At 46.3% G+C, this 72089-nt stretch overlaps 1 protein-coding gene and 1 pseudogene across 1 annotated transcript; one reads left to right on the plus strand and one right to left on the minus strand.

Moving 5' to 3' along the window:
- Positions 1-19019: 19019 nt before the first annotated feature.
- On the plus strand, positions 19020-26413 carry ptger4c (prostaglandin E receptor 4 (subtype EP4) c). The gene is made up of 2 exons (XM_078219209.1): positions 19020-19886; positions 25790-26413. The coding sequence occupies exons 1-2, from the start codon at positions 19020-19022 to the stop codon at positions 26411-26413; spliced, it is 1491 nt and encodes a 496-aa protein (XP_078075335.1).
- A 706-nt stretch (positions 26414-27119) lies between these two features.
- On the minus strand, positions 27120-27352 carry LOC144498050 (U2 spliceosomal RNA; annotated as a pseudogene).
- Between the last annotated feature and the right edge of the window lie 44737 nt (positions 27353-72089).

The raw sequence follows: 72089 nt of genomic DNA on the forward strand, positions 1-72089 counted from the left end.
TAAAGTAGATCAAATCCGAAACGTGGCTGTAAAAAAGCCCTAAATGAGTAAATATGGTACAGTGGAGCCCCGTTTTAACGCGATGGTTGGGGTCCATAAAATGTGATCGCGAATGTTATCGGGGTCGTGCTAAATCACTAAACCGGAAATAGTAAAAAAAGGGTCCATCGCGCGATCACGTAATATCCGATTTCGCGCTAAATCGGGGCACGTAAAATCGGGGCTCCACTGTATTTCTATATTTATATTTAACTACTTTGTAGCAATCAAACGTTAATAAAGTTTATAACAGGTCCCCACTAACAGGGAGCTGATGGCCCAACCTCGCTGGAGTGAAGCGAGGCCATGGAGGTGCCCCAGGGGGTCTGGGGTAAGGGGAGGTGCCCCCTGGGCATTGCCAGCCTGGCCATGCCAGTCTGGCCCGCTGGCACTGCCCAAGGGGCAAAGTGGCAATTGCAAAGAGGCGGGGCCAGAGGGGTGGGTCTATTGGGGGTGGGGTCTGTGGGGGAGATCGGTGGGGGTGGGGGGTCCACTGCCAATCTGCACTTGGGACCAGTGGCAGAGGAAGGGAGGACAGTGATTATGGCTGGCCATCGGGATTGGGGGGGGGGGGGGGGGGGGGTGCTTGGCCTGCCGGGGGGTTTGGGGCTGCATGTGGGCGGGGGGGCGGTCGGGACTGTGGGGGAGTCAGGACTGCAGGGGTGGGGGGGTGCGGGACTGGCGGTGGGCAGTGAGTGTCGGGGCTGGCCAGCAATCAGGACATAGGGAGTCGGAAGGGCAGCGTTGCAGTGTTGCGGGGTTGCTGGCGAGTGATCGAGCTAGCACTGACAGATCGACACATGCGCAGTAACCCGCTCAGCGGTATGCTGCCAGCCTCTCCAGCGGGAATAGGCCCCATCCCCGGATTATCAGAGTGAATCTCGCTAGGGCTCTCTGTGATGCACGCAGTGTGGGAGATTCATTTTGAAAATCCCGCTTAAAAAAAACCAGCGGGCGTTACTCCAGTTTTTACACAAATTCAGCACTTAGAATTTCTTTGGGAGAATCCTGGCCGTGGTGTTCTACTGAACGTTTTTTTGAACAGCCAAGGACATAAACATTTGCAGGGCTATCATCATCCACCAGCTTTACAAGCCTTTCAAAAAATTCAACTAAATTGGTGAGAGCGACATTCCACTTCTGAAAGCCATTCTAGTAATAGTCTATAGTCTTTCCAAATGAATAGAGTGCAAAGAGGAAAACAAACTGAATTGCAAATTAAGAAGAGAAAAACTTCAGAACTGACGTCATTCTGTGGATAGAATAGAATAAACATGGTTCAACAAGACTGTCCTCTCCGCTCTGGATAAAATCCAGACCCATTGGAGTTTAGAGGGGATCTCATAGGAACTTACAAAATTCTAACAGGATTAGACAGGATAGATTCAGACAGAATGTACCCAATGGAGGGGGAGTCCAGAACTAAGGGTTGGGGGATAAGGGTTAAGCTTTTTAGGACTGCGGTGAGGAGAAAGTTCTTCACCCAGAGAGTGGTGAATGTGTGGAAGTAACTACCACAGAAAGTAGTTGAGGCCAAAACAGCAATTTCAAGAAGGAACTAGATATAGCTCTTGGGGCTAAAGGAATCAAGAGATATGGGTTAGTGCGAGATCAATATATTGAATTTGATGATCAGCCATGATCAAAATGAATGGTGGAACAGGCTCAAAGGGCCAAATGGCCTACTCCTGCTTCTATTTTCTGTGTTTCTATAAACCTAAATACTAGTTTGTAACAGTCAGATACCTAATAAGAAGCTTAAACAAATCAATGGTAATGCCAAGTTGTCATAGCGATAGGAGGAATTATAGCCAGAATCTCCACAACGATGAACCCAAGGAAAATCCAGAAAGGCTCAACACCGAGACAGAGGGCCCTATTTTACCATTTTGATTCTAAGTGCTGGGCGGACTTGAAACTGGGAGTGTTTCAGATCCAACTTTTAGACCCGTTCTCAGGTGCCCCCATACACACTCTGCCTGAAAAAAATTCAGCAATTCTGAACCACGCTGTAGAAACCTGTGGGCGAGGTTTAATGCGCCCAAAATCCTGCAGCTCCGATCAGCGCCTCCAACTGCGCATGCGCAGAAAAAAAAATGATAGAATGCGGCTCCCCTGCCACATCCCTCCCGGGCCGGATAATGCCTCCCCCTGGTCCCCACAGACATTGTCCACCCCCACAACATTACTGACCCCCTTACCCCCCCCCCCTGGCCCACCCCCTCCACCACCCAGACCGATGGCGGGTCTCTCCCCTCTTCCTCCCAACCGATCACAGGCAGAGTGGCAGCGAACCCCCCCTTCCCCCTCACTGATCTCAGGCAGATTGGCTGCAGACACCAGATTCCACCCCCTCCGATCTCAAGCAGAGAGCCGTCGGATGCTCAGCACTTACCTCCTCACTAACTGGAGCACCCAAATCAAACTATTGTCTGGATGGGCGAATGCATGCAAATGCATTTAAATGGCCGTCGTGCCCGTTTCGGGCGCGGTCCCGATCGCAGCCATTTTTGAGCCTTGATAAAGGGGGAACCAGCACGGATGCTGGCGCGGATTGCGCTACTCGCCTCATGCCTGAGTTTACCAAGTTTTCCCGCCCGAAAACAGGCGCAACTTGATGGTAAAATCAAGCCCAGCATCTCACAAGCTCATGAGAATAACAAAAGTATGGGAATATCATGGGAACACCAATTCCTGCAAGCTCCACTCCAAGTCGCAACTTGACCTCACTTGGACATTAGACATGTTCACTGCCATTGAATCCATATCCGAGAATTTTCCAAACACCAACGTGCAAACACGATCATCACAGGGGCTGTCACAGCTCATAAAGAAGACGCACCACCAGCAATTAAGGAAATGGTATGTTGGCCTTCATAGCGAGAGGATTCAGGTACGGGAGCAGGGTCTTGCTGTAGTTATATAGGACCTTGCTGAGGCTACACCTGGAATATTGTGTGCAGTTTTGGTCTCCTTATCTGAGGAAGGATGTCCTTGCTCTAGAGGAAGAAGGTTTACTAGACTGATTTCCTGGGATGGCAGGACTGACATATGAGTAGAGATTGAGTTGGTTAGGATTATATTCGCTGGAGTTCACAAGAATGAGGGGGGGAATCTCATAGAAACTTGTAAAATTCTAACAGGACTAGACAGAGTAGATGCAAGAAGGATGTTCCCGATGGTGAGGGTGCCCAGAACTAGAGGTCACAATCTGAGGATACAGGGTAGACCGTTTAGGACAGAGATGAGGAGAAATTTCTTCACCCAGAGAGTGGTCAGCCTGTGGAATTCACTACCATAGGAAGTTGTTGAGGCCAAAGTATTGAATGTTTTCAAGAAGCAGTTGGATGTAGCACTTGAGACAAAGGGGATCAAAGGATATGGGGGGGATGCTGGATCAGGCTATTAAACTGGGTGATCAGCCATGATTATAATGAATGTTGGAGCAGGCCAGAAGGGCCGAATGACCTCATCCTGCTCCGATTTTCTACGTTTCTAACAAGCTGAGAGATGAGGGGCTGAAGTGTCGTTTCAGACGAGAAAAGCTAGTGTGACTACGGCACGAATCAGATTGCAAATTTCCCACACGTAACTGCCCAGGAAGCAGTGAAAAACAGGTAAATAAGATCAATAGCTTATTGTTCTTTTCAAGAAAAAAATGTTTGCGTTGATAAAAGTGGAAATTTAAGGGAGCAGCACTGAAATTTTTTAGAAATCTACTTGTGTTTAAATGTTTAGTTAGCAAATAGCATTGCGGTACAAGATACTGAGATCTCAGTCACTTTGATTGTTGTAATCCTTTAATTTGTTGTCTTATTGTCAAGATTACAATAGAAAACAGTAGACACAGCAACACATTGGGTGAGCTTAAGCCGTGTTTGGATACTACAGTTTCTCTAAACTTGCCAGCAGAGGAACGATTAAGAGCTGTCTCAAAGACTGAATGTACATTAGAAGCTAATCAGTACTGTAAACATTGCAGTTATCTCACATATTGGATGGCCTCAGTGCTGAGAAAAATCCTCCCTGCATTTCAACATGTAAGCCTCCTTTGCTACTTTTCTCTAGTAAGAAGTCTCACAACACCAGGTTGAAGTCCAACAGGTTTATTTGGTAGCAAATACCATAAGCTTTCGGAGCGCTGTCCCTTCGTCAGATGGAGTGATGAGAGTCACTCATGAGAGATGGAGTATGAGAGTCACCTCACATTTATCAGGGTTAAACTCCATCTGCCATTTTTCAGCCTAGCTTTGCATCCTATCTATGTCTCTTTGCAGTCTACAACAGCCCTCCACCTCATCCACTACTCCACCAATCTTGGTGTCATCACTCCATCTGACGAAGGGGCAGCGCTCCGAACGCTTATGGTATTTGCTACCAAATAAACCTGTTGGACTTTAACCTGGTGTTGTGAGACTTCTTACTGTGCTTACCCCAGTCCAACGCCGGCATCTCCACATCATGACTATTCTCTAGAACATAGAACAGTACAGCACAGAACAGGCCCTTCGGCCCACGATGTTGTGCCGAGCTTCATCTGAAACCAAGATCAACCTATCCCACTCCCTATCATCCTGGTGTGCTCCATGTGCCTATCCAATAACCGCTTAAATGTTCCTAAAGTGTCTGACTCCACCATCACTGCTGGTAGGCCATTCCACACCCCAACCACTCTCTGCGTAAAGAACCTACCTCTGATATCCTTCCTATATCTCCCACCATGAACCCTATAGTTATGCCCCCTTGTAATAGCTCCATCCACCCGAGGAAATAGTCTTTGAACGTTCACTCTATCTATCCCCTTCATCATTTTATAGACCTCTATTAAGTCTCCCCTCAACCTCCTCCACTCCAGAGAGAATAGCCCTAGCTCCCTCAACCTTTCCTCATAAGACCTACGCTCCAAACCAGGCAGCATCCTGCTAAATCTCCTTTGCACTCTTTCCAGCGCTTCCACATCCTTCTTATAGTGAGGTGACCAGAACTGCACACAATATTCCAAATGTGGTCTCACCAAGGTCCTGTACAGTTGCAGCATAACCCCATGGCTCTTAAACTCCAACCCCCTGTTAATAAAAGTTAACACACTATAGGCCTTCTTCACAGCCCTATCCACTTGAGTGGCAACCTTCAGAGATCTGTGGATATGTACCCCAAGATCTCTCTGTTCCTCCACAGTCTTCAGAACCCTACCTTTGACCCTGTAATCCACATTTAAATTTGTCCTCCCAAAATGAATCACCTCACATTTATCAGGGTTAAACTCCATCTGCCATTTTTCAGCCCAGCTTTGCATCCTATCTATGTCTCTTTGCAGTCTACAACAGCCCTCCACCTCATCCACTACTCCACCAATCTTGGTGTCATCAGCAAATTTACTGATCCACCCTTCAGTCATGAATAAAAATCACAAAGAGCAGAGGACCAAGCACTGATCCCTGTGGTACTCCGCTAGCAACCTTCGGTCCAACTTGTCCATGCCGCCCAGTTGTACCATTAAGCTAGGCCCAATTGCCCGCATTTAGCCCATATCCCTCTAAACCCATCTTACCCATGTCACTTTATAAAAGACAAAATTGTACCCACCTCTACTACTACCTCTGGCAGCTTGTTCCTAACACTCACCACCTTCTGTGTGAAACAAATGCCCCTCTGGACCCTTTTGTATCTCTGCCCTCTCACCTTAAACCTATGCCCTCTAGTTTTAGACTCCCCTACCTTTGGGAAAATATGTTGACTATCAAGCTGATCTATGCCCCTCATTATTTTATAGACCTCTATAAGATCACCCCTAAGCCTCCTACGCTCCAGGGAAAAAAGTCCCAATCTAGCCAGCCTCTCCTTATAACTCAAACCATCAAGTCCCGGTAGCATCCTAGTAAATCTTTTCTGCACTTTTTCTAATTTAATAATATCCTTTCTAAAATAGGGTGACCAGAACTGTACACAGTATTCCAAGTGTGACCTTACCAATGTCCTGTACAACTTCAACAAGATGTCCCAACTCTGACCAATGAAATCAAGCATGCCGAATGCCTTTTTCACTACTCTGTCCACCTGCGACTGCACTTTCAAGGAGCTATGAACCTGTACCCCTAGATCTCGTTATTCTGTAACTCTCCTCAATGCCCTACCATTGACTGAGCTCCTTAGGGAAGTCTCCTAGGCCCAACTATTTTCAACTGCTTCATCAAAAGCCTTCGTTCCATCATAAGGTCAGAAGTGGGGATGTTCGCCGATGATTGCACAATGTTCAGCACCATTTGTGACTCCTCAGATACTGAAGCAGTTCATGCCCAAATGAGAATTGAGGGAGACTTCTCCAATCCCACCTCTGAAGAGGTGTCAAAGCTGTCACTCGCACCAGGCGCCAGTGTAGATTCTCACACCTTGGTGGTTCCAATAAATAGGCAGGCTTCTGAGTCACGTACTGATGAGCACCTCACAGCAAAAGATCCACAGCAGGATGAGGCAAGGACATCCCAGAGAACCGGCCCTCAGAGAGACACTGCTGAGCCCCTTGCCAATGATGTGCCCCTGGGCTCAGTAGTCCCACAGCTGCTGGAGCTGCAAAGGTAGAGTTGCGAGTATCAGGGAGGGATGACAGCATCGCTCCTTGGAGTGCAAGGCCGATTGGAGGAATCCCATTGCCTTCTATCTGAGGAAATGGTGCCGTCTCTGCAGTGCACTGAGGCCAACAATGCAAGGGTGGCACCCGCAGTGGAGACCTTGCTGCAGGATGTGCACTCCATGGCAGGCGTTGTCCACACCATGGTGCAGGGCTTCGATTGCATGGTGTAGGCACTGGTAGGAATCCACGAGTGTCAGTGCCAGAGATGTCAGGGCTTCTGGACCTCACTCCAGCTGCCCCTCCATCCCATGGAAGAGCCCAGGGGCCCACCGGAAACCCGAAAGGGGGAAGGACAGAGATGCCAGCAATGACTGTTGTGGGGATAGGGGAGTGGGGGATAGAGGGAGATGCTGGCAATGACTTTTGGAGGGCGGGGGGAGAGATAGATGCCAGCGAAGGCTGTTGTGGGGGGGGGGGGGTGTAGACAGAGAGGTGCTGGTGATGACTTTTGGTGGGGCAGTGAAAGAGGCAGATGCCAGCAATGACTGTTGGCTGGGGTGGGGGAGAGTGGGGGAGAGGGAGATGCTGGTGTTGATTGCGGAGGTGAGCCCCTGAGACTACCATGGTTGGATGGGGGGGAGGTTATTTCTTAGTCTGATCAAACTGCCCTTTAAACACAGCACCCCAATCCCAGTGCAGGCGGCTTTATCGGCATGTTTTAACCCCACTCTGGTGAGGAACATGCTATTTTTTAGTCAGATCCTAACTTTTCGGTAAGATCCCATCCAAATTATTAAACATGAACTTTCCTTCAACGATACAAGTGGACAGGAAATAACCAAGGACTCAGAATGTTCCCCAAACAGCAAGACAATGATGCAGCAGTCAGGAGTCAGACATTCAAGTGACCAAAGTATTGACAGTGCAGTCAGTATGTTGACTATACGGGTTTCTAACTAACTGCCAAGACATTGCAAGTCACAATCCTGTGATGTCCCACTTTACAGGATTGAGATGACACCCTTCGGTGCGGTTGACATCTAAAATGTTCCTTGTCGTGGTCCCCAGGTGACAGCTACTAGTCTGACAGCTACTAGTCTGGATTTGCTAAATCTAAATATCAAGTCAGGATGTGATCATTTTGGTTTTCTAATTTTCATCACTGTGGCTGATGTGTCACTTTGTCTGAGAATTATCCTGTGGAAGTTTCTAACACACATTCAGCTTCTGATGATTATTCATGGCTGGACAGTTGGTTTCACAGGTCATTTTGCACCGCACTCTTACTTTTATACATATATATTTCTTTCTACTTTTTCATTTAGCCTTAAAAATGCAATGTAAAGCATTATTTATAATTATGCAGCCAGCATAATTATAAAGAATTATGGCGGCACGGTGGCACAGTAGTTAGCACTGCTGCCTCACAGCGCTAGGGACCCGGGTTCGATTCCCGGCTTGGGTCACTGTCTGTGTGGAGTTTGCACATTCTCCCCGTCTCTGCGTGGGTTTCCTCTGGGTGCGCCGGTTTCCTCCCACATTCTGAAAGACATGCTGGTTAGGTGCATTGACCCGAACAGGCACCGGACTATGGTGACTAGGGGAATTTCACAGTAACTTCACTGCAGTGTTAATGTAAGGCTTACTTGTGACTAATGAATAAACTTTACTTTAATTAAGGGCCCCGCGCACCCCAGACATACTCTTTTCCACCTTCTTCCGCTGAGAAAAAGATACAAAAGTCTGAGGTCACATACCAACTGACTCAAGAATAGCTTCTTCCCTGCTGCCATCAGACCTTTGAATGGACTACCTCGCATTAAATTGATCTTTTCCTGCACTCTAGCTATGACTGTAACACTACATTCTGCACTCTCCCCTTTCCTTCTCTATGTATCGTATGTTTTGTCTGTATAGTGCGCAAGAAACAATACTTTTCACTGCACACTAATACATGTAACAATAATAAATCAAATCAAATCAAATCTTCCTCTGGATAAACAACCCCACTTTTCAGAAAGGGTAATAGGGCAATCACACCATCTATAATGGTATTAATAGTGTGAGAACTATAGGGGGCGATCTTACCAGAGTTTGGCAGAGTGTCAGTAAGAAAAATGGGAGTGAATCGCGTCGACAGCTCCGGGGTCATTTCTGACCAGATCTTGAGCCTCATTGACAAAAATGTTTTTATGGCCACGAGAATCACACTGCGTCCACGGTGATCTCCCTCTGATTCACCCACCACGGCTCCACTTAATCGCACCAATCACTGGGGAGCTGCATATAAACGGCTCCCCAGCACGTTTCCCACAGCGACACGGTGGCACAGTAGTTAGCACTGCTGCCTCACAGCGCCAGGGACCCGGGTTCGATTCCCGGCTGAGTGGGTAGCAGCCAGGAAGCCCACATCACGGTTCTCAAACAGAGCCCTGACCAGACTTCTTGATGGAGTGTAGCTGAAATGGGATGGACTGTACCCCCACTCCAAAAGAAGGCCTTCCACCAAGGTCACTACCCCAGCCTGGGATGCAGTGGCAGCACTGGTGGGCAGCATGGTGGCATAGTGGGTGGCACGGTGGCACAGTGGTTAGCACTGCTGTCTCACAGCACCAAGGACCCAAATTCAATTCCCGACTTGGATCACTGTCTGTGCGGAGTTTACACTTTCTCCCCGTGTCTGCATCGGTTTCCTCTGGGTGCTCCGTTTCCCTCCCACAGTCCAAAGATGTGTGGGTTAGGTGGATTGGCCATGCTAAATTGCCCTGTAGTGTCAGGGGGACTAGCTAGGGTAAGTGGGGATAAGACCTGGGTGGGATTGTGGAGGGCGCAGACTCGATGAGCTGAATGGCCTCCTTCTGCACTGTATGATTCTATGGTGAGTGCAAACTCACTGCAGAAGAGGTCGGGGCAGCAGTGCCGCAAGAAGATGAAGGATCTTCTGCGCTCAGCCAGAGTAAGTGAGCCTCATGCAGTCTTTTGCTGGACCCCCTCATACACCCTTCCCACCTCCACCTACGCTGTCCCTATCTATGTCATTGCAGTACAAAGTGTGAGTAAGCATGCACAGCCAGAAAACTGGCAGAGCTCAGAGCCCTCACACTATTTGAGGAGAAAATCCTCAAACAGGCCGGGGAGGAGGAAGAGCGTGGCTGTGCTGATGGGAAGTGGGGGCAGCAGACAAAAGTGAGAATCCTCAAGGAATTATTCTCAAAATCTCTAGTGAGTAATCAATGTTCTCTCCTCTATCTCCTGTAACACATTAATGCCATCTCTCTTCTCTTGCAGGCAAAGCAGCAGAGCAGGCTAGACCATCCTTGCAACCCTAGAGGGAGGCTTCTTGGTCCCCACTGCTGAAGAGATGTCACAGCTGTCACCCACATCTGGCTCCAATGCAGATACTCACACCTGGGTGAGCACCGCACAGCTGAAGACCCGCATCAGGAGGAGGCAAGGATGTCCTAAGGAATTGGCACTCAGAGGGATGCTGGGACTCTGCTGGGCCCCTGTCTGATGGGCCCTGGGCCCAGTCATCGCTCTGAGCCGATGGAACTGCAAAGGCAGAGTTGTGAGCATCATCAGGGAATGACAGCATCCCTCCTCGGACTGCAAGGTTGATTGGAGGAGTCCCATCATCTCAGGGACGTTTTTTACACAGAGGGTGGTGGGGGCCTGGAATGCGCTGCCAAGTAGGGTGGTGGAGGCAGGCACGCTGACATCGTTTAAGACTTACCTGGATAGTCACATGAGCAGCCTGGGAATGGAGGGATACAAACGATTGGTCTAGTTGGACCAAGGAGCGGCACAGGCTTGGAGGGCCGAAGGGCCTGTTTCCTGTGCTGTACTGTTCTTTGTTCTTTGTTCTTTATGTCCGAGGAGATGGTGCCATTATTTCAGCTCACCAAGCCCAGCACTGGGAGGCTGGCTTCCACAAGGAGAACTTGGCGCAGGGCGAGCACTCAGTGACAGGAGATATCTATACCACGGGTCCACGCATGACCACCATGTCTGAGGGCTTTAACTGCATGGTGCAGTCACTGATGGGAATCCACAAGTCTGAGCGCCAAAGGACAGTGAGGCTTCTGGACCTCACCCCAGCTGCCCCTCTATTCCATGGAGGACCACCAGGCTCATTGGGCACCCAAAGAGATGAAGATCATCTGATGCACAGCCTCAGGTCTTCCACCCAGGAGACCCTGGAGGTGTCCAGGACATCTGAGTCCCCCCTACCTTTCAGCGACACACCTCCAGCCCCCCACAACGCAATACCCACGCTGCCCAAAAGCAAGCCAGAGCCCCCCAAGGGATACCCACCTCAGGCAAGAGGAATTAATGGAATCGGAATGATCGGAAATGTGAAGTCATTTGCTGGGGAGTGATATTGGAGTGGGAAAGTTATGAGTATAGTGTCCAGGGACTTGCATTGGGACGATTATTATTTCTAATTTGTATGAGCAATTTGACCCAACAACCCAGTGACATTAAATTTGTAAGTGGATGGAACAGAGACAGATGGAGTTTAATTAGATCAATATAAGATATTGCACACTGATATATGGTCAACATGTGTATTCTATGAATGATGCCAAAATAACAGGGAGAACTGTTTAATGTGTTCAGTTGCTGCAACAGTAATCTATAAACCTATAGCAGTGTTCAGCTAGATTTTCTAATCTATCTGGACAGTATGCGCCTGAAGATGTCACACCAAAACTGTATAATGTGATAGTCAGAACCCACCTTGACTGTGTGACATTTTGATTGTGAAAGCAGGAAAAGTTTGAGCTGGAAAGCAGTGCAGGAAAGGTTCATGTAAGACCACGTTGCGAGCATTATGCGTTGTGGCAAAACAAATAAATTTGGTCTTGTGATACCTGAGTGACACTCAGATGGGACCTCAGAGAGGTATGTTAGACAAACATAAAATCCTAAACATTACTTCCATTTAAACTCAGACATTAAAATGAGAGTGTGCTAGCTCAAACAAGCCAAAGGCAAATTCAAATTTGATGCCAGTAAGATCTCCGCACAAGGAATGAACAATTATTTCCCCCGATTTTAAGGTATTTCTCCCATCTTCTGGACTCCCTGGGCGGAATTCTCTGGACGCGCTGGTCTAAAAGCCAGAAATTCCCGCCCCACCGTCAATGGCGTTGCACATTCTCCGCAAGCCGCCCGTTAAAATTCCAGTGGCGGGCAGGATGGGAGAATTCCGGCTACTTTTCCATCATCCCGCAACCAATTTACTCCCAGGATTATTTCTAGGCATCTGCTAAACTATTTAGCAAAGGATGAACAACAGCAACCTGGGAGAAGAGGATTGACATTCACCTGGCAATGTAAAAACAAAAGAAATAAATGATACTTATTACCTGCTGTCCATGACATCAGGAAATTTATTGTATGAGGTGCTTTGGAAGGGTGGTCACTGTGTGAAACAATGAAACATATGACGTAAAGGAAATGCAGTTAATTTATGCACTGCAAGGTCCTACAAAGGGAAGTGTGAAAATGAACAGCATTTTTATTTTCAGTGATTTTGGTTGAAACATAAATAATGGCCAGAACAGAGGGGAGAACTCCACTGCATTTCCTCGAAATAATGCAAAAGTATCTTTTACATCCACCTAAGTGGTTTACTGTCTCATCCAGGAAGACAGTGGCTAGGATTTATTGCTTCCATTGGCAATGAGCGTGAAAGGCGAAGGGAGCGCAAGCTATCGTGAGAGGCCCAAAACGCAATGTATACTGGCGGGATTTCCCATTGGGATTGTCTCTGTTCCCTCAACAATTACATAACATCTCTCCAGGGATCCAGCGCCAACTCCTGCTGAAGGCCCAGTGTGTCACAGGCAGTGGCCATTGTTCCCGACAGCACTGTGGTCATGGAGGATTCCTGGGGCAGGCTTTTCCGGCCACAGTCGCCCCAAAACTGGAACATCTCACCCGAGTCAACGGACCTTTGCATCCTTTGCATAAGACCATAAGACATAGGAGCAGAATTAGGCCACTCGGCCCATCGAGTCTGCTCTGCCATTCAATCATGGCTTGATATTTTTCTCATCCCCTTTCTCCTGCCTTTTCCCCATAACCCCTGATCCCCTTATTAATCAAGAACCTTTCTATCTCTGTCTTAAAGACATTCAATGACCTGGCCTCCACAGCCTTCTGCGGCAAAGAGTTCCACGGATTCACTACTCTCTGGCTGAAGAAATTCCTCCTCATCTCTGTTTTAAAGGATCATCCCTTTAGCCTGAGGTTGTGCTCTCTGGTTCTAGTTTTTCCTACGAGTGGAAACATTCTCTCCAGTCTATCCTGGCCTGGCAGTATCTTGTATGTTTCAATAAGATCCCCCCTTCCAAACTCCAACGAGTACAGACCCAGAGTCCTCAACCGTTCCTCATACGACATGGTCCGCCCCTCCCCCGCCCGCTATGATGCTTATGGTGGGCAGGGCGGGAAAATTCCTCCCCCTGGTCTCTGATTGGTTGGCAGCTCTCAAGGGTGGGATTTCGGCTCCACTAGATTCATCCAGCGGTAGGAGCGACACTGCCAGGTAGGCATCTGCTTACCCTGTAATTGAGCTGGCCTTTCTGTCACCAACACTAAATTCTGCCCCAAAACACAGAGATGATGGAGGTCATGGTTCAGACTTTCTTTGACATTCTCTGTTCCTCCTTGAATTCCAGTTTTGAGTGTTAGATTTATTGCCGATATGAAATATTGCTTGCGCAATCAATTTTTCCCTATTTGCCTGCTTCCACACACAATTAAAATGCAAACAAACCTTAATGAAATTTGTACGACTGGGATGCAATCAATACTATCTCGTGTACGTTTAGCTGTTTAGGGAGTCATTTACTGTTCAATAAACATTATAAATAATCAAATAAATCTTGTGACTGCAGCACTTAGAACAAATTGATGGAAATATATGCCGACTAAAACAAACTCAAATCCCTACAAAGTCTTTACCCAGAACAGTTAGAATGTTGACAGGAAACGTAAAAGGGAATCCAAAATTCTTCTATCAGCATATAAACAGGAGAAGAGAATTAGGGCCAATTAGCAACTTAAAAAGGGATTTACTTAAAGAAGAACGGAGCATGGCTGAGGCACTAAATTATTATTTTGCATTAGTGCTTACCAAGGAAAAAATGCTGCCAAAAATGAAAGAGGAGGTAGTTGAGACAATGCATGGGCAAAAGATTGATAAAGAGGAGGTATTAGAGATTCTGTTGCTTTCTAGTGTCACAAGTAGACTTACATTCACACTGCAATGACGTTATTTGAAAATCCCCTAGTCGCCACACTCCAGCACCTGGTCGGGTACACTGAGGGAGAATTTAGCATGGTCAGTGCACCTAACCAGCATGTCTTTCAGACTGTGGGAAGAAACCCACGCAGACACAGGGGGAAGGTTCAGACTCCGCACAGACAGTGACCCAAGTCAGGAATTGAACCCGGGTCTTTGGCACTATGAAGCAGCGGTGCTAGCCACTGTGCCACCGTGCCGCCCCGCATTCATTCATGTGATGTGGATGTTGCTGGCAAGGCCAGTATTTATTACCCATCCCTAATTGTCCTTGAGAAGGTGATGGTGAGCAGCCTTCTGGAACCGCTGTAGACTATGTGGTTTAGGTACACCCACAGTGCTGTTCGGGAGTGAGTTGCAGGATTTTGACCCAGCAACAGTGAAGGTACAGCGATATATTTCCAAGTCAGGAAATTTCAGGTGGTGGTGTTCCCATGTGGCTGCTGCCCTTGTCCTTCTAGATGGTAGTGGTTGTGCGTTTGGAAGCTGCTGTCTAAGGAACCTTGGTGAATTGCTGCAGTGCATCTTGTAGATGGTACACACTGCTGCCCCTGTGCATCAGTGGTGAAGGGAGTGAATGCTTGTGCAAGGGGTAGCGATCACGTGGGCTGTTTTGTCCTAGATGGTGTCAAGTTTCTTGAGTGTTGTTGGAGCTGCACTCATAGAATCATAGAATCCCTACAGTGCAGAAGGAAACCATTCAACCCATCGAGTCTGCACCGACCACAATCCCACCCAGGCCCTAAACCCGTAACCCCACGTATTTACCCTTTTAATCCCCTGATGCTAAGGGGCAATTTAGCATGGACAATCCGCCCAACCTGCACATCTTTGGACGCATGGAACCATTCTGGTAAATCTCCTCTGCACCCTCTCAAGGACCCTCACATCTTTCCTAAAGCATGCTGACCAGGGCTAGATATAATATTTGAGCTGTGACCAACTAGATCTTAATAAAGATTCAGCATCACTTCCCTGCTTTTGTACTCCAAACCTCTATTAATGAAGCTCATGATCCAGGATGCTTTGCTAACCATTCTCTCAGTATATCCTACTACCTTCGAAGATCTATGCACATGAATCCCCAAATCACTCTACCCCTGCACACTCTAGAACTGTCCATTAAGTCTATAGTGCCTCTCCCTATCCATCGTCAAAATACATTGCTCATACATCTCTGCATTAAATCCCTTCTGCCACTCATCTGCCCTCTCTGGTAGCCAATATCCTGTTGCAGTCGTTCGGTATCATCCTCACTGTTTGCCACAAACACCAAGAAATTTGAATCTGTATCCCAATATCCAGGTCATTTATACATATCAAAAGAAGCAATGGTCCCAGCACTGATGCTTGGGGAAACAACCATTGTCCACTATTCTCCAGTCTAAGAAACAACCATTTAAGATCAAAGAGCAAAGGACAATAAAGCACAGGAACAGGCCCTTCAGCCCACCAAGCCTGCGTCGATCACGTTGTCCTATTTAGACTAACCGCCCCTGTATCCCTCTATTCCCCTCATCCAGGCAAGTGGAGAGTATTCCATTGCATTCCTAACTTGTGCCTTGTAGATGTTGGACAGGCTCTGGGGAGTCAGGAATGAGTTAATCGTCTCAGAATTCCCACATTCAATCTGTTCTGCAATGTTTGCCATTAAGAGAAATATAAATGAAAGGGGATCACTGAAATCCCAGCCTCTTGCTTTGCCACTGCCAGCTCAGTTAGGATTCACTGATCACCCTGACCTCAAGTAAACCACAACAAAGCTGCTGATTGGAACAAGTGCTTTCCATTAAGTTTGCTTATCTGTATCAGCATCGTTCTTTTCATTTCAGGAAACACAAGGAATCACGTTAATAAGAAGGTGGCATTTTTGCTGTCCTTTATCTTCTGGCGAAGGCATTGTGGAATATTGGGCTATAATTAGTTGCAGCAGGTCGCCTAATCGCACCCCTACCTTGGGTTCAATTTGCCCTTGAATGATCAGGTTTTCATTTTTTTTGTGTAACAGCTTGCTGAAAGCGTGAACTAATAGTGTCGCAGTGAGGGAAGCAGGGCGTCTGCGACTGGAGTGAACAACTGTGTACCTTCTTAAACAATTGGACTGAAGGTTTGTTAAATTAATAGTGTGAGGACTTGAGAAGGACGTATAAGTTTGAGTACAGTAGATGAATTCAACAGTGAATGAAGTACAGAAAGAAAAGTAAAAAGAAGGAAGGATTGAATTCAGAGAGAGAAGAAAGAACAGGAAAGTAAAGAAAAATTACATTTTAAATATCTCCAGCAATTCAAAAGCTGAAGGAAGAGGATTCCATGCTTGTAATAGAAATTTTTCAGTGGCTGAAGGGTTGTCAGCGGTAATTGATACTTCAATGCATATCATGTCATTAAAAGGGTACTTGGACTTGAGTGAATAAAGCTTAACTTTCTGTGGCAAGTTTAGTCCATGCAAATACAGCAACTTCATGCTATTCAATACATTTCAACAGTCATCCAGAAGAAAGATGCCCCTTTTGGGAAGCTAACAGTGAAGCAGCACAACCTGGGCTGCAACTTTCAGTCATTCGAAGGGCATGGCCCATGGGGAGGTGATGACCTGGTGGTGTTATCACTAGATTATTAATCCAGAAACTCAGCTAATTGTCTGGGGACCCAGGTTCAAATCCCACCATGGTAGATGGTGGCCTACATTGTGACTATGTAGTTAACTCTCAACTGCCCTTAGGCAACTAGGGACTGACAATAAATGCTGGCCAGCCAGTGATACCCATGGCCCCACAGGGGTTGGGGTGTATTATTGACCCTTTCAATCACACTTTTATTTTATGTTTTACATTTCCTTTACATTTTGGATTATTTTGTTTGGGGTGGTTCCCCCTCTTTTAAAGGGACCGCCCTTTTTACTTTGTCCCTCAGTTTATTTGATTTAGTTTATTTGGTTTGCCAAAAAGATGCCTTGATAGGTGTTACCCCAGGAAGGACCACAAGCCTCCTCAGCTAGCAAGAAGTTTGTGTGCAGTGATGTAATCCTTAATTAATGCTAGAATAAAATGCTTCTGTTGAGAAGTATAGTAGATATAAATGATCACAAAGTAACATACATCCAGCATTTTGATTTGTAGCAGTGCACACATATTCCTTTGTGTTTTACAGTGATATCACAGATCATAAGGGTAACTTATTTATGAAAAACAGATTTAAAAATAAGGACAGACAGAAAGCGGCACGGTGGCGCAGTGGTTAGCACTGCTGCCTCACAGAGCCAGGGGCTGGGTTCAATATCGGATTTGGGTAACTGTCTGTGTGGAGTTTGCACATTCTCCCCATGTCTGCGTGGGTTTCCTCCGGGTGGTCAGGTTTCCTCCCACAGTCCAAAGATGTGCTGGTTAGGTGGATTGGCAGGGTAAATAGGGCCTTAGTAAAATGCTCTGTTGGAGAGTCGGTGCAGATTTGATGGGCCAAATGGCCTCCTTCTGCACTATAGGGATTCTATTCTATTCTATGAACATTAAAACAGAATTTACAGCCTGAATCCAAAAAAAGAGAAACTATATAAAAGGCAAAAAATGAAGAATGAGAGAGCAACAATGTATGTTTACTGTACTGTCGATTGCAAATAGGAGCAGGTACAGTAACTTGTTATAATTTTCAGTTCTGGTCACCTCACTATAAGAAGGATGTGGAAGCGCTGGAAAGAGTGCAGAGGGGATTTACCAGGATGCTGCCTGGTTTGGAGGGTAGGTCTTATGAGGAAAGGTTGAGGGAGCTAGGGCTGTTCTCTCTGGAGCAGAGGAGGCTGAGGGGAGACTTAATAGAGGTCTATAAAATGATGAAGGGGATAGATAGAGTGAACGTTCAAAGACTATTTCCTCGGGTGGATGGAGCTATTACAAGGGGGCATAACTATAGGGTTCGTGGTGGGAGATATAGGAAGGATATCAGAGGTAGGTTCTTTACGCAGAGAGTGGTTGGGGTGTGGAATGGACTGCCTGCAGTGATAGTGGAGTCAGACACTTTAGGAACATTTAAGCGGTTATTGGATAGGCACATGGAGCACACCAGGATGATAGGGAGTGGGATAGCTTGATCTTGGTTTCAGATAAAGCTGGGCACAACATCGTGGGCCGAAGGGCCTGTTCTGTGCTGTACTGTTCTATGTTCTATGTTCTATAATTCTGATTTCTCCAAAACTGAACTTGGCATATTAACTTCAGCCAGTCTCCTCTCCCAGTACTGCCCCTTTGGACACAAACGGAATAAATGTACACTGGGAATCGGATATATTCATCCAGCTCTGAGTCAGCGAGAGCTCCATTCAGTAGCTCAGAGGGTGAAAGGAATCCGTTCTGCAGCCAAAGAACGTTAAAAGGAAAGAAAGATGAGTTTCAAAGCAATACTTTACAAATACATTGAGAGAGCAATCAACATTGAGCATTTAAAGTCATTTGCTTTAAGCAAGAAGTATTATAAAAATTAATCACATTAACTGACATAAAATAATGTTATTTATAAATATGAAGTAATGAAATTGTATAGATTTATTTGAGTTCAAGACAGGTCATTCGGCCAGTCTGGTCCATGCTGGTCATTAGTGCTGCTTCCTCCCATCTTTCATTTAACCCCCAACAGCAAAACCTTTGTTTGTTTCCTTCCTCCTGTACTTATCAAACCTCCTTTCAAATGCGTCTATGCTCTTTGCCTTGTGTTGCGGGTTCCACATCCTAACTGCTGCCTGGATAAGGGAATTCCTCCTGAATGCCTCGCAGGGGCATGAGAGTTGGAGCGAGGTCCCAGTGGAGTGCAGCCGGCAGCTCTGTCATTCTGCTGCTGTAACATTCAGCGCTGCCGTGGAGTGAGGGTGACGTCTGTGAGCTCTGCTTGTGTCAACTGGAGGAGGCAGGCTCGGATTTTAAAAAGAGAGCGCGTTTGTGTGTGTGTGCGAGAGGGAGTCAGAGCACCAGACTCAGAGCAACACAGCCATGTAGCAGAGAGAGGGAAGGACAGCTGCAAGAGAAGTGTACACACACACAGACACATAGCTCAGATTCCCTTCTGCTTTCACTGGCTGCTCTGGAAGTAACTTTTCCTCCCGTGCTGATGAAGATCCTGCTTCAGTCTGGCTGGCAGGCAATTATGATGACTGGCCCCCTGAACCACTCCAGCTGGGAGCAAGTTAACGACAGCCTGGCTAAGGGCTCGGCCGTGCCCCTGAGCATCAAGTCGAGCCATGTGGTCACCTCGGCCAGCATGTTCACCGTGGGGGTGGTGGGCAACCTCATCGCCATCGTGGTGCTCTGCGTCTCCAAGAAGGAGCAGAAGGAGACCACTTTCTACACGCTGGTGTGCGGGCTGGCGGTGACCGACTTGCTGGGGACCTGCTGCACCAGCCCGGTGGTGATCGCCACCTACCTGAGCCGCCAGTGGCCGGGGGGGCAGCCCCTCTGCCACTTCTTCTCCTTCTCCATGCTCTTCTTCGGCTCGGCCGGCATGAGCATCCTGTGCACCATGTCCATCGAGCGCTACCTGGCCATCAGCCACGCTTTCTTCTACAGCCAGTACGTGGACAAGGCGCTGGCCAGGCTGGCCCTGATGGGCTCCTACCTGCTCAACCTGCTGCTCTGCATCCTGCCCTTCTTCGGCTTGGGCAACAACGTCCGCCACTTCCCCGGGACCTGGTGCTTCCTGGACTGGAGGGCCAGCAGCACCCTGTCCGCCTCCTTCACCTACCTGTACGGAGGCTTCAGCGCCCTGCTCATCCTGGTCACCGTCCTGTGTAACCTGGCCGTCTGTGCCACCCTGGTCAGCATGAGGAAGAAGGCAATGGGCAGAGGGGAGGGTGCCGCCACCAGCAGCTCCCGGGGCCGCCGCTTCCCCAACCTGGCAACCTCCGCCGCCGAGATGCAGATGTTCTGGCTGCTGGTTCTCATGACCATGGTCTTTCTGGTCTGCTCCATCCCATTGGTGGTAAGTGAGGAGAGAGACAACTTTATTATATAAACACTTTATTATATAAGAAGCAAACTTTTGAGAAATTCTGTCTGGTCACCAATCTGATTTTTGATTTGATTTATTATTGTCACATGTATTGGGATACAGTGAAAAGCGTTGTTTCTTGCGCGTTATACAGACAATTTCATTTGATTTGATGTGTCACATACAGTGAAAAGTATTGTTTCTCGTGTACTATAAAGACAATTTTATTTTATTTATTGTCACATGTATTGGGACATAGTGAAAAGTATTGTTTCTTGTGCATTATGCAGACAATTTGATTGTGATTAGCACTGCTGCCTCACAGCGCCAGGGACCCAGGTTCGATTCGCGGCTTGGGTCACTGTCTGTGTGGAATTTGCACATTCTCCCCATGTGGGTTCCTCTGGGTGCTCTGGTTTCCTCCCACAATCCGAAAAACATGCTGGTCAAGTGGATTGGCTATGCTAAATTCTCCCTCAGTGTAACTGAACAGGCGCTGCAGTGTGGTGACTAGGGGATTTTCACAGTAACTTCATTGCAGTGTTAATGTAAGCCTACTTGTGACTAATAAATAAACTTTACTGATCTATTATTGTCACATGTATTGGGATACAGTGAAAAGTATGGCTTTATGCTGGTGCAGTACGGTGGCACAGTGGTTAGTTAGCACTGCTGCCTCACAGCTCCAGGGACCTGGGTTCGATTCCCAGTCTGGGTCACTGTCTGTGTGGAGTCTAAATGTTCTCCCCGTGTCTGTGTGGGTTTCCTCCGGGTGCTCTGGTTTCCTCCCACAGTCCAAAGATGTGCAGGTTAGGTTGACTGGCTGTGCTAAATTGCCCCAGAATGTGTATGTTAGAGGGATTAGTGGGGTAAATATGTGGGGTTTTGGGGATTGGGCCTGGGTGGGATTGTTTTCGGGGCAGACTTGATGAGCCGAATGGCCTCCTTCTGCACTTAAGGGATTCTATGAAATTGGCTGTACAGATGATTTGATTTGATTTATTGTCACATGTATTGGGATACAATGAAAAGTATTGCTTCTTGTGTGTTATACAGACAATTTGATTTGATTTATTACCATCACATGTATTGGGATACAGTAAAAAGTATTGTTTTTTGCGTGCTATACGGACCAAACACACAGTTCATAGAGTAATTAGGGAAGAAGGAAAGAAGAGGGTACAGAATGTAGGGGGCGGTTTTCCCCCAAAAATCCTAAATTTCAAATTCACGTGAAAATTGGAATAAATCACGTTGTTTTTTTCAGTGAGAGTTGAGAGAAGAATCTCCCCCACTCTGTGCATTGCTGAGTGCACCAGCATAAATCACGTATAAAAGCAGGGGGCGGGGCCTAATCCCACTGGTGAGCCTGGCAGCATTGCGCTGAGTGAGCCACTGCGCATGCACCGGTCTGTCAGCACCGAGATCGGCGCATGAGCAGTGGGCCCTGTCTGCTGGCTTCCCGATTGCTGGCCAGCTCGATCGCTCCCCAGCCCCGCAATCCCGCAACACTGGCCCTCCGGCCTCTCGTGGGCCGATCGCTGGCCCCGCGAACATGCCGGGGCCAGCTTCAATCGTCCCCCTCCCCGCCGCAGCCCCGATCTCCCAATTCCCCCCCCCCCACCGACATGTAGCACTGAGAAAATGGGAACTTTTCAGTTGTCTATTGGCCACGTTCTGATTGTAATTACATAGAAGTTACAGTTAGTTCTGATTGTAGTTGTGTAAAAAGTCACAGTCAGTTCTACTTGTGGTTGAGTGATTGAGTATAATTGCACAGCCAATTCTGACTGTGCTTATGGCGATGTCCAGCATCCCTGACATCATTCTTCTAATTCACCTCCATATCCTCTCCCAGAACTAGGCATCTTTCCTAAAGTGTGATGTCCAGAATTGACACAATCCTCCAACCACGACCAAACTGATAATCCATAATGGTATAATTTCCTCGCTTCTATACCCTATTTACAAAACCAAGGATTTATATTTTTATTTGTAGCAATTCGTCCAGCCACCTTTAAGACCATAAGAAATTGAAATGGGGCAGGCCTTTTAGCCCTTTGAGCCATGATCAATAGGATCATGGCTGATCCGACATTCTTCATGTCCAATTTCCTGCCCTTTCCCTGTAACCCTCGATTCCTTTACTGATCAGGAATCTCTGGACATAAACTCTCAGTACCTGTACCCTTTTTACAATTATATCATTTAGTTTATTCGTCTCTCCTCATTCTTCATTGCAAATGCATCACTTCACAGTTGGCTGAATTGAATATTTTTCCAAGTGACACTTAAGTTTGTCCCAAATTATTATCTTTAAAGTGTCTCTACCACTGACATTAGGCTGACTGGCCTGTGGTTACCTTATTGATCTCTCTCCCCTTTTCTGATCAGGAATCTAACATTTATAATCCTTCAACCTTCTAGCACTATCAACATCCTGGGTGTTACCATTTACCAGAAACTGAACTGGACTAGTCATATAAATACTGTGACTACAAGAGCAGGTCAGAAGCTGAGAATTCTGCAGTGTGTAATCCACCTCCTGTCTCCCCAAAGCCTGTCCACCATCTACAAGGCACAAGTCAAGACTGTGATGGAATACACTCCACTTGCTTGGATGAGTGCAGTTCCAACAATACTCAAAAGCTGGACACTATCCAGGACAAAGTGGCCCACTTGATTGACACCCCATCCACAAGTATTCACTTCCAACACAGTGGCAGCATTATGTATCACTTACAAGATGCACAATAGGAACTCACCAAGGCTCCTTAGACAGCACCTTCCAAGCTCATGACTACTACTATCTAGAAGGACAAGGGCAACAGCCACACGGGAACATCACCACCTGGAAGTTCCCCTCCAAGTCACTCACCATCCTGACTTGGAAATATATTCAGTGTTGCTAGATCAAAATCCTGGAACTCTCTCCCTCACACCACGTTAGAACCATAGAACCATAGAAAATTACAGCTCAGAAACAGGCCTTTTGGCCCTTCTTGTCTGTGCCGAACCATTTTATGCCTAGTCCCACTGACCTGCACTTGGACCATATCCTTCCACACCCCTCTCATCCATGAACCCGTCCAAGTTTTTCTTAAATGTTAAACGTGACCCCGCATTTACCACCTTATCCGGCAGCTCATTCCACACTCCCACCACTCTCTGCGTGAAGAAGCCCCCCCTAATATTCCCTTTAAACTTTTCTCCTTTCACCCTTAACCCATGCCCTCTGGTTTTTTTCTCCCCTAGCCTCAGCGGAAAAAGCCTGCTTGCATTCACTCTATCTATACCCATCAAAATCTTATACACCTCTATCAAATCTCCCCTCAATCTTCTACGCTCCAGGGAATAAAGTCCCAACCTATTCAATCTCTCTCTGTAACTCAGCTTCTCAAGTCCCGGCAACATCCTTGTGAACCTTCTCTGCACTCTTTCAATCTTATTTACATCCTTCCTGTAACTAGGTGACCAAAACTGTACACAATACTCGAAATTCGTCCTCACCAATGCCTTATATAACCTTACCATAACACTCCAACTTTTATACTCGATACTCCGATTTATAAAGGCCAATGTACCAAAGGCACTCTTTACGACCCTATCCACCTGTGACGTCACTTTTAGGGAATTCTGTACGTGTATTCCCAGATCCCTCTGTTCAACTACACTCTTCAGAGTCCTACCATTTACCCTGTACGTTCTTCTTTGGTTTGTCCTTCCAAAGTGCAATATCTCACACTTGTCTGCGTTAAATTCCATTTGCCATTTTTCAGCCCATTTTTCTAGTTGGTCCAAATCCCTCTGCAAGCTTTGAAAACCTTCCTCACTGTCCACTCCACCTCCAATCTTTGTATCATCAGCAAACTTGCTGATCCAATTGACCACATTATCATCCAGATCATTGATATAGATGACAAACAACAATGGACCCAACACCGATCCCTGCGGCACACCACTAGTCACAGGCCTTCACTCAGAGAAGCAATCCTCCACAACCACTCTCTGGCTTCTTCCATTGAGCCAGTGTCTTATCCAATTTACTACCTCCCCATGTATACCTAGCGACTGAACCTTCCTAACTAACCTCCCATGAGGGACCTTGTCAAAGGCCTTGCTGAAATCCAGGTAGACAACATCCACCGCCTTCCCTTCATCCACTTTCCTGGTAACCTCCTCGAAAAACTCTAATAGATTGGTCAAACATGACCTACCACGCACAAAGCCATGTTGACTCTCCCTAATAAGTCCCTGTCTATCCAAATATTTGTAGATCCTATCCCTTATCACACCTTCCAATAACTTGCCCACCACCGACGTCAAACTTACTGGCCGATAATTTCCCGGATTTCTTTTGGAACCTTTTTTAAACAACGGAACAACATGAGCCACCCTCCAATCATCCGGCACCTCCCCCATGAATACTGACATTTTAAATATGTCTGCCAAGGCCCCTGCAAGTTCAACACTAGTTTCCCTCAAGGTCCGTGGAAATACCCTGTCCGGTCCTGGGGATTTATCCACTCTGATTTGCCTCAAGACAGCGAGCACCTCCTCCCCTTTAATCTGTAAAGGTTCCATGGCCTCCCTACCAGTTTGCCCTATTTCCGTAGACTCCATGCCCGTTTCCTCAGTAAATACGGATGCAAAAAAACCATTTAGTATCTCCCCCATCTCTTTTGGTTCCATACACAGTGTACCACTCTGGTCTTCAAGAGGACCAATTTTATCCCTCACTATCCTTTTGCTCCTAACATACCTATAGAAGCTCTTTGGATTTTCCTTCACTCTGTCTGCCAAAGCAACCTCATGTCTCCTTTTAGCCCTCCTGATTTCCCTCTTAAGTAGCTTCTTGCACTTGTTATACTCCTCGAGCATCTGATGTGTTCCTTGCTGCCTGTACATTTCATACAACTCTCTCTTCCTCTTAATCAGTGTTACAATCTCCCTCGAGAACCAAGGTTCCTTATTCCGATTTACTTTGCCTTTAATCCTGACAGGAACATACAAACTCTGCACTCTCAAAATTTCTCCTTTGAAGGCCTCCCACTTTCCATTTACATCCTTACCAGAGAACAGCCTGTGCCAATCCACACTTCCCAGATCCTTTCTCATTTCATCAAATTTGGCCTTTTTCCAGTTCAGAACTTCAACCCAAGGACCAGATCTATCCTTATCCACGATCAGGTTGAAACTAATGGCATTATGATCACTGGATCCAAAGTGTTCCCTCACCCTCACATCCATCACCTGCCCTAACTCATTTTCCAATAGGAGATCCAATATCGCATCCTCTCTAGTTGGCACGTGAGTGGAGAGAGCATCAAGACAGTCTGTCTTGTCTTGTCTGGAGACAATACACATCTTTTTAGCCTGTCTTGATGCTCTCTCCACTCACGTTGTTTGTATCTTAAAGACTTGATTAGCTGTAAGTAGTCGCATTCCAACCATTATTCATGTGAATTGAGTCTGTGTCTTTATATGCCCTGTTTGTGAACAGAATTCCATTCCACTCACCTGAAAAAGGGGCTTGGAGCTCCAAAAGCTTGTGTGGCTTTTGCTACCAAATAAACCTGTTGGACTTTAACCTGGTGTTGTTAAACTTCTTACTGTGTTTACCCCAGTCCAACACCGGCATCTCCACATAATGGTAACCCTCCAGGGTGTTAATAGTGGTATATTCAGCAACTGGAAATACCCAGCACATGAAACAGCATCTGCAAAGAAACCAATCAGTCAACATTTTAGGCCCAAGACTTTAAATCAGGATAGACAGATTCTAAAGATGAACAGCAATTTTTTAAAAACTGGTTAATTTACTGATTTGTGTGATATTCAAATAGCTAGTGAGATTTAACATATTAAATTAATGTATTCTTTTTTTAAATCAGATACGTATTTTTGTGAATCAGCTGCATGGCCCTGCACAGATCCAGGCAGGTGAGAAACTGGACTACCGTGGTGACCTCCTAGCCATCCGTTTTGCTTCATTCAATCCAATCCTGGATCCCTGGGTGTATATCCTCTGCAGGAAAAAGCTTCTTACCTTGGGGTGCGAGCGGCTGAAGCGAACCGTGAGTGCTGCCAGGGATGAGCAGGCACGCAGGGTGGGTTGGGCAAGTAGCCAGCAGATGCCACTCTCGTACGCCAATAGTGTTGCCACCAGCTATGCCTCGCTACAAGGAAAAGACGAAAGCAAAGCGCGACACGGAGAGGCCGGCCACGGTGCTGCTGCCATGACTCACTCCTTCACGGACTTCACAACTCAGCAAGTGTGGGAGGCTGGAGCTCACCCGTTCAGCATTCCTCACAAGAGTCACACCGGCCTCAGTAAGACTCATTCTGAAGCCCCTCCACAGACTAAAGCCATCTTATGCGCAATACTACAGGAAACTACGATACCAGATGTTAGCACACAAAACAACAATGCCCTGATCCAGCAGAGGAGAACGTTTGACATTTTGAATTGCACTTTAAGTACGCCTTCATCATGCATATCAGAAAAAAGTATTTAAAAGGAAAGTCTTTTTTTTAAATAGCGTTGGACATTTATATATTAATTTTGAAAATATCAAGGGCCAATCTCATTCACGGCATAGAAATTACTGTCACAATTTCAAATGGAGTGTCGAACACTGGAGCAAGGTTATCTGGATGTACGAACAATGTTAAGACATCTCAATTCAATTTAAAGCTCTATTCTGCAATCCATCTCTGCCATTGATGTGACTAGTTATGTCTAATGGAATCGGACAGGGAATGATTTTAACTTGTATCGTTTGACATTAACTGGATGATAATGGCCTCAGAATAGGGTTATTAGCCTTAACTCCACATTAACCCTGCCAGTTTGTAAGAGGACTATTAGTTAATCATGTCTAGAAATCATAGAAACCCTACAGTGCAGAAGGAGGCTATTCGGCCCATCAAGTCCTATCCCATGCGCTATCCCCACATCCCCACACATTTAGACCGCTAGTCCTCTAACCTACACATCCCTGGACACTAAGGGGTAATTTAGCATGGCAATCAACCTAAGCCGCACATCTTTGGACTGTGGGAGGAAACCAGAGCACCCGGAGGAAACCCACACAGACATAGGAAAAATGTGCGAACTCCACACAGACAGTGACCCAAGCCAGGAATCGAACCCAGGTCTCTGGAGTTGTGAGACAGCAGTGCTAACCTGTTTTACATGTGTTAATTGGGGTCTTATTTTTTAAGTTTTACTCTATTCTTAAAGTTACAAAGCCAATACACAGAGTGGACAGAGCAAGCCCTTAATCCAGCTCTTTGCTTGTCCCAAAAAAAAATTCAAATTCAAATTCAAATTGAATCCAATTCATGGTCCCCACGCGGGAGATATTCTAGATCCCAGCTGACAAGAAAAAGCATTGCATCTGATCTTGGGCTTAATCTGACACTTTATCTTAGCCAAAAGGCCAAGAAGCAATTCAGTTGGGGTCTTAAAATGGTTAGTTTGGCTTGGAAATGGCAGGCTTCGATCATTGCCCATCGACTAAAATGGATGAGAGATCCAGGCAGAATTGATCTTATTTTTGGTGGGGCCAGGGGGAGTAGGAGTTCTCTGGATTTCACTTTAATAGTAAGGGCCACAGTGACCCTGAGACTCCCAGTCTGTGGTTGTGCCTCCCCGCCCTCAGACAGCTGTGAGATACAGCTTTGGCAGCTCGTGCGTAGCTTCCATGCAGTTCGCCAGCCCAGTCCGAATGAGGCTCAGAGTAAGTGGTGCTTCCTTGTTTTGCAAACCATCACCCAAAATTCAAAACTGGCCCCATACTATTTCAGTTTTGGAAGCCTGTATTTCAGGGACAAAATTAAATATCCTCTCCCAATGGGGAGTTTGATGGTAGGTGGGGTGGGGGCATTTAATTGAGTGGGAGGGTGACAGGCAGCCTTCCCACCATCCCACAACTGCCCCGATTAAGTCCATTAATTAATGCCCACTTAAGGGCTTCATCCCTCCACCAATGGGATGGGGAACTCACCAGACAGCCCAAAAAGCAAACGCTATCAGGATTGCTTGCAGGCTTCCAGGGGGCAGTTCCCTGTGCTTGATTGAAGGACCCGACATTGGGAAGAGGGGTCCAGCTGAGAGCCATCCCTCTGCCCTTGCTACTCAACCCCTGCCTCCCCCAGAATACTCCCCCGTGATTCATCTCCCACCGTCACTCACCTGTGATGTGGGTCCCTTGGCTTCCCTGGGCCTCGGGTGGGTGCATTACAGTCACCACCTCCCCAGTGGCGCTCTTGAGTGTTGCAGGTCTCTGATTGGCTTGTGGCTCTTGGCTGGAGGGACCTCCATTCCCAGAATCCTTCATCTCAGCGAAGGCCGTTACTGCCTATTTAAGTGTCCAATTGGCATTTACTGTGGCATTGGTTCCTGAAAAGAGGCAACATGGGGCTCTCCAGCCAGTGGGCGAGAGCCCTGTCGCCTTCATTAAATTCCACCCTTGGAAACATTGAAAATAAAATGGCTTTTCAAATTAACCAACATAACTATTCAGCCACACATTAAATCAGAAGTGCAACAGACAAAGCAAAATCAAAGGGGGTAGTTTTGGAACGTTGCTATGTAGGCAGCACACATATTTAAATACACCTTGATTGACAACTATCCATGCTTTAAGTATCAGAAGTTGACACTTTTAACTAATCAGCCTTTACCAATACTAGCAATAGAGTGGAATATAAAGGCCTCACCAGAAACTGGCACCGCAGTGGTATGGAAATAATGTCAATGCCTTTTCAGAGAGTGGCATGATATCAGTTTGTAAATTCCATTCAGGATTTATGACAGAATAGCCTCAGACCAGGATGTAAATACACACCTCATTATCTTATCAAGACGACTCACAACACTTCACATCCAAGCAAATATCTTTGACATAAGGACAGAAAGTGCTGAAAACACAGCCCAGGTCAGCTAGCACCTCTTGAAAGAACATAAACATTAATACTTCAAGTTTTAATAAGGTTCTGTACCCAACACCCTGTTCTCTCCACACATGCTACTGACCTGCTGCACGTTTAGTAGCATTTTCCAGTTATAATTTTTTCTTGATTATTTCTGAAATGTAGTCACTGTGGTTATGTCAGTACTATCCAGTCCATACCACAGACAGACACCAGGCCAGTGTGAAGATGTTGGAATTCTGAAAATGCAGAAAATATTTAACAGCTCCTGGCCCACAGCCGTCTGAATCAAAACCATTTACTTTAGCAGAACTTATTTGCAATAGTTCGCTTCCCTCCCTCTCCAGACTTCTCGATTCTCTTGCTCTGCCCAGCGACACAGCAGGCAGACACACATCTGTTTCTGTGGCTACTTTTTTTCCTGGAACAGATCACCAGCAGCTGTAGCTTGTGGCTGCTACACCACATCAAACATGAATGAACAGGAGACTCTCCCACCCCTTAACCCCTGCTGTGGACATGCTAGAAAAGTTTAAAGTTTTTAAAGTTTTAAAGTTTATGTTATTAGTGTCACAAGTAGGCTAACATTAACACCGCAATGAAGTTACTGTGAAAATCTCTAGTCGCCACACTCCGGCGCCTGTTCGGGTACACTGAGGGAGAATTTAGCAAGGCCAATGCACCTAACCAGCAAGTCTGTCAGACTGTGAGAGGAAACCAGAGCACCCGGAGGAAACCCACGTATACATGGGGAGAACGTGCAGACTCTGCACAGACAGTAACCCAAACCGGGGATCGAATCCGGCTCCATTGCGCTGTGAGGCAGCAGTGCTAGCCAGGAGGATTTGCAGCTTGATAATCAATTTTGGTCCCATTATGAACCACTTTCCGAGGCCATCAAGTCCTGGGATGGGACTCAAACCCAGAGCTTCTTGCTCAGAGGCAGGGACACCATCCACAGCATCACAAGCCCCAGCTTCAGACCAGGCAGCCTGTCATTGAGAAATCAGAAGGATGACCCACTACCAAAGCTCTGTCAATGACCAATGAGACAGGCTGAAGATTTGCCCAGTGTGTATATTCAACTGAATTTGTTTTTAAGTTCTCCATATTTTCTTCCCTACCACTCCTGACAGTGTTCACTGCTCACGCAATTCCACAGTCATCCGCTGCTGTCTGGTTCTCCATGCAAGTGTAGGATGGACATTGAGTCAAATAGTAGCTTGCCAATCTATTTTATCACCAGGGTTGAGTTCAGTTCTGTCCTCGTTATACAGCCACACATGGAATGCAGGTTCAGCAGGGGGTTAGCGGGCAGCCACCATGAATCATAACACTTACAGATTGTTCTCTGCCTAACTTGAATGATATTGCAGCCATTTGTAACACCCCTTACTAAGCTCAGCTAACTCACCATCTGAAATAAAATTGGATCTGTATGCACCATCTAGTCACTGAGCTGTCAGGAATTTAACTTCCATTTCTTTGAGGCAAAACCTAAAATCCATCCTTCTCCGATTATTGGACCGAGATCAGGAAGTCAGTTTGTGGGAATTTGTTGGGGCCCGACACAACATGTCCAATTTCTAAAACAGTGTGTGGGCACTGCAGAATGTGAGCATAACGACTGCAACTCCTGATTGATGATAGTGAAGTAAGTGTCTATTGTTTACCTGTAATTTATGAACAAACTGCAGTCATTTCCCTCACGATCGGTCATTCAATTGCCAAGGTGATTGCTGTGTCACATATTCTGAATGTCGGCTTACAACTGCATTGCATGCTGGGAGACACTGAATATATGTTTCGCTGAATTGGTTTCTTTGTCGAAAGACTTTTCTCTCAAATGAATCAATCATGTAAAATAATTTTACGTTCAATAAAATGGTTTACAAATAAAGAAATCATTGGGTGTGTTGATTGACATTTCACCAAGCAAAGATTTCCTCATCCTCCCCTCAGATAAACTTGTGTGCCGGAATTTTACCGCCTCGCCCGAGGCCAACGGAGAATGCCATTCTGCGAGCCTCGCCCACCCCAATTCCGGAACGGGCAAGGCGGTAAAATTCCGGCAGCAATGTCCATTTAATTTGTTGAGAATGACAGATGGAGGAGTAACCCATTCAGCCCCTAGAGCCTGTTCCAGCATTCAGTTAGATAACGGCTAATCTGAATCTTAACTCTATCTTTCCATTTTGGTTCCATAATACTTAACATCCATGTTTACCAAAGAGTTATCAATCTCAGTTTTGACATTTTCAATTGGCCTAACTGCAACAGAATTTGGGGAGAATGTCCTAGACTTCCCCCGGGTAAAATCACCATAGTCCAAGATGACCTGGATGAAGAAGCGGAGGAATGGGTTGGTAAGTTTGCCGACGACACGAAGGTTGGTGGAGTTGTGGATAGTCTGGAGGGATGTCAGAAGTTACAGAGGGACATAGATAGGATGCAAGACTGGGCGGACAAGTGGCAGATGGACTTCAACCCAGATAAATGCGTCGTGGTCCATTTTGGTAGGTCAAATGGGATGAAGGAGTACAATATAAAGGGAAAGACTCTTAGTACGGTAGAGGATCAGAAGGACCTTGGGGTCCGGGTCCGTAGGACTCTGAAATCGGCCCCGCAGGTGGAGGAGGTGGTTAAGAAGGCGTATGGTGTGCTGGCCTTTATCAATCGAGGGATTGAGTTTAGGAGTCCGGGGATAATGATGCAGCTATATAAGACCCTCATCAGACCCCACTTGGAGTACTGTGCTCAGTTCTGGTCACCTCACTATAGGAAGGATGTGGAAAAGATTGAAAGGGTGCAGAGGAGATTTACAAGGATGTTGCCTGGATTGAGTGGCATGCCTTATGAGGATAGGCTGAGGGAGCTCGGTCTTTTCTCCTTGGAGAGACGTAGGATGAGAGGAGACCTAATAGAGGTGTATAAGATGTTGAGAGGCATAGATCGGGTGGACTCTCAGAGGCTTTTTCCCAGGGTGGAAATGTCTGCTATGAGAGGACACAGGTTTAAGGTGCTGGGGGGTAGGTACAGGGGAGATGTTAGGGGTAAGTTTTTCACACAGAGGGTGGTGGGCGAGTGGAATCGGCTGCCGTCAGTGGTGGTGGAGGTGAACTCAATAGGGTCTTTTAAGAGACTCCTGGATGAGTACATGGAGCTTAATAGGATGGAGGGTTATAGGTAGGTGTAGAAGGTAGGGATGTGTTCGGCACAACTTGTGGGCCGAAGGGCCTGTTTGTGCTGTAGTTTTTCTATGTTTCTATGACCATAGGCTGCTCTCTCCTTTGATGGGGAGAGCTGACAGGTGCTGATTTAACCTGAGGATCACCACACCTCAGGCAAGGGACAAAGTTGAGAAGGTGGGACCTTCATGAATAACCTCAGCCGATATGGGAATTGAAACCACGCTGTTGGCATTATTCTGCATCACTAACTAGCTGTCCAGCCAACTGAGCTAAACTGCCTCCTGGCACATTGTGTGAAAATAGGCTTCCTAACATCACCCTGAATGGCCTGGATTTAATTTTAAGGTTGCTCCCCCTTGCTGTGGGTTCCTTCACCAGAGGAAATAGTTTTTTCCCTATCTTCCCTATCAACTCTTTTAATCATTTTAAAACCTCAATCAGATGTTCTTTTAATCTTCTATTTCCAAGGGAATACTTGGCTTGGATTTTCCAGGATTAAACAGAAACCAAGTAGAGTTCGAATAGATACTATTTCGTTTTTGGTGTCTGTCATCTATATTTGCTCTGAATGTAAGATTTATTGACCAGGGTAATCATGTTGACTCTTTGGGCTGAATCTTAGAATGATGCCCGCAGGTTGGGCCAGAAGCGGATCACATTACAGTTTGTGCGGGTGGTGGCCTGCAAAGTGGGCAGCTAACCACCTTTAAAGGGCTGCCAGCCCTTGTTGCAGCAGCAAGGAGAAGACAGTGGCATAGCGGTAATGTCACTGGACTAATAATCCCGAGGACTAGGCTAATGTCCTGGAAGCACGGGTCCGAATGCCACCATGGCAGCTGGTGGAATTCAAATTCAATAACTATGAATCTAGTTGTAATATTGTTGACCATGAAACTATTATTGAATGCCATAAAAACCCATCTGACTCACTAATGTCCCTTTAGGGAGGAAATCTGCCATCTTCCCGGTTCCCGGCTTGGGTCACTGTCTGTGTGGAGTTTGCACATTCTCCTCGTGTCTGCGTGGGTTTCCTCTGGGTGCTCCGGTTTCCTCCCACAGTCCAAAGATGTGCGGGTTAGGTTGATTGGCCAGGTTAAAAATTGCCCCTTAGGGTCCTGAGATGCGTAGGTTAGAGGGATTAGCGGGTAAATATGTGGGGGTAGGGCCTGGGTGGGATTGTGGTCGGTGCAGACTCGATGGGCCGAATGGCTTCCTTCTGCACTGTAGGGTTTCTATGATTTCTATGATTTCTTCTTTACCCAGTCTGGCCTACATGCGACTCCCTCACAACAATGTGGTTGACATTTAACTGCCCTTCACTGAGCAAGACATTGTTTAAAGGGCAATTAGTGATGGGCAACAAATACTGGCCTTACCAGTGATGCCCACATTGCATGCAAGAATAAAGTTTAAAAAGAAGACTAAAGGAGCCAGCAACAGAAAGCAGGCTGGTGCAATAATGGTAGGGGCAAGATACTAACTGGCCCCACAGTTTAACAATACCTCCATGCAGGTTCCCCTCCATGTTGTTCAATCTAGTGGGAGGTCCTCTTCCCCAGGACAGTGGGAGAGATCTGCCATCCTGGATGGAGATTGCAACCATGGGTTCACCCCTAAACCCTGGCCACATGAGGATGAAATCTACCAAGGTAGCAAACACTACAATATGCTCACCCGAGGAACTTACATGCAGCAAGGCATGGATGTAAACGAGTTAGAGAAGGGATGCCAATGGCACTCGGGCCAGACAGCAGCATTGGCAGTGGCAGGCAGGACAGCATATTGGTTAATGGCTCTGTTCTGTCTCAGGTTACTCCTGCACTACCACTTCTGAGTGAGCACATACAGAAGATGGGACCATTGTGGACAGTCGGGCACCAGAATCAAAGATGATGCGTACGTCTTTATCGGGTAACTAGCAATGGTCATCTGTGTGCCCATAATGTCAGACCCGGCACAAAATAATGTTCAAACAAAACTCCCAAATCTAAAGGCGAATACTGCCCCCATTAACTGCGCATACTTAAAGAGGAACGAGGTGGAAATAGAAATCTTCCAGAGGACATAGACTGGTGAAATGGACAACATGGTAGAAGAATGAGGAGAGGAAATCAAAACTAAATGGTACAATTTTAAAAGGAGTGAGAAACAAAGGGAACTGGAGATCTGGCTACAGAAATGGGGGTGGCACGGTGGTTAGCACTGCTGCCTCACAGTGCCAGGGACCTGGGTTCGATTCCAGGGTTGGGTCATTGTCTGTGTGGAGTTTGCATGTTCTCCCTGTGTCTGCATGGGTTTCCTCCAGGTGCTCCGGTTTCCTCCCACGGTCCAAAAGATGTGCTGGTTAGGTGCATTGGCCATGCTAAATTCTCCCTCAAGTGTTCTCAAACAGGCGCTGGAGTGTGGCGACTAGGGGATTTTCACAGTAACTTTGTTGCAGTGTTAATGTAAGCTTACTTGGCATGCTAATAAATAAACTTTACTTTAAATGTTTGAATGTGGAATGAAAAGTTGATAGAGCTACAGGAAAAGCAGATTGGATCTTTGTCTTTATAAACTGAGATGAGAGAAACTGGAATTATTCTTGGTCTCCTATTTCTCACCTCGATGCTTCTATCTGGCGGCGTCATCCCTGCCCTACCTCACCATCCCCTTTCTTGACCTCTCCACTGTTGCTTGAATATCAGACTGCTTATCCAACATCCAGTACTGGATGAGCAGAAATCTCCGATGAATTATTGGGAAGATTGAAGACATTGTTTTCAGTCACTACTCCAAGCTCTGTTCCCCAGCTACCAACTCTATTCCTCTCCCTGGCAACAGCCTGAGATTAAACCAGCCTGGTCAGCAGTGTTGGTGTTTAATTTGATCCTGAGGTGCGTTTTTGACTTAATGCTCATGCCATCTCTAAGACTGCCTATTTCCTCTTCCATAACATAGCTAGATTTTGCCCCTATCTCATTCCATCTGTTGTTGAGACCCTCACCCATGCCTTTGTTACCTCTAGAATCATAAAAACCCTACAGTGCAGAAAGAGGCCATTTGGCCCATCGAGTCTGCACTGACAACAATCCCACCCAGGCCCTATCCCCGTATCCCTACATATTTACCTGCTAATCCCTCTAACCTACGCATCCCGGGACACTAAGGAGCAATTTAGCACGGCCAATCAACCTAACCTGCACATCTTTGGACTGTGGGAGGAAACCGGAGCACCCGGAGGAAACCCACGCAGACACGGGGAGAACGTGCAGACTCCACACAGACAGTGACCCAAGCCGGGAATCGAACCCAGGTCTCTGGCACTGTGAGGCAGCAGTGCTGACCACTGTGCCACCATGCTGCCCAATTAGATCCAACTATCCCAATGCACTATGGTCTCCCACATTCCAACCTCTGTATACCAGAGGCCATCCAAAACTCTGCTCCCTTTTTTCTTTACTGGCAGCAAGTCCCGTGCCTCAGTCACTCCTGTGCCCACCCACCTACATTGATTCAGAATGAAGCAACAGCTTAAGTTTGAAAATCTCAACCATGTTTTCAAATCCCTCCACGACCTCAACCCTTCCTAACTCTGTAATCTCATCCAACCCCAAAGTTCTCCAAGATATCTGTGCTCCTCTCATTCCAGTCTCTTTTGTATTCCCAATCATAGTTTTTCCACCATTGGTGTCAATGTCCGTGGTTCCCCAGGAACCAAGCTTTGGAATTCCCTCCCTACATCTCTCTACCTCACTTTCCTCCTTGAAGACACGGCTTGAAAACTCCCTCCTTGACTAAACTTTTGTTAATACAGTGGTTAGCACTGCTGTCTCACAGCGCCAGGGACCCGGGTTCGATTCCCAGCTTGGGTTACTGCCTGTGTGGAGACTGCAGGTTCTTCCCGTGTCTGCGTGGGTTTCTTCCGGATGCTCCGGTTTCCCCCCACAGTCCAAATTGTTGATGTGCTGAATAGGTACCCGAACAGGCGCCGGAGTGTGGTGACTAGGGGATTTTTACAGCAACTTCATTGCAGTGTTAAGTCTACTTGTGACACTAATAAATAAACTTTACAACTTTTTTTAACTTTTAACTGACCTAATATCTCCTATGTGTCTCAGTGTCATACTTTGTAATGCTCCTGTGAAATGACTTGGGACATTTTATTCCATTGAACATAGGTTCTTGTTGCTGTTGTGAGGACAGAGATGATTAAGGGGAACTTCAATAGCAGTGTTCAAAACTATCCCAATGTTGCCATAACAAGTGGGAGAAAGTGTTTCCACTGCCAGAGAAGGTGGTCAAGAAGGCATATGGCATGCTTGCTTTCGTCGGTCAGGGCAGAGTACAAAAGTTGGCAAGTCATGTTGCAGTTGTATGGAACTTTATTTTGGCCACATTTGGAATACTGCATACCGTTCTGGTCGCCCCACTACCAGAAGGATGTGGAGACTATGGAACGGGTACAGGAAAGGTTTACCAGGATGTTGCCTGGTTTGGAGGATATTAGCTATGAACAGAGATTGGGAAAACTTGGTTTGTTTTCACTTGAACGTCGGAGGCTAAGGGGCGACCTCATAGAAGTTTACAAGATTATGAGAGGCATGGATAGTCTTTTTCCCAGGGTAGAAATGTTAATTACTAGGGGGCATATGTTTATGGTAAAAGGGGGAAAGTTTAAAGGAGATGTGAGAGGCATGTTTTTCACACAGAGGTTGGTAAGTGCCTGGAATGAGCTGTCAGAGGAGGGTACAGAAGGAGATACAATAGCAACATTTAAGAGGCATCTTGACAGATAAGTGAATGGGCAGGAAGAAATTATATTTTTTATTCTCTCCCAGAATGTATTGTGTCACAGGCAGACTAGCATTGCTGCCCATCCCTAATTGTCCTTGGGATGCTGATAGTGAGAAGTTGATCTCATCTCTCAGTGTGATTATATTAAGGCACTGTAGTATTTGTACATGAATTTCATATCAACTATTAAGTGCTCCAAGCAAAATCACATGGGAAGTGGGCAGAAGGATTGATATGTTTATAGTGAGACTTCCAGAAAGAAAGGCCAGCCAATGCTATTGTTTTGGCTGTTGCCTTCTGTTTCTCATCTTTCCTCAAGTATGTAATATTATTGCTGGCAACTGCACCTTTCATGTCTCTGCTGACATAGAACACATGCTTGTCCCTTCACACCCCTTTATGATGACTATTATTACCACACTGTATGGAAAACCAAGCAGGTTTCAATGGTTTTCTCTCAACAAGGAATTCCCCAACTGCAGCTGTTAAATATTTACCCATCTGTGACAAACGTTTGACTCACTGAACTGTTTAAATTATTAGGGCAGAATAAGAAATAATTGTAATGGGAGTCAAAATTGGATGGGTTCTATATTGTGAGACCGATGCTGGCAGGTTCTATACTAAGTTTTAAGTTTATTTATTAGTGTCACAAGTAGGCTTACATTAACACTGCAATGAAGTTCCGTGAAAGTCCCCGAGTCGTCATACTGTTCAGGTAGAGTGAGGGAGAACTTAGCATGGCCAGTGCACCTAACCAGCACGTCTTTCGGACTGTGGGAGGAAACCGGAGCACCCGGAGGAAACCCACACAGACACGGGGAGAACGTGCAGACTCCACACAGGCAGTGACCAAGCGGGGAATCGAACCAGGTCTCTGGCGCGTGAGACAGCAGTGCTAACCTCTATGCCACCGATGATGGGTTCTACATTGTGAAACCTATGCTGGTAGGTTCTGTATGATGGGTTCTATATTGGGTAAGTTCTGCATTGTGCAGGATCTATGCTGGCAGGCTCTATGCGGCGGCAGGAGGTCTGCCCCTCATCCCATGGGAATCGTAGCAGGCGAGGGGCGGACCATGGCAAGGTCCGTTGACCTCGGGCAGGATTTTCCGGTTTCGGGGCGAGCGAGGCCAGAAAACCCCGCCCCATGGGTTCTATATTATGTGGGTTCTATATTGTGAGACCTATGCTGGCAGGTTCTATATGATGGGTTCTCTATTGGGTGGGTTCTATGTTGCGTGACATCTATGCTGGTCGGTTCTCCAAAAAGTCTCCCTCGGAGCTGCTTGTGTCTGTGGTGATCAGAGGGCATGAGGGTGGTCTGGGCAGGGTGGCTGATTGTCCTGCAAGGGAAGGGAAGTGGCATTAGTGCATCACGGCGGATAACTCATGGAGAAAGGTTACTCAGGTGAGGCTTGAACCATTACTGCATGTCTTGAGGGTTCTCATTCTTGTCTTCTGCCCCTCGTTCACCCTCTGCACAGGGGCGCTCCTGTTCCTCGCCAACCTACTCAAGGGCCCTCTCATCAAAGAATGTTCGGGTTTTCAGTTGGACATGACTCCGGCAGGCTGTGCCCACTCATGCCGGTTGTGCTCGAGTTTATCCTGCAGAGTATAGGTGGTATTCCTGCCAGGTTAGATGGTGAAGAAGTCTGGCATGTATCGGACTTGAGTGGGAGCGGGGATGTGAGGAGCACATTAGCTAGTGGGGGAAACCTGGGAGTGGGGTGGTTGTGGGTGGGGGCAGGGGGGTGGGGGTGGGGGCAGGGGTGGTGGAGTGGTGAGAGGGCCACATCTGAAACGTTGGGAACCTGTGAGGTGGCTGAGTGAGAGATCACCATGGAGGTGTGCGGGGTGTGTGAAGGAGTGTAGTGGGAGACATGAGGAGGCACTGGCTGTGCGAAGGAGATCATTCATTTTCTTATGGCATTGTTGCCCCATCCTCTGCTGCAGCGAGCCATCCCTCACTATCACAGCCGTTACTTCCCAAGTGGGGGTGGTGACCTTGCTGGAAGGACGCCTGCGAGAATGCGGAAATAGGACGTCCCACCTCTGCTCCACACCATCACGGAGTTTGGTCCGGGCTCCCTCGGAGAATCTTGGTACTGTCTTCCTGGCTGCCATCCCTCCAACTGGATCTGGAACAAGTGCTAGGGAGACAGTGAAAAGGAGCGCCCCACTAATTGCAGAGATTGGGTATTCCTGGGGTGAGTGAGTCAGAAGCAGGGAACCGTGAGTGCACCATGATTCACTTGAGTAAAAAACTTTTCTTACAGAGGCTCAGTATTCCATGAGGGAATCCCACTGGTTTTCTCACCGGAACAGACAATTTGAAAAAATATGGTAAGATTCCACCCATAGTTTTTCACCATTTAAAAATAATTTTATCACACGTCCCACTAAAGTAAATAATACTCCATCTGCCACCTTCTTGCTGATTCACTGAACCAACCATATTCCTTTGCAAAGTCTTTGAGCTAAATGTTCCTGCTGGTGTTGGGGGCCTGATGTCAGGACCATATGTAGGTCCTGAACCCTTGCTTGTCATCAAAGCTTCCACTGGCACAACATAAGATGAGGTGGGCTCCTGATTGGCCACCTCAACCATCCAATTAAGGACAGCAGAAGTGTTCCCATGGTGCTGTGGCCTCCGAGAGGGCCTGCAACACTAGCTCACTGGCAACCCCATCAGGGCGCTGCTCAGGTAGAAAGGTGAACACAAGAACATTCCAAAATGAGAGTGGATTCAGAACCCTGCTGAAGACCCATAATTGATCGGGCCATCAGTGTGGAGGGGAAACCCCTGGAGAGGATTGGTATTGGCTGCCGCTCTGCGGCTTTTATATCTGAGGCCCATTCATTGGATGAGTGGAAGGAGACACTGATGGTTGATTGGCCTGCCATCAGAAGGCCACCTCCACTTTGCTGCCGATCTTCGGTGTCAACAGTGGGTTCACTCCGATACTGGGAGAATGCCGGTAGGTTCTGAAAATGGCCCTGGAATAAGGCCTTTATTGGTCTAACTGGTTGCCGTTTCTATGGAACAGGTTGCCAATTCCCATGACAACCCCCCCCTCTCCTTTGGGAAATCCGCTCACAGGACAATCTCAGGGAGCCGTTCTAATGTGGAACTCTCCAAATTTTCCACCTCCCCCACCTCTGAATTTGCCTCCATCTCCATGGCAAAGTTCAATCCTTTGTGTCCTCCTCACAGCTTACAGTCCAAAGATGTGCGGGTTAGATTGATTGGCCATGCTAAAAATTGCCCTTAGTGTCCTGAGATGTGTAGGTTAGAGGGATTAGTGGGTAAATATAGAGGAATATGGGGGTAGGGCCTGGGTGGGATTGTGGTCAGTGCAGACTCGATGGGCCGAATGGCCTCTTTCTGTACTGTAGGGTTTCTTTCTATGATTTCTACTATTCCATCGAGCTTTGTATTGTCAGCAAACTTGGATTCAATACACTTAGTCCCTTCATCTAAGTATAGAATCCATAGAATCCCTACAGTACAGAAGGAGGCCATTCAGCCCATCAAGTCTGTACCAACCACAATCCCACCTAGGCCCTATTCCCATTACCCCACACATTTATCCTGCTAGTCCCCCAACACTAGGGTCAATTTAGCATGGCTAGTCAACCTAACCCACACATCTTTGGACTGTGGGAGGAAACTGGAGCACTCGGGGGGAGTAAGTGCAAACTCCACACAGACAGTGACTCAAGGCTGGAATTGAACTCGGGTCCCTGACACTATGGGGCAACAGTGCTAACCATTGTGCCACCGTGCCTCCCAATTGTTAATTGTTGAGGCCCCAGCACTTCCGGTTCCGATCATTTTAGTTCTCATCTTCTTCTCACACTGACCTTGCTGTCCTCAACCTCCTGAACTGTACAACCTTTCAAGGGTAAATTCAACAATTTCAGGATGTAATCCCTGCCTCCATTTTATTTCTTTTCCTTCAGAGCTTTTGGTTTTAGTCCAGTTTTTTTCTTGTTTTTGTTTTTGAATGATACCTGTTCATCATTCCTCTATGCTATTGTTGAAAAATGTTGGAATCAATTATTAAGGAAGCAATAGCAGCACATTTGGAAAATCATAATCTAATTAAGCAGAGTCAGCATGGCTTCATGAAAGGGAAATCACGTCTGACTAATTTGTTTTAGTTTTTTGAGGGAGTCTCAACCGGAGTGGATAGAGGGGAACCAGTAGATGTGTTGTATTTGGATTTCCAGAGGGTGTTCGACAAGGTACCTCACAAAAGGTGAAAGTCATAAGATAAGAGCCCAGGATGTTGGAGGTAGTATATTGGCATGGATAGAGAATTGGCTAATGGGCAGGAAATGAGTGGGGTTAAGGGTCTCTATTTCAGGTTGGTGACCTGTAGCCAGTGGGATTCCAGTTGCTGGGACTGCAACTGTTTATAATATATACTAATGACTTGGAAAAAGCAATTTTGAGCTAACAGTGATCCTAACTGTACTGCGTCAATGCAAAAACCAGAATTGAACGAGACAAAAACAATGGGACACAGAACTCAGATGAGGGGACAGCACGGTGGCACAGTGGTTAGCTTTGCTGCCTCACAGTTCCAGAGACCCGGGTTCAATTCCCGACCTCGAGTCACTGTCTGTGTGGAGTTTGCTCATTCTCCCCATGTCTGTGCGGGTTTCCTTCGGGTGCTCCGGTTTCCTCCCACCATCCAAAGACATGTTGGTTGGGTGCATTGGCCATGCTAAATTCTCTCTCAGTGTACCCGAACAGGCGCCAGAGTGTGGCGACTAGGGGATTTTCACAGTAACTTCATTGCAGTGTTAATGTAAGGCTACTTGTGACTAATAAATAAACTTTAACTTTAGGAGATAAAGTACCGGGGGGTTAGTTTTCAATTGTTGAGATTATCTCCTTGTTGTAGGACCCAATCTGATTTTTATTTCACTTATATTAATAGATCAGCTCATTTCTACATAGGGCAAGCGAATCACTCCACCAGGTTACCTTTCTGGAAGCAATGACACTGTTACTATTTGTAAAATGGAATAAATAGCAACAAGTTAAAAGGGACATTTGTACAACAGGCTAACGTTGACAGGATAGTCACAATTAACAGGAAATGGCAGTGGAACAAGAAAGAAAAATCAATAAAGGAAGATAAACAAAAAATCTGATGGTCATCAAAATGGAAAAACCCTCAAAGGCAGCAAGTCACAATCACTTGCATAAAAGACATGGCCAACAAGGAAAAAATATGAATTGGTAAAACCACATCAATGAGAGGCTGAAACCACAGATGATTTCAATGATCTTGTGTTATTACAGGAAATGATGGACAATTAAACAGAGGATTAAGGAACAGCAGAGTTCCAATCATGCCCAGGCGTGTGAAATGTAAATGACCGCCCTCTTTCTGTCTGGAACCAGGTGTAAAATTAATTTGGGGGTAGTTTCAATTCAAGTCCACAATAGAAAAATATTCTCAAAGTTTGACTCGAACAATGTTTTAGCACATCAAAGCAAATCTATTTGCAGTGCCACCCTGTGGTAGCTCAGCCACACACAACTAGAAATTCCACAGTATTTGACAGGTATTTGGTTTGGCAAAAGGCTCGGAGGCAAAGCTTCTGAATGCAACAAACAGCTAGCATTCGGGATACACAGCCTGATACAGAGCAAAGGAGGCACAGAAAGAGCAGGTGGAAAGCTCTTCAAAAAAGCTGGTGCAAACTCAATGATATGGAGATGCCGGCGTTGGACTGGGGTGAACACAGTAAGAAGTCTCACAACACCAGGTTAAAGTCCAACAGGTTTATTTAGTAGCAAATACCATAAGCTTTCGGAGCACTGCTCCTTCGTCAGATGGAGTGGAAATGTGCTCTCAAACAGTGTCTTTTGTGTCTGTGTTTGTGTCTGTTTGCACTGTTTGAGAGCACATTTCCATCTGATGAAGGAGCAGTGCTCCGAAAGCTTATGGCATTTGCTACCAAATAAACCTGTTGGACTTTAACCTGGTGTTGTGAGACTTCTTACTGTGCAAACTCAATGGGCAGAATAGCCTCCTTCTATGCTGCACTATTCTACAGTTTGACATATTTGTGAGAAACCTGTGCTTTTGCATGCACAACCGATGGCAGTGGTTCCCAACCAGTGTGCTGTCTGCCATGAAGACCCTCCTGTAGTTTTTTGTAGTCTTGGATAGAGCAGGAGCCATACCAAGCTGTGATACAACCAGAAAGAATGCTTTCTATAGTGCACCTGTAATGGGACTGAAAGCAGATAAATCCCCAGGTCCTGATAATCTAATCCCAGGGTACCTAAAGGAGGTGGCCATGGAAATAGCGAATGAGTTGGTCGTCATCTTCCAAAATTCTGTAGATCATGGAACAGTCCCAGCAGGTTGAAGAGTGGCAAATTAATCCCACTATTTAAAAAGGAGCGAGGGATTAAATTACAGACTGGTTAGCCTAACAGTGTTGGGAAAATGCTGGAGTCTATTCTAAAGGATGCAATAACATGACACTTAGAAAATATGAATGGGATTAGGCAAAGCCAACATGGATTTGTGAAATGGAATTTATATTTAACAAACTTACTGGAGATCTTTGAGGTTGCAAGTAGTAGAATTGATAAGAGTGAACCAGTGGATGCAGTGTATTTGGATTTTCAGAAAGCTTTTGATAAAGTCCCACATAAGAGGTTAGTATGCAAAATTAAAGCACATGGGATTGGGGGTAACATATTGACATGGATTGAGAATTGGTTAGCAGACAGGAAACAGAGGAATAAGTGGGTTTTTTCGAATCGGCAGGCAGTGACTAGTGGGGCCCCCCAATAAATTGGGGAATTAGGTCATCCATTTTGAGCCAAAAAAGGTAATAGATCTGACTATTGGAGTCATAGAGTCATAGAGATTTACAGCATGGAAACAAGCCCTTTGGCCCAATTTGTCCATACCGCCCTTTTTTTTAAACCCCAAAGCTAGTCCCAATTGCCCGCATTTGGCCCATATCCCTCTGTACCCATCTTACCCATGTAACTGTCTAATTATTTAAATGGTAATCATGTTAGGAACAGTGGTGACCCAAAGAGACTTAGGTTATTAAAATATAGTAGTCAGTTATAAAAAATAATCAAAAAGGCTAATGTAATGTTAGACTTCATACCTAGCAGACTAGAATATGAAGAGGAAGATATTTTTGTCACAGCTGTAGAACCCTGGCTAAACCACATCTGGACACATTGCGCATTAGAAAAGATATATTGGCCTTGAAGTGAATGCAGTGAGGGTTCACCTGAACTAGAAGGGTTAGATTATAAAGAGAGATTACATAATTTAGCTTGTATTCCTGGGACTATAGATGGTTAAGTCTAAGGAGTGACTTGATTGCATTTTTTACGATCTTGAATGGAATTGGTAAAGTGGATAAAGAGAATTGTTTTTAAGAACACACGAACAATGAGAAGGAACAAGCCATTCAGCCCCTTGAGCCTGCTTTGCCATTTAATAAGATCCTGGCTGATCTTTCTGCCGGTGAGGGAGTCTAGGAAAAGAGGACATAACCTTAAGATCAGAATTTTTGATTTGATTTATTATTGTCACGTGTTGGGATATACAGTCAAAAATATTGTTTCTTGCGAGCTATACAGACAAAGCATATCATTCATAGAGTACATAGGGGAGAAGGAAAGGAGAGGATGCAGAATAACCAGGGCAGTCAGCAGACAAGTAAAGATAAACTTTTCTTACACAAAAAGCAGTAGATACGAACTCAATGAATGATTTTAATTTGGAGACTGATATATTTTTGTTAACTAAGAGTATTAACGAAGATGGAACCAAGGCAGGTGGATAGACTTAAAATCATAGAATCTACAGTGCAGAAGGAGACCATTCGGCCCATCAAGAATGCACCGGCAATCCCACCCAGGTGCTATCACCGTAACTCCGCATATTTACGCTCCTAGTCCCCCTGACACTAAGGGGCAATTTAGCATGGCCAATCAACCTAACCCACACATCTTTGTAGTGTGGGAGGAAACCAGAGCACCTGGAGGAAATCCAAGCAGACACAGGGAGAACGTGCAGACTCCACACAGACAGTGACCCAAGGCCAGAATCAAACCCGGGTCCCTGGCGCTGTGAGGCAGCAATGCTAACCACTGTGCCGCCCAGTTTTTACGGAGCAGCCAAGGATCTAATTGAATGGCAAAGCAGCCCTGGGGGACTGAATGGCTGCCTTCTGCTCCTATGTTCAGGTCATGGTCAAATCATACATGGCAATGTTGAAAATTAGGAACAATTTACCAACACCTTTCAAATAAAGGACAGCTCAGCAAATTCTCTTCCCCCTGCAGTGTTCTGTGCCTAACAGCAGGGGGAGCTGAGAGGCGGGGATTGAATCAGAACTTGGCACAAGACAGGACGAAGCTGAATCTTCAAAAATAATTGTGGGAGATACAAACTGAGCGAATAAACAAGGAAAGTACCTCTGGCTTTTTCTATGTTGTGTATTGGAGAATTGACACTCGGAAGCACGGAGGGTTTAAAATAACGATACTTGGTGCAGGGTTCACTATATAGCCGCTTCTCTCTGGCTGCTTCCCACACAAGCGACCTTCTGGCAAATACATGAATATATTATTACAGAGAGCAGCTACCAAGGATCAATATTAACACAGCTTTTGGAATATTTGTCCCTGGTACAGGCAGCTGATGACCGCAAATGATCCCAGCAGTCATTCCAACGTTTCTTTATACAGCACTGAATGTGTATATTGTGTTTGTGATTTATATTTTCCACTGACTGCAATGCACAGGTGTATAAAAAAGAGAAATAATTCTAAATAATACTGACAACAAGAAAAAAACAATCATTTTTAGATCGGGGATACCAGTGCCTTTCACCAACTAAGACTGTCATAATATTTTTTGATGTGGAGTTGCCGGCGTTGGACTGGGGTGGGCACAGTAAGTCGTCTCACAACACCAGGTTAAAGTCCAACAGGTTTATTTGGAATCATGAGCTTTTGGAGCGCTGCTCCTTCATCAGGTGAGTGGCATACCCACTTCATCAGGTGAGTGGCATACCCACTCACCTGATGAAGGAGCAGCGCTCCGAAAGCTCATGATACCAAATAAAGCTGTTGGACTTTAACGTGGTGTTGTGAGACTTCTTACTGTAATATTCTTTGCCATAATTCAACAATCTTTTTCCCTCCCTGCTCTTCCCAGAGCATCCACTCCGTGTTTGGACACAACCCTATAAACACCAGACACTCTATTACCTCACAATGTGTGAGATTCGATGTGTTGGAGGAAGGCGGGATCAGGATATTGACTTTAATGATCAGCCATGATCAAAATGAATGACGGAGCAGGCTTGAAGGGCCGAATGTCCTACTCCTGCTTCTATTTTTTATGTTTCTATGCTTCTATGAGTAGTCAACCTATGGGGATGTAGCACTGCTGAGCCATCTCATGTCCACAAAACACAGTTCCTAGAAGAGTCACCAGGATAAAGACTTTCTTCCTAATTCCAGAGGACATGTGGCCAATAATGTTCCCATTCTCCAACCAACTGAGATTTTAAAAAAGTCAGTGCAGACTGGAGTTAGAATCATAGGATAGAATCATAGAATCCCTACAGTGCAGAAGGAGGCCATTCGGCCCATTGAGCCTGTACTGACAACAATCCCATCCAGGCCCTATCCCCGTAACCCCACGTATTTACTCTGCTAATCCCCCTGACACTAATTTACCATGGCCAAACAACCTAACCCGCACATCTTTGGAGTGTGGGAGGAAACCGTAACACCCGGAGTCGAGCCAGGAATTTTACTGAGGGGCACAATAGAAAGAGTTCAGTGCATTTGAGGTTTCTTTTTTTCAAATCTTCTTCGTTGGAAGGGTTTTTCTTTCCTCCTTTATTTTCCTCTATCCTCGACTGGAAGTAGTGTTTTCTTCAGAGGGTGACTTCTATGAGAACCAGCGGCGCCTCCTGCTGGCGGTTCGTCCCATGACAACCAGTTCTCAGTATTTTATTGTCACATAGAGTTCGCAATCAATAATTAGAAGCTGAGGGAAAATCCAGGTTTTGAGGGAGTCAGCAGCCACAACGGATCACAAGAACATCCTACGTCAACATATTTCACATTTTTAAATTAAAAGGCAAAAGGCAAGACCATTTGCTACGACGAGCAGGTCACCCAGCCTCAGTGCCAGAGGGATTGACAGTTCAAAGGCTCGCTCAGCCTGGCCTATGGAGGGATTGGAAGCTGAAAGGTTCTCCCAGACTCAGAGGCATTCATGTTTCCAGGGCTGTGGCTTTTGCTTCAAAGTGTTTGGAAACCTGAAGCCAAGGAGTTATGCAGCTACTACAGGCCAGCAGGTAAACTCTCCCGAGACTGTTGTGAAACATTAACACGTTGCTCCCTCCCCTGTTGGAGTGCAAATGAATTTGGGGACATATTCACCACATGCTGCCTGACATGAGATACCTCCCAAGGGAATGCTACATAGGGTAACACAAAAAAAGTATGATGGGAGGGGGAGGGGGTGGAATGTTATTAAAAGAAAAGCACTTGTCTCCAAGTGACAGTGGCCAGAGTTTAAAGTTGATTTATTTATTAGTCACAAATAAGGCTTGCATTAACACTACAATGAAGTTACTGTGAAATTCCCCTAGTCGCCACAGTCCAGCCCTTGTTCGGGTCAATGCACCTAACCAGCACGTCTTTCAGAATGTGGGAGGAAACCCACACAGACACAGGGAGAACGTGCAAACTCCACACAGACAGTGACTCTGCGCGGGACTTGAACCCAGATTTCTGGTGCTGTGAGGCAGCAGTGAACAAAGAACAATACAGCACAGGAACAGGCCCTTCGGCCCTCCAAGCCCGCGCCGCTCCCTGGTCCAAACTAGACCATTCTTTTGTATCCCTCCATTCCCACTCCGTTATCATAGAAACCCTACAGTGCAGAAGGAGGCCATTCGGCCCATCGAGTCTGCACCGACCACAATCCCACCCAGGCCCTACCCCCACATATTTACCCGCTAATCGTGGTGGGGAAGTTGTTGGAGAAGATTCTTAAAGATAGGATGTATGCGCATTTAGAAAGGAATAAACTCATTAACGATAGTCAACATGGTTTTGTGAGAGGGAGGTCATGCCTCACGAACCTGGTGGTGTTTTTTGAAGAAGTGACCAAAATGGTTGACGAAGGAAGGGCCGTGGATGTTGTCTATATGGACTTTAGTAAAGCGTTTGACAAAGTCCCTCATGGTAGGCTAGTGAAAAAGGTTGGATCCCATGGGATAAAGGGGGAGGTGGCTAGATGGGTGGAGAACTGGCTTGGTCATAGAAGACAGAGGGTGGTAGTGGAAGGGTCTTTTTCCGGCTGGAGGCCTGTGACTAGTGGTGTACCGCAGGGCTCTGTATTGGGACCTCTGCTGTTTGTGATTTATATAAATGATCTGGAAGAAGGAGTAACTGGGGTGATCAGTAAGTTTGCGGACGACACAAAACTGGCAGGACTTGCAGATAGTGAGGAACATTGTCAGAGGCTACAGAAGGATATAGATAGGCTGGAAATTTGGGCAAGGAAATGGCAGATGGAGTTCAATCCTGATAAATGCGAAGTGATGCATTTTGGTGGGAATAATGTAGGGAGGAGCTACACGATAAATGGAAGAACCATAAAGGGTGTAGAGACGCAGAGGGACCTGGGAGTGCAAGTCCACAGATCTTTGAAGGTGACGTCACAGGTGGAGAAGGTGGTGAAGAAGGCATATGGCATGCTTGCCTTTATAGGACGGGGCATAGAGTATAAAAGTTGGGGTCTGATGTTGCAGATGTATAGAACGTTGGTTCGGCCGCATTTGGAATACTGCGTCCAGTTCTGGTCGCCACACTACCAGAAGGACGTGGAGGCTTTGGAGAGAGTACAGAGGAGGTTTACCAGGATGTTGCCTGGTATGGAGGGGCTTGGTTATGAGGAGAGATTGGGGAAACTGGGGTTGTTCTCCTTGGAAAGACGGAGGATGAGGGGAGACTTAATAGAGGTGTATAAAATTATGAAAGGCATAGATAGGGTGAACGGTGGGAAGCTTTTCCCCGGGTCGGTGGTGACGTTCACGAGGGGTCATAGGTTCAAGGTGAAGGGGGGGAGGTTTAACACAGATATCAGAAGGACATATTTCACACAGAGGGTCGTGGGGGCCTGGAATGTGTTGCCGGGCAAGGTGGTGGAGGCGGACACACTGGGAACGTTTAAGACTTATCTAGACAGCTATATGAACGGAGTGGGAATGGAGGGATACAAAAGAGTGGTCTAGTTTGGACCAGGGAGCGGCGCGGGCTAATTGTTCCTGGTTTCTCGTTTCAAGGCTTCATTCTATGATCATCTTGCTGGTGCCAGTACAGAGTGAGACTGCGGATAGTTGGGAACCTGTCTCGGGGGCAGGGAATTCATATGGTGTTCGTGGAAGTGGAAATGACTAGGGTTGGGAAGCATTTTCCGATCGGGGCCATTGTGATCTCCTGGACTCGTTTCGATCGCCTTAGGGGGTCGGAGAGGAATTTCCCAGATTTCTTTTCCCCATATTGGCCCTGGGGTTTTTCATTCTGGGTTTTCGCCTCTCCCTGGAGATCACATGGTCTGGAATGGGGGGGTGGGGGTAAGTTAATAGGTTGTAATGAACAAAGCATCGTAGCTGTGAGGGACAGCTCGGTGGATAGGATATTGGTATGTAGATAGGCTGGAAAATTGGGCGGGGATCCTGGATTCAGGATTCAATCCTGGACCGGGGAGCGGCGCGGGCTTGGAGGGCCGAAGGGCCTGTTCCTGTGCTGTATTGTTCTTTGTTCTTTGTTAATCCCTCTACCCTACACATCTCAGGACTCTAAGGGGCAATTTTTAACCTGGCCAATCAACCCAACCCGCACATCTTTGGACTGTGGGAGGAAACCGGAGCACCCGGAGAAAACCAAGCAGACACGAGGAGAATGTGCAAACTCCACACAGACAGTGACCTGAGCTGGGAATCGAACCCAGGACCCTGGAGCTGTGAGGCAGCAGTGCTAACCACTGTGCTACTGTGCCGAGGATATATTGTGGAAAGAGGGCAGCAGTGATATGGGGGGGGGAGGGGGGGGTGTGGTTTGTGAGTTTAAAGGCAGGTTTGGCATTTCTGGGATCCAGCTTCAATTCTGATCCGGGTTAGATGGAAGTCTTTGTCCATTGAAGGTAGAGATCTGACTTGAAATCAACCTTGGTCCATTACAAGGCTAAGGAAATCATACATGTTCTTAAGAAAAGCTCAGCACCAGGAGCACAAAAGGGGAAAATTTACTTTTCAATCGTAGTTATTGTCGGTGCCGACTCGATGGGCCAAAGGGCCTTCTCTGCACTGTATAACTCTATGAATACAAAGAAGCCGCTGTTTTGAGGGTTTTGAATTGCGATTTTTTTGGGAAGATGTAAAAATCTACACTGCAGTGATTATTTTCTCTACCGTATGATTTTAATTTCCAGCAGCAGTTGTCAGTACTGGAAAAACTTGCACAAAACAAAGGAGCTGTGAGTGATTGTCAGTACAGATACTACTGCACCTTCCTGGGCGATGCCTCAAACCAACACACAGCACCCAGAATGAAAAACGACTCATTTCCCCAGTGTCAAATGAAAGAAAATAAAGGGAAGAAGTGGCCAAGAGAGAACAGGAGAGAGCCAATGAGAGCAAATGCAGATCTCCCAGGGAAGGCTTGGAATGCATTACACATGCAACTCCAAAAATACGCGAGAACACACAGCAATCTGAGAAACACCAACCCTCCAATTTTGCGTTTCTTTTCAAACAGCAACCCAAAAATCATAGAATGAAGCAACACATAAGCATAGCACTCAGTCCATTTTGCATGTCATTGGAAAGACCTATCACATTCTCCTGCTCCCTGCTTTTTTCCCATCGTCCTGAAAATGTCTCATAAGAACATATGAACCAGGAACAGGAGTAGGCCATCTGACCCCTCGAGCCTGCTCCACCATTCAATAAGATCACGGCTGATCTTTTCGTGGACCCAGCTCCACTTACCCGCCCGCTCACCAGAACCCTTAATTCCTTTACTGTTCAAAAATGTATCTATCCTTGCCTTAAAAAAATTCAACGAGGTAGCCTCAACTGCTTCACTGGGCAGGGAATTCCACAGATTCACAACCCTTTGGGTGAAGAAGTTCCTCCTCGACTCAGTCCTAAATCTGCTCCCCTTTATTTTGAGGCCATGCCCCCGAATTCTAGTTTCACCTGCCAGTGCAAACAACCTCCCTGTCTCTATCTTACCTATTCCCTTCATAATCTTATATGTTTCTATAAGATCTCCCCTCATTCTTCTAAATTCCAATGAGTATAGCTCCAGTCTACTCAGTCTCTCCTCATAAGCCAACCCTCTCAACTCCGGAATCAACCTAGTGAATCTGTTCTGCACCCCCTCCAGTGCCAGTATATCCTTTCTCAAGTAAGGAGACCAAAACTGTACACAGAACTCCAGGTGTGGCCTCACCAGCACCTTATCCTTTTCTAAGAAAGTAGATTGGAGCGATTATGGGGTTAAGGGGGTAAGTGGAGTTCAGGAAGAATCAGTTATGATTTTATTAAATGATGGAGTAGGCTGAAGGGGCACATGTGACCTATTCCTGCTCCAAATCCCTACATTCCTCTCTTAACATCAAATTCTCTTTTGAAAATGACAATTGAATCTAATGTAAGTGTTTTGTTTTTTTAAACAAATTTGTTCTTGGAATGTCGGCATTGCTGCCAAGCCAGTGTTTATTGTTCATCCCTAATTGCCCTTTAAACGGAGTTACCTTCTTCAATCATTGCGGTCCATGTGGTCTAGGAATACCCATAGGGCTATCAGGAGGGGCATTCCAGGATTTTGACCCATTGGCAGTGAAGGAATGGTGCTAAATCCAAGTCAAGACGATGTGCGACTTGGAGGGGAACCTACAGTCATGGTGTTTCCATGTATCCACTGTCCTTGTCCTTCTAGTTGGTTGAGGTTGCAGATTTGGGAGGTGCTGTCAAAGGGGGCTCAGCAGGTTGTTGCTGTGCATTTTGTAGATGGTACACAGTACAACCACTCTGTGCATCAGTGGTGGAGGGAATGAATGTTTAAGGTGGTAGAAGAGGTGCCAATCAAACAGGCTGCTTTGTCCTGGATGGTGTCAAACCTCTTGAGTATTGTTGGAGTTGCACTCTCCGGGCAAGTATAGAGTATTCCACCACACTCCTAACTTGTGCCTTGTAGATGATGGACTTTGGGGAGTGAGGAGGTGAGCTGTCTTTGACCTGATCTTTTGTAGCCACAGTATTTACATGGCTGGTCCAATTCAGTTTCTGTTCAATGGTAACACCTAGGATATTGATGGTGGAGGTTTCAGTGATAGCAATGCCATTGAATGCCGAGGGACAATGGTTAAATTCTGTTCTTTTGGAGATGGTCATTGCCTGGCATTTATGTGGCATAAATGTTAGTTGCCGCTTAGCAGCCCAAGCCTGAATGTTGTCTGGGTCTTGCTGCAGATGGACACGGACAGCTTCTGTATCCGAGAAGTCACGAATGATGCTGAACATTGTGCAATTATCAGAGAAGATCCCTATTTCCGGCTTTCAGGGGAGGTCATTGATGAAGCAGCTGAAGATGTTTGGGTCGAGGACACTTCCCTAAGGGACCACTGCAATGATATTCTGGGGCTGAGACGACTGACCTCCAATAACCACAACCATCTACCTTTGTGCTAGGTATGACCCTAACCTGTGGGAAGTCATTGATCCAACTTTTGTATCTGATCTTAGCAAGCCTCGTAAGAATTTATGGAGACCCTGGGCTGCCCAAACGTCAGGCTCTCGACCTCCCCGATTGAATCCAAAAGAAATGCAAAACATTAAGTTGCAGGAGTTACTGGAAAGATGACTTATTTCAGCATCAGTCTGCCTTTGAGCCACACTCCAGATATTTTGTCTGGGTTAATTACCTGAACATTCAATGCTGCCAAGGTACCCACGAGGCAGTGGAGCTGGTCGCTTTTATCCAGGCGTTTCATTCATCAGTGTTGACAGTATGATGCTGGAAGTTGCTGATAGTTTCACATATCTCGGCCCCACCATCGTCAACCATTTGTCACTTGATACTGAAATTATCATGCATGTTGCAAAAGTTGTAGCTGTTACTTCCAAGCTGAGAAAGAGAGTGTGGAACAACAGCAACCTGACTGAGGTCACCCAACTGCAAGTCCACCAAGCTTGCATCTTCAGCACCACTCCACTATAGTTGTGAGACCTGGAGATGTATGTCAGGCAGGAGAAAAGGCTGAACAGTTTCCATCTTTGCTGCCTTAAACATAGCCCTGGCATCTCTTGACAGGACAGGTCACCAGCTCAGAGGTCCTGGAGTGAGCTAAGTCCATCAGCATCCGTTCATTGCTAAGCTAACAACAGCTGCGCTGGCTCAGCCATGTTCATTGGATGGATAATGGGATGTACCCAAAGATCAGTGAATGACCTCCTTGGCCTCTTACCTCCAGCACAAGTCCACTTTGTAAGTGAGACATAAAGATAATTGACATTTACACAAAAAACAGCGAGACAGTCTGTGGTGGACCTCAGTTGTGCCTTTGTCCTACTTGGACCACCGTTGTGTGTTTGTTATGAATAAAATTGATGCACTATCAATTAGGCAAAGACTACTTGTGTGCCAATACAACTGTAGGCTTTTATTCATAACAGAATCAGGAGCACATCCCAACAGGTATCCGACCCTAGCTGAGCAAGGGGGAGGAGACAGCCACCATTATACTAGGTGGCAAGGGGAGGAGCCGAGCCGGCAGGGGATGTGCCCAGGCATAACAAACACACAACGGTGGTCCAAGTAGGACAAAGGCACAACTGAGGTCCACCACACAGTCGCTGATGGTTGTGAGAGCTTGAGGCTGACTGGAAGGGCACTGGAAGAGGTGAGCAGAAATGAAAAGTTCAGCTGGTTGAGAAGAGGACTCAGGGTAAACGGAGACGGTGAATCATGGACCTTCTCAGTTCGCTGTTCCTCTGGAGGAAATACAGTCGAGACTGCTATATCTCTGGAGCCACACCAGGCAATGCTGGAGACAGAGTTGACCATCAAGGCACAAACCATCATTTTATGAGACGGAAGGCAAACACCATCCCTCCATTTTGTCCCTAGAAATTGTAAACTCCAGAGTTTGGGTAAGACACTGGACATTATTTTTATTTTCTCTATTCTTTGGCTGGATGTGGGCTTTGCTACGTGTTGCCCATTCCTAATTGCCCTTGAATTGAGTGGCTTGCTAGGTCATTTCAAAGGGCAGCAAAGAATGAACCACATTGCTGTGGGTCTGGAGTCACATGTAGGCAACACCAGGTCAAGACGGCAGATTTCCTTCCATAAAGGACATTAGTAAACCTTGAGTTTCATGACAGTTGATAATAGTTGTCATGGTCACGATCTAGTGAGGCTAGTTTCCCATTTCCAGATTATGAATTGAATTTAAATTCCACCAGCTGCCATTGTGGGATTTCAACCCTTATCCCCAGAACATTAATCTGGCCCTCTGGGTTACTAGTCCAGTGATACTACCTCTACCCTACCCTCTCCCCGCAATAATGGGCAAGAGGTTATTGAGAAACATTCATGCCCATTCTCGAGTTTTGGTTACTATAAGTTACGTGTTATTTCTAGCACACCCCAACATACCCGCACTTCCAAAAAGCGCACTGAGCAAAACTTTCCTAAGCCTGCATGCATTGAAATTTGTAGGAATTCAATGTCCAGACACAAAGTAAAGAGTTTACCAATATGTCAACAGGGAAAGTCTGGTAGAATTAGTTATTTCAGTTGTTCCCACTAGAGGGTATCAAAGTATTAGAAGTCCCAGTGCTCTGGGACTGTTGCACACACACCGGTCAGCCTGTTACATCAGAAATTCACCGTGACAGCAATCATTTTTAAAAAGGCTCCTTTAAAAACAATACCCGTAAGCATATTTATTGTTTCAGTGCTGCAAAGGTTGACATATGCAGATTACTAAGATAGAACAATCAAATCTCCGTTAAGTGGCACTTTAGAAAGAATGCAACGTGCAGGGAGGGAGACAGCTTGTCCGACACCTGACTTCCTTACTTTTACAAGGGAGTAAGTTGTCTCACAAACAGCAGCAAAATGCAGGTGTAAGCACAGCATTAATAAACACATTCAACCATTGCTTCTTGCAATCATTTGTTTTTTGGAGAAGCAGAATGCAAGACTATACTGGACTTGCAGGCTATACAGCCTTAAAAAATATATCTTTAGCTCCTGGCATTAGATCAGAGGATTGTGTAATGGAGAGCAGGCGGCAGAGTTTGACGGCGTACAGGAGACTAATGCTGTATTGTAGTGACAATGAAAGTGTCTGTTTACCCCAGTGACTGGGGGTGTGCGCACCCCCACTTTGTACAGTCCATGAGAGCTCTGAGATGCAGAGGGATCTGGGTGTCCTACTGCATGAATCACAAAAGGCTGGTATGTAGGTACAACAATTAATAGGAAAGCCCCCCCAATAGAATATTAGCATTTATTACAAGGGGAATTGAATATAAAAGTAAGGAGGCTACACTTCAGTCTCACAGGGCACCAATGAGATCACATTTGGAGTACTGCGTACAGTATTGGTCACCTTTTTTAAGGAAAGATGTAAATGCTTTGGAAGCGGTTCAGCAAAGGTTTACCAGACTAGTACCTGGACTTGATGGGTTGTCTTATGAGGAAAAGTTAAATAAGCTCAGTTTGTACCCGCTGGAGTTTAGAAGAGTAAGAGGCGACTCGATTGATCCTGAGGGTCCTTGACAGGGTGGGTGCGAAGAGGATGTTTCCGTTTGTGGGAGACTCTATAACTAGGGGTCACTATTTAAAAAATAAGGGCCTGCCCAATTAAAACATAAATGAGGGCCCTATTTTACCATTTTCATTCTAAGTGCTGGGCGGACTTGAAACTGGGGGTATTTCAGATCCGACTTTTAGACCCATTCTCCGGCGCCCCCACACACACTCTGCCTGAAAAAATAGCAGTGATTCTGAATCGCACTGCAGAAGCCTGTGGGCGGGGCTTATCACGCCCGAAACACTGGAGCTCCAATCGGAGCCTTCAACTGCACATGCGCAGAAAAAAATATAGAAAACCGCTCCCCTGCCACATCGCTCCCCCGGCTGGATAATGCCTCCCCCCTGGCTCCCACAGACATTGCCCCACCCCCACAACATAACTGTCCCCCTTATTCCCCCACCCACCCACCACCCAGACCGATTGCGGCCCCCTGCCCCCTTTCCCCGCACTGATCACACACAGAGTGGCAGCAGACCCCCCCTTCCCTCCCACCAATCGCACATAGAGTGGCAGTGGACCCACCCTGCCCTTCCCACTGCCCCCATCAGAGAGCCATCTGACCCGCCTCCCTCCCCCCCCGACCAGAGAGCCATCTGACCTGTCTCCCTCCCCCCACCAGAGGGCCATCTGACCTACCTCCCTCCTCCCCCCCACCAAAGAGCCATCTGACCCACCTCCCCCCCACCAGAGAGCCATATGACCTGCCTCCCTCCCCCCACTAGAGAGCAATATGACCCGCCTCCCTCCCCCTCCCCACCAGAGAGCTATCTGACCCACCTCCCTCCCCCCCTTTCACCAGGGAGCCACCTGACCTGCCTCCCATCCCCCAGCAGAGAGCCATCTGATCAGCCTCCCTCCGCTCCCCCAGCAGAGTGCCATCTGACCCACCTCTCTCCATCCCCCCTAGCAGAGACCCACCTCCCTCCCCCCCACCAGTGAATCATCTGACCCGCCTCCCTCCCTCCCACCCATCTGAGTCAGAGAGCCGCTGGAAGCTTTGAACTTACCTCCTCAGAAGCTGGAGTGCACGAATTGGAGCATGTCTGTTTCATGCCGAATCTGGACAGGTGAACACAGTGGTAAAGGGGGAAGTGCCGGTAAGTTTGGGCGTGCAGCCCATTAAGTCAATTTAAATGTATGCAAATGCATTTAAATTGGCATTGCGCCCATTTTGGGCGTGGTCCCGATGGCAGCCATTGGTATAGGGGGAACAGGCGCGGAGGCGGGCGCAGATCGCGCTACTTGCCTCACGCCCAACTTTAACAAGTTTTCGCACCTGAAAACGGGCGCAACTTGATGGTAAGTTTGGGCCCAGAGGGCTGTGAGTCTTTGGAACTCTCTTCCTGGGAAGGCAATGGAAACAGAGGGCCCTATTTTACCATTTTAATTCTAAGTGTTGGGTGGACTTGAAACTGGGAGTGTTTCAAATTCGACTTTTAGACCCGTTCTCAGGCGCCCCCATACGCACTCTGCCTGAAAAAATATCAGCGATTCCAAATCGCACTGCAGAAGCCTGTGGGCGGGGCTTATCACACCCGAAACATTGCAGCTCCGATCAGAGCCTTCAACTGCGCATGCACAGTAAAAAAAAATAGAAAAACGTTCCCTTGCCACAGCGCTCCCGGGCTCAATAATGCCTCCCCCTGGGCCCCCACAGACATTGCCCCACCCCCACAACATAATGGACCCCTTATCCCCTCACCGCCCCCCCCCCGCTACACAGACCAATTACAACCCCCCTGTCTCCCTTCCCCCCACCGATCACACACAAAGTAGCAGCAGATCCCCCTTCCCCCACCGATCACAAGCATAGCGTTAGCAGACCCGCCCTTCACCCCCCCCCCCACCGATCGCACCCAGAGTGGCAGTGGACCCCCTTTCCCCCCACCGATCACAAGCATAATGTCAGCAGACCTGCCCTTCACCCCCCCGCACCGATCACACACAGAGTGGCAGCGGACACCCTTTCCCCCCAACGATCAAACGCATAGTGTCAGCAGACCCGTCCTTCACCCCTCCCACCGATCGCACACAGAGTGGCAGCGGACACCCCTTCCCTCCACCAATCACATGCAGAGTGACAGCGGACCCACCCTGTCCCTGTCCCCCCACCCCCCTGCCCCCCCACCAGGGAGCCATCTGACCCACCTCCCCCCCCCACCAGACAGCATCTGAACCACTTCCCTCCCCCCACCAGAGAGCCATCTGACCCACCTCCCTCCCCCCACTATGACAGCGATCTGACCCACCTCCCTCCCCCCATTAGAGAGCATCTGACCTGCCTCCATTCCCCCTACCAGAGAGCCAATTACTCGCCTCCCTCTCGCCCCACCAGAAAGCCATCTGATCCACCTCCCTCCCCCCACCAGAGAGCCATCTGACCCGCCTCCTTCCCGCCCCACCAGGGAGCCATCTGATCCACCTCCCTCCCCCCCACCAGAGAGCCATCTGACCTGCCTCCCTCCCCCCACCAGAGAGCCATCTGATCCACCCCCCTCCCTCCACCAGAGAGCCATCTGATCCACCCCCCTCCCTCCACCAGAGAGCCATCTGACCTGCCTCCATCGCCTCCCCCCCAAGAGATCTATCTGTCCCACTCCCATCCCCCCACCAGGGAGCCATCTGACCCACCTCCCTCCCCCCCAACAGAGAGCCATTTGATCCACCTCCCTCCCCCCACCAGAGAGTCATCTGACCCACCTCCCTCTGCCCCCCCCACCCCCCCTCACCTCACCACCCCCCCCCCCGCCCCCTCACCCCTCACCCCCCCACCACCGATCTGAGTTAGAGAGCCGCTGGAAGCTCTGGACTTTCCTCCTCAGAAACTGGAGTACTCGAATCGGACCTTTGCGGACCATGTCTGTTTCACACCGAATCTGGACGAGCGAATACGGTGGGAAAGGAGAAGTGCCGGTAAGTTTGGGCATGCAGCCCACTAAGTCAATTTAAGGTGGCCTCAACTGGTGAAGGAGCGGCGCTCCGAAAGCTCGTGCTACCAAATAAACCTGTTGGGCTTTAACCTGGTGTTGTGACACTTCTTACTGAGTTTCAGGTTTTGGCAGATAATGCTGCTGTGAAGTTTCTTGGGATAATTTACTCCATCAACGTGCTAAATTGTACATTCACAAAAGGGGAGCAGGGATTGTGTGGCCTTGGGGTGTGTGTGCATATGTTTTTGTAGTTGTCAGGACAAGCTGAAAAGGCTGTTAAAGGAGCAACTGGGATCCTTGACTTCAGGAACAGTGGTGTCACATTTAAGAGCAAAGGAGTTATACTAAACATTTATAAAACACAGCTTGGGCCCCAGCTGAAGCACTTTATCCAATTCCGAGCATCATACTTTAGGAGATTTAAAGATTTACTAAAGTGGAAGCAGGAATTGCAGTTATCTGACAAGACTAGCGAAATGAAGGCTGTTCTTTACAGAGCAGAGAAGATTAAGAGGAGATTTGATGGAGCGGGGGGGATGTTCAAAATCGTGAAGGATTTTGGTAGTGATTATTTCCAGTAGCAACAGGGTCGCTAACCAAAGGACACAGGTTAGAATAAGAACCAGAGGTGAGATGAAGAGAATTTTATTTTTACACAGCCAGTTGTTATGGGCTGGAATGCATTGATGGAAGGAAATTCAATGATAACTTTCAGAAGGGAATTGGATTACTGGCGCTGTGGGAAAGGGACAGGGATTGGGACTAGTTGATGATTTTTTTAAAGAGCCAGGGTGCCCACAACGACCTCCATCTAGGCTGTATCATTCTATGTAACTGCAAGTTGCTGTTGTGCACCTATAAACAAATCTTGCTGTTACACAGGGCTTCTGACATTGTGTAATTTATATTTAGGTAGCAGACACCTATTATCTTCCACCAATTATTACCATTTACTCATGCAGAGGCATTGTAAATGTCACTACATATTGACTGCTCACTGTGACAGTCCTCCCCCCAACTCCAGCAAGGGAGAACTAAAGATCAAAAAAAATGCAACTGCTGTTACCAATTCTGTTGTGTGTATCAGACTGTGTTTGATTCTAAGGCTTTAGCATATTGTGTTATACTGAGGGCAGGATTTTCCAATCGCATCCACCCCAAGCTCAGAAATTCCCATATGAGTTCAATGGGAACTATTTATATAAATAGTCCGCTGAATTTTCTGCCCCATCCACAACAGGCAGGTGGGATTGGACACTTTACCCCTATGAGTTGATATTAAATTCTACAGTTTATTGTATGTTACCATGTGTAGAGCAAATAAAGCTATTACATGTGCTTTGTTACAGTCTATTATACAATGTCCACTATCAACCTGGAAAACCCAAGAAAATTCACAACCAAAAACAAATGAGTATTTTAGTACCATTAATCTTCAATCATTATCTGAATAGAATTATAAAGCTATTTTTTCTTTTTCTCAAAATACTGACTATTTGAAGTTTTACATGTGCTGTTGGGATAAATAGAAAATGTTTAGTCCTCTCTAAATGTTAAGCGTTAGACGAACACAGAGGTGTCACCTAATTAATATAAACTCCTAGGCAATGGGTGAACTAAGAACAGAAATCATTAAAGTTTGCTGTATAGTGAAGATTATTTGGTCCATTTCTCTGTGATGCCCTTCGTTGGAACAACCAAATGATGGGCGGCACAGTGGCACAGTGATTAGCACTGCTGCCTCATAGCTCCAGCCATCTGGATTCGATTCCGGCCTCGGGTCACTGTCCACGTGGAGTTTGCACATTCTCCCAGTGTCTGCGCGGGTTTCCGCCGGGGGCTCCGGTTTCCTCCTCTAGTCCAAAGAAAAGTAGGTTAGCAGGGTTGGTCATGCTAAGTTGCCCCTTAGTGTCCAAAGATGTGTACGTTAGATGAATTAGCCATGGAAACTGTTGCATTGTTGGAGGTCCTGTATTTTGGATGAAATCATTTAAACTGAAGCCCCAACTGCCTTCTTTGAACAAAGAAAAGTACAGCACGGGAACCAGCCTTTCGGCCCTCCAAGCCTGTGCCAATCATGATGCCCTTTCTAAACTAAAAAAAAACCTTCTGCCCTTACTCGGGCCATATTGCCTCCCTATTCATGTACCCATCCAGATGCCTCTTAAATGTTGCTAATGTGCCTGCTTCCACCACTTCCTCTGGCAGCACGTTCGAGGCACCCACCACTCTCTGCGTGAAAAACGTCCCCCGCACATCTCCCTTAAACTTTCCCCCTCTCACCTTGAACCTGTGCCCCCTTGTAATTGACACTTCCACCATAGGAAAAAGCCTCCGACTATCCACACTGTCTATGTCTCTTAAATTTTGTAGATCTCTATCAGGTCTCCCCTCAGCCTCCATCTTACAGTGAAAACAATCCTAGTTTATTCAACCTCTCCTCATAGCCAACACCCTCAAGACCCAGCAACATCCTGGTGAACCTTCTTTGCACTTTCTCCAAAGCTTCCATGTCTTCTGGTAGTGTGGTGACCAGAATTGCATGCAATACTCCAAATACGGCCTAACCAAGGTTTCATATAGCTGCAACATGATTTCCCAACTCTTATACTCAAGGGATGGATGGAATGTAAAAGATATTTTGGAAAAGAGCAAGGGAGTTATCCCTTGTGTCCAGGCCAATATTTATCCCTCAATGAACATTACAGGACAGATTATCTGGTCATTATCACATTGCCATTTATGGGAGTTGCTGTGCATATATTGGTTGTACCTTTCCTACATTACAATAGGAACTACATTTCAAAAGTACTACATAGATTGTAAAGCACTTTGAGATGTCTGATGATTATAAAAAGTGCTGTATAACTGCAAATCTTCCTTTTTGCTACTTACCTAGGTCTACATTAACTCTCTTCCTGTTTAAGCATTTAAAAGTTCTCTCTAAGCAAAGCTACATGCACAGCAGAAAAAAATAATATTATGTGATAATCAGATCTGCTTGTTGATTTCGTTGGCTCCAATATTTCTAAATATTTAGAATTCAGTAAATCCGCCCAAGTCAATTTAGATTCCAACTGACAAAATGAGGATTTGGGTCATTCTGTCCACAATCAATCTCCTTCTCCAGTACGTAGATTCCCCAAACCAGAGCATTACCTTTCTTCCACAACTTGGCCATGGGAGGAGGTGGGTTGGGGGTGGGGGGGGGGGGGGGGGGCGGGGGGGTGCAGGGGGATGGTAAAGGAACACAGTAGAAAAATCAAACTTCCAAAAAAAAGAAAATGCGCAGGTGTTTTTACCATTTTTTGGAAGTCTCCAATGATCCACCTTGAATATTATAGGTTAACAGACATTACTCTACACCAGAATATATCTGTCTGTCTACCTATGGTGCCATTTACAATCTAGTTTTAGATATGCATGTTTATTTTAAAACGTAATGTTGGCCATATAAAGGCCTCGATTCTCCAGGGGAAAAAAAACGAAGTCCTTCTGCCAGCAGAACCAACAGAGCAAAGGGCATATGGGCACTGTACCTACCTCCTTGACCCCCACACTCGGGTCCACGATTTTCAGGACCTGTACCAATGCCACCCCCCCCCCCCCCCCCTCCGGGGCAGATCGTGCTGGGGAGGTGGATGAATGGCAGGAGGGATTTGAATCGGGCTTCAAGCCCGCTAATTACATTTAAAACAGACCTTTTGAATAATTATCAGGTCCCCACCCCCCCCCCCCCCCCCACCCCCCCCCACCCCCCTTCCCGGGTGGGAATCTGATCAAGGTGGGCATGGCGTGGCGGGCCAGGAACATTGCGACGCCCGTTTCTCTGGGCCAACGCGATTCCCAGGGGGGGGGGCTAGGGAGCCTGGAGAATCCCCCCCACCTCCCCCCGCCCCCAAGCATGTTAGAAATACATTAACAAAATCTCTATGTGTCACAGAAACTTTAAAAGGTGTTTTCTCCAAAGTGGCCTGTGAACGAGTATCCGAATATTTGTGTATGTTTTCTTACTCATCGAGTGAGAGAGATTTAATATAAAATAACCCAACAGCCTTTTTACCTAAAAAAGAAAAGGTTAATTTATTTCACTCTGTTGCTCTGGATAATACTTAAAAACAGAATAAGTTACAAATATACGCATAAAATGTGGTTACAAATGAAGACAAAATAATACTTATAAAAATTGGGTCTGTTTAGTCTATATTTGGAGCAGGCCTGTTATATCTGAAGTTGAGGTGTTGTGTTGTCTGAAATTTCAGGATTTCATAGAATCCTAGAATCCCTAGAGTGCAGAAGGAGGCTATTCGGCCTATTGAGCCTGCACTGACATCATTCCCACCCAGACCCTATTCCCGCAACCCCACACATTAACTCTGCTAGTACCCCTGACACTAAGGGGCAATTTAGCATGGCCAATCAACCTAACCCACCCATCTTTGGACTGGAGCACCCAGAGGAAACCCACGCAGACGTGGGAAGAATGTGCAAACTCCACACAGACAGTGACCCAAGCCGGGAATCGAACCCGAGTCCCTGGCGCTGTGACGCAGCAGTGCAAACCACTGTGTCACTGTGCCTCCGCATTTGCCCCGCAGCTGCGATGGCTCCCACTGTCGAGTTACCGGAGGTTACTTTAACAGATGAGCCTAGGGTTACAGGGAGGAGAGAAGGTTCCTTCCTTCTGTTCTGCAGGTGTAACACTTTTAGCTGCCTAGTTACTCTAAAGCACACCCAGGAGGTGTTTGCATGTGCTTTTCTCTGCCTCTGCCTGGGTTGAATCTATTTCCAGGTGGCTCCGCCAGCTTCCTGCCCGTTTCAAGGCATTTTGCAGGTAAGCTAAGATGGCTGCTGTTATCATGTGACCTGTACAAAATGCCAAGTCACTTCCCAAATAAGGCATTGACTCTTCAAACAGCCTTTCTCCCGCCTGTGGTTCTTAGCTTTTGTTCTGGCCAAGGCACAATTTACATTCCTACAATCTGACATCAACAAAACTTCATTATCTTCTGGACGAGTCCACAGTGAACTACAACTAAATTAATTATTCTCTTTCACTCTCTTGGAAGGGGAGAAGACCCAGTCTGAAATGCAAAATTCTGCTGGTAGGGTCCCTACAGTGCAGAAGGAGGCCATTCAGCACATCAAGTCTACACCAACTCTCTGACAGAGCATCTTACCAAGGCCTTATACCCATAACCCCACACATGTCCCCTGTTAATTCCCCCTAACCTGAACATCTTGGTACACAAAGGGGCAATTTAGCTTAGCCAATCAACCTGATTTGCACATCTTTGGGACTGTGGGAGGAAATCGGAGCACCCGGAGGAAACGCACGCATATACGGGGAGAACATGCAAACTCCACACAGACAGTGACCCGAGGCCAGAATTGAACCCGGGTCCCTGGCGCTGTGAGGCAGCAGTGCCAACCACTGTGCCGCCCTTAGCTTGGAACCATTTTGAAATAGTCTTTAAATCCAGCGCAAGGTTTCTTTTTTAATGTAACCTTTAAAACGGATTTTCTAAAGATTGGTAACATCACAGCTATGCACCATAACGCACGAACATGTTTACACGTTTGATATTGCGTGTATGATATTATACAGACCTACGTACAGCAATACTATAACTCTTTCTTCTGCACATGGTACTGCTGCTTGTCTTTAGTATTAGTCCCCTGCCCTCCCATCTCCTCCCCGCAAGAGGGGAAGCTCTGCACCCATACGGAATGGATCAGAACCAGTCCCCAGATGAGAAAAGGCAGTGACCCCCTCAAAGTGCTTGTGTAAGGGTGGTGTCCTGTTCTGTACCATAGATTTTAATTTTTAATGTGCTTAAGAAAGTCAATTGAGATGAACCAAAGGATTCCGTCACCTTAAAGCTGAATTGAATGGCAAAGCAAAGTGAATGGGAGAGCCCTCATGCCTTCAGTAGTTTAGCGATGCCCATCAATAACGTAATGCAAAAAGTTTGAACACCTGCACACATGGCTCTTTTGAACTGTCGGAGTTTACCTTTTTTAAAGGTCTGAAGATTGATATCAGGGATAATCTCAGTCTGTTGTTCTCGATCATAGTCATTTGTGATCCAGCGTTATTTATGTAAACTGTAATCCAGATCACGCCATGAATCAATTCTTTGTTAATGTGTTTCCCTCTCCTGTTACCTGTGAAACAGTCACTAGGATCGTAAACATCTGATTTCAATGGTGAGTAATCAGCAGCCAATCTCCAGAATTGGAAACACAACATACTTATACATGAAAGAGGCCTCATGAGTTTACACTTTATCAAGAATGTCTTTGCTTAAAGAACAATCACGCATCTAAAATAAAAGGGTTATCCACTTTCTAACCAGACACTACCTCGAGTGGTAGCAGGGTATAGTGTGGGCACTTACTGACATGTATTCTCTTTAGGCAAATGGAAACATGGACGCTATAATCTCCTCATGGACACTTATCACAATAAAACCTTCTCCAGCTGGAGCAACAGAGCTCAGTTTAGGGCTGGGACGAATGTATAGAGCCAAGCACAGAGAAATCTGTTTGAGATCTCCAAACTACGTGGCCTGGGCCTCGGCTCCTCCCTCTGCGACTGGATCCTGAATTTCCTAACCCACAGACCTCAATCAGTAAGGATAGGCAACAACATCTCTTCCACGATCATCCTTAACACTGGTGCCCCAGAGACCGTGCCCTCAGCCCCCTACTATACTCCTTCTACACCAATGACTGTGTGGCCAAATTCCCCTCCAACTCGATTTTCAAGTTTGCTGATGATACCACCGTAACGGGTCGGATGACGAGACGGAAGAAGATAGAGAATTTGGTGAACTAGTGCAACGACAATAATCTCTCCCTCAATGTCAACAAAATGAAGGAGATAGTCATTGACTTCAGGAAACATAATGGAGAACATGCCCCTGTCTATATCAACAGGGATGAAGTGGAAAAGATTGAGAGCTTCACGTTTCTAGGTGTCAAGGTCACCAACAACCTGTCTTGGTCCCCCCATGCGAAACTATAGTTAGGAAAGCCAACCTACGCCTCTACTTTCTCAGAAGACTAAGGAAATTTGGCATGTCCTCTGCAACTCTCACCAACTTTTACAGATGCACCATAGAAAGCATTCTTTCTGGTTATATCACAGCTTGGTATGGCTCCTGCTCTGTCCAAGACCGCAAGAAACTACAAAGGCTCATGAATGAAGCCCAGTCCATCACACAACCCAGCCTCCCAACCATTGACTCTGTCTGCACTTCCCATTGCCTCAGAAAAGCAGCCAGTATAATTAAGGATCCCACGCACCCCGGACATGCTCTTTTCCACCATCTTCCGTCAGGAAAAAGATACAGAAGTCTGCGGTCACATGCCAACCAACTCAAGCACAGCTTTTTCCCTGCTGCCATCACACTTTTGGAACTACCTCGCATTAAGCTGATCTTTCTCTACATCCTAGCTATAATAGTAACACTACATTTTGCACTCTCTCCTTTCCTTCACTATAAACGGGTATGTTCTGTCTGTATAGCGCACAAAGAAACAGTACTTTTCACTGTATGCTAATACATGTGACAATAATAAATCAAATCAAATATAGGTATGAGTTGTACTGTTTCAATTTGTCAATCTCAGAATTTGCCTCTCATTATCGTGTATTATTGGGAATTATCTGAATACGTGAGAATGACAGGCAGGGGAACACCTGTTAGTTCATCAAGTCTACCCATAGTCCTAATAGATCCCAATTGCAGTGGGATCTTGATCAATTGGGCCAGTGGGCTGACGAATGGCAGATGGAGTTTAATTTAGACAAATGCAAGATAATGCATTTTGGTAGATTGAGCCAGGGCAGGACTTTCTCAGTTAATGGTAGGGCATTAGGGAGAGTTACAGAACAAAGAGATCTAGGGGTACATGTTCATAGCTCCTTGAAAGTGGAGTCACAGGTGGACAGAGTGTGAAGAAGGCATTCGGCATGCTTGGTTTCATCGGTCAGAACATTGAATACAGGAGTTGGGACGTCTTGTTGAAGTTGTACAAGACATTGGTAAGGCCACACTTGGAATACTGTGTGCAATTCTGGTCACCCTATTATAAAAAGAATACTATTAAACTAGAAAGAGTGCAGAAAAGATTTACTAGGATGCTACCGGGACTTGATGGATTGAGTTATAAGGAGAGGCTGAATAGACTGGGACTTTTTTCTCTGGAGCGTAGGAGGCTGAGGGGTGACCTTATAGAGATCTATAAAATAATGAGGGGCATAGACAAGGTAGATAGTCAATATCTTTTCCCAAAGGTAGGGGAGTCTAAAACTAGAGGGCATAGGATTAAGGTGAGAAGGGAGAGATACAAAAGTGTCCAGAGGGGCAATTTTTTCACACAGAGGGTGGTGAGTGTCTGCCAGAGGTAGTAGTAGAGACGGGTACAATTTTATCTTTTAAAAAGCATTTAGATAGTTACATGGGTACGATGGGTATAGAGGGATATGGGCCAAATGCGGGCAATTGGGATTAGCTTAGGGGTTTTTTAAAAAAATAAGGGCGGCATGGACAAGTTGGGCCGACGGGCCTTTTTCCATGCTGTAAACCTCTATGAGTCTGTCTATGCCTCCTCTAGCTATTGAGGGCTATGACCTCCAATGTCCCCGCTCGCCAATAGCACACGCTGGCACAAAAACATATGATGTAACATCTGTGTAATGTAAATAAATGTCAGCTGAGGGAGCATTGAATCAGTGCATAGATGGAGAAAGGAGATTGAATGCAGTTTGATAAGCGGAGGTGGGAAAGGTGGAGTGCAGTGATAGAGCTGGAATCTAGTGTGTGCTCTGGAAAGTGCCGATAAGATTGTCTCCTTGATCTGGCTCCATTCCAGTGGAAACTCTAGTGCATCACCAACCGCAGTGGTTATCCTTCCATTTGCTTTGAAAACAATGTCTGGAAACTGTGGAAATTAATGAATAAATTTTGCCAGAAGAAGAACCAATTGGAAAAGACAAAAGCCCAAAAAATGGTAAAATCCTGAGGTAATTCCAACAAGGATGGAGCCCTGTCCGTTGCACAGGAAAAACGGTGACACCCAAGCTGGCAGAAGAGAAAGCTGATGCTCCACACATCTAGTGCCGCCCCAGTAGTTTGGGGGCACATCTCGTGGGGACATGCCTAGGCTGTCCTCGGAATTCTGCTGGATGCCTCCCCCCACTGCTCCCACACCCCAATTGGCCCAGCAGCACTCATACCTCTTACAATCAAGCATAGGTTTCATTCTCATCCCAGTAAGGAACCCAACTCAGATCCTGATGGGACCTGACAGGGTAAATGCTGAATGAATGTTTCCCTGCGTGGGAGAGACTCCAGATTTATTGATTGAGTTTAAATTCCACCAGCTGATGTGGTGGAATTTGAACTCATATCCTCAATGCATTAGCCTGGGCCCCTGGATTACTAGCCCAGTAATATTATCACTCCTTCACTGGTTGGAATGAATGGCCTGTTTCTGTGTCATGCGTCCTATTTACGTAATTCCCACTAGCGAATAACTGCATCAGCAGTTTGCACAGCTCCAGATATGTGTGGAGATTTGACCTGTAGTAGACTTGATGATGGATTCACTCTATAACCAACTTCATCATGTTAACAGATCCAACAATCTTCCCATGGCTTCCTCAAAATAAACAATAAAGGTTATACTGGGAGTGTCTTGGTGGAATATATCTTCCCTTCTGAGCCTTCAGTCAGCCATTAGCCCATATACCCGAAGAAGAGGTAAGTGTTGTTGAGCACTCAATGAATATTTGAATTGCTGACCTGATTCCTTTGATGAGGTGGCATGTCTCGATTCTAGAAATATACAACCGTTGATACCGATTTACTTCAACTGTTCAACGAATGGTTCAAAGGTGTGGGAATCCTGTGTGATCAGTGTACATGGGTATACTGTTTTAAAATAGTCATTCAATGCTGAATCAAGGATTTTTAACAAGTTTCTTCCACTGAATTCTTATCTTTGCGTTCTTCCTTTTGCATCATCTCACAAGACTATCAGGTGAATTTGTGACTTCTAATCCCAGAATAATCTGAAACTTTGCAATTTTCCAACATTCAGTATCTGCTTTTCAAAGCACTAAAAGCTATTCCTTAAATTTTATTGCCTAAATTGCCATGTTTTACATCATTAATCCATTGGGTGCCAAGTGGTGCCTTTTAAGGTATTTGTCCTCTGAATTTGGAATTAAGAGTAAATCAGCCAGCCTGATTGCAAGCCTTTGCTGATTTTGCTTTTAAATAGAGGTTTACAGCATGGAAACAGGCCCTTCGGCCCAATTTGTCCATGCCGCCCTTTTTTTAAAAAAAGCCCTAAACTAATCCCAATTGCCCGCATTTGACCCATATCCCTCTATTCCCATCATACCCATGTAACTATCTAAATGCTTTTTAAAAGACAAAATTGTACCCGCCTCTACTACTACTACCTCTGGCAGCTTGTTCCAGACACTCACCACCCTCTGTGTGAAAGAATTGCCCCTCTGGACACTTTTGTATCTCTCCCCTCTCACCTTAAACCTATGCCCTCTAGTTTTAGACTCCCCTACTTTTGGGAAAAGATATTGACTATCTACCTTGTCTATGCCCCTCATTATTTTATAGACCTCTATAAGATCATCTCTCAGCCTCCAGAGAAAAAAGTCCCAGTCTATCCAGCTTCTCCTTATAACTCAAACCATCAAGTCCTGGTAGCATCCTAGTAAATCTTTTCTGCACTCTTTCTAGTTTAATAATATCCTTTCTATAATAGGGTGACCAGAATTGCACACCGTATTCTAAATGTGGCCTTACCAATGTCTTGTACAACTTCAACAAGACATCCCAACTCCTGTATTCAATGTTCTGACCGATGAAACCAAGCATGCCGAATGCCTTCTTCACCACTCTGTCCACCTGTGACTCCACTTTCAAGGAGCTATGAACATGTACCCTTAGATCCCTTTGTTCTGTAACTCTCCCCAATGCCCCCTACCATTAACTGAGAAAGTCCTGCCCTGGTTCAATCTACAAAAATGCATCACCTCGCATTTGTCTAAATTAAACTCATCTGCCATTCGTCAACCCACTGGCCCAATTGATCAAGATCCCATTGCAATTGGAGATAACTTTCTTCACTGTCCACTATGCCACCAATCTTAGTGTCATCTACAAACTTACTAACCATGCCTCCTATATTCTCATCCAAATCATTAATATAAATGACAAATAACAGTGGACCCAGCACTGATACTTGAAGCACACTGCTGGTCACAGGCCTCCAGTTTGAAAAACAATTCTCTACAACCACCCTCTGGCTTCTGTCAAGAAGCCAATTTTGTATCCATTTAGATACCTCACCCTGGATCCCGTGAGATTTAACCTTATGCAACAACCTACCATGCGGTACCTTGTCAAAGGCCTTGCTAAAGTCCATGTAGACAACATCAACTGCACTGCCCGCATCTACTTTCTTGGTTACCCCTTCAAATCAAACAACAGATCCAACAATCTCCACATGGCTTCCTCTAAATGTTAGGGGATGCAGTGATGTAATGGTATTTTTGCTGGACTCATAATCCAGAGACTCAGAGTAATGCTCTGGGGACCCGGGTTCGAATCCCACCATGGCAGATGGTGACATTTGAATTCAATAAGAATCTGGAATTAGAAGTCTAATGATGCCCATGAAACCATTGCCGATTGCTATTTTTAAAAACCCACCCGGTTCACTAACGTCCTTTAGAGAAGGAAATCTGTCATCCTTACCTGGTCTGGCCTCCATGTGACCCCAGACCCACAGCAATGTGGTTGATTCTTAACTGCCCTCAGGGATGGGCAATAAATGCTGGTCCAGCCAACGACTCCCACATCCCATGAATAAATAAGCAATAGATATTATACTGGGAGTGTCTTGGTAGAATAAATCTTCCCATCAAGAATGACTTGTCTGTTCCTTGGTGAACAAGTAACCCTGCAACTCCTTTCTCATACTCTGCTAGAGATTAGGAACTAAGCTAATGACTACCATGAAGTCACATCCTTCTTTTAACAGAGTGGATTGCCAATTCGTATCTGCGCCAATTATACTGTTCGTTGTTTTAAAATAGATCATCATTCACCATTCCCTGCTTTACATTTACACCTGCCAACTGGTTATTTGATCAGGTCTTACTGCAGTAACACAGTTAAATAATATTTCAGACACAATATATCTCATGTTAACGAGTGACTGTATTTACATTGGCAGCGTGAACAGAGACAACTATAAATTCCTTCCAGATTTAAAAAGCAATCACATTTGGGTTGAAGTGAGTTTGCAGCTTGTGATGCAATCTGTACAGTGGGTTGGGAGGGGAAGGGGGGGTGGTGGTTAGGGGTTGGCAGGGATTGTGGGGGAGAGAGGGGTGGCATACACACAGTGAGGTGGAGGAGGTTGCATCGAGCCAAACATTCAAGATCAGAACTTCAAATGGTTTGAGATGACCTGACCGAGATTATGGTAGAGTTTGTAATGCACTCCCAATAAAACAAGATTGTTATTTAATTTAACTTTCCATGGCAAGATTAGTTTCGAGCAGTTAAAGTGCTGTAAAATCCTCTGCAGCTTTCAAGACCATCACTGCCAACATTGCCTGTCACGGTTTTTCTCTACATGCATCTATGATGAGTGGATGGGGGGTTGGGGTTACAATACGGTTCAATGATTTGCCTTCTCTGTTATGGTAGTGGACCTGTGGCTTTTGGAGTTCTGTTATCTGACCTTTCAGCATAAAACGAGGTCCATGTAGTCGCCTAATTCAGCAGTACAGCTGTTCACTCTTCAAATGATGTATTGAGAGAATACAGGGTTCACTGTTCAGGACATCCGGTGCTTGAAGATCTTAAAGGACCAATCATCCTCAAAACATCCTAACAGAGTAAAAGTAAGCAAAGTCATCAGATGATCATAGGCTGCTCCCCACTTTAAGAGGGAGAGATGACTGGTGGTGATTTGACCTAGGGATCACCACACCTCAGGCGAGGGGCAAGGTTGAGGAGGTGGGGCCTATCATGAATAACCTCGGCCGGTACAGGAGTTGAACCTGCATCAGTGGCATCACTCTGCGCCCTAAACCAGCCATTCAGCCAACTGAGCTAACCATCCTACTTATGAAAGAGGAGAAACAGCATCCATATTGAAACATAGAGGGCTGCATTTTCAGGTCCCATCAAGGGTGAGAACAGAGGCAGACTGGGCCCGGAATTACTGACACTGGCTATGCCATCTTTCCACAACTGTCCCAGTTTCACCAGGGTGGCGAGAGGGTGAAATCGTGCTCCTGTCCAATTCTCGAATAAGGCCAGCTGAGGTGATTGATGAGCTCAGTAGTAGAGAGAGTTGAGAATTACA

This window comes from Mustelus asterias, chromosome 8 (genome assembly GCF_964213995.1).
Source record: "Mustelus asterias chromosome 8, sMusAst1.hap1.1, whole genome shotgun sequence".
Taxonomy (NCBI): Eukaryota; Metazoa; Chordata; class Chondrichthyes; order Carcharhiniformes; family Triakidae; genus Mustelus; species Mustelus asterias.

Bases quoted from the DNA above. Each gene is read 5' to 3' on its own strand.
- ptger4c (XM_078219209.1), top strand. From the start codon at position 19,020: ATGAAGATCCTGCTTCAGTCTGGCTGGCAGGCAATTATGATGACTGGC. The intron at 19,887-25,789 runs GTAAGTGAGGAG...TTTTTAAATCAG, and splicing joins TCTGCTCCATCCCATTGGTG to ATACGTATTTTTGTGAATCA.